Source organism: Notamacropus eugenii, chromosome Y (assembly GCF_028372415.1).
Source record: "Notamacropus eugenii isolate mMacEug1 chromosome Y, mMacEug1.pri_v2, whole genome shotgun sequence".
NCBI classification, from domain to species: Eukaryota; Metazoa; Chordata; class Mammalia; order Diprotodontia; family Macropodidae; genus Notamacropus; species Notamacropus eugenii.
The window spans coordinates 2,900,315-2,972,403 of NC_092880.1; the positions used below are offsets into that span (position 1 = coordinate 2,900,315).

Sequence of the window (72,089 nt, forward strand, 5' to 3'; positions counted from 1 at the left end):
AATTGGTCTTTCAATGGAATAGAGGACTTTCAAGCATTCTTGATGAAAAGACCAGAGCTGAAAAGAAAATTTGACTTTCAAACACAAGAATGAAGAGAAGCATGAAAAGGCAAACAGCAAAGAGAAGTCATAAGGGACTTATAAAAGTTGAACTATTTACATTCCTACATGGAAAGACAATAGTTGTAACTCTTGAAACTATTCAGTATCTGGGTACTGGATGGGATTACACCCACACACATGCACACGCCCACGCCCACACACATAGAGACAGAGTGCACAGAGTGAATTGAAGAGGATGGGATCATATCTTAAAAAACTGAAATCAAGCAGTGAGAGAGAAATATATGGAAGGAGAAAGGGAGACATGGAATGGGGCAAATGGTCTCTCATAAAAGAAGCAAGCAAAAGACTTATTAGAGGAGGGATAAAGAGGGAGGTGAGAGAAAAACATGAAGTTTACTCTCATCACGTTCCACTAAAGGAAGGAATAAAATGCACACTCCTTTTGGTATGAAAACCTATCTTACCATACAGGAAAGTGGGGGAGAAGGGGATAAGCAGGGTGGGGGGGAGGATGGAAGGGAGGGCATGGGGAGGAGGAAGCAATTTGAGGTCGACACTCATGGGGAGGAACAGGATCAAAAGAGAGAATAGAAGTAATTGGGGGCAGGATAGGATGGAGGGAAATATAGTTAGTCTTACACAACATGACTATTATGGAAGTCATTTGCAAAACTACACAGATTTGGCCTATATGGAATTGCTTGCCTTCCAAAAGGAGGCGATGGGGAGGGAGGGAGGAAAAGAAGTTGGAACTCAAAGTTTTAGGAACAACTGTCGAGTACTGTTCTTGCCACTAGGAAATAAGGAATACAGGTAAAGGGGTATAGAAAGTTATTTAGCTCTACAGGACAGAGGAGAGGATGGAGACAAGGGCAGAGAGGGATGATAGAGGAGAGAGCAGAAAAAAAGAAAGAAGAAAACCAGATTACCAATATCAAAAATGAAAAAGGTAAATTCACCTTCAATGAGGAGGAAATTATAACCGTAATTATAAATTACTTTGCCCAACTCTATGGCCATAAATTCGACAATGTCATGAGATGGATGATAGTTTTTAAAATATAAATTGCCCAGATTAACAGAAGATGAAGTTGAGTACTTAAATAACCTCATCTCAGAAAATGAAATTGAACAAGCCTTCAATGAACTCCCTTGGAAAAAATCTTCAGGGCCAGAGGTATTTACAAGTGAATTCCATCAAACTTCTAAAGAACAGTTAATTCCAATACTATATACACCATTTTCGAAAATTGCCAAAGAAGGAGTCTTCCCAAATTCTTTCTATGATACAAATATGGTTCTAATACCTAAACTAGGAAGAGTGAAAATAGAGAAAGAAAATTGGAGATCAATATCTCTAAGGAGCATAGATCCCAAAATTTTAAATAAGATATTAGGGAAAAGAATACAGCAATTTATCAGGAGGATAACACTTTATGACCAGATAGAATTCATACCAGGAATGCAGCGCTGGTTCAATATAAGAAAAACTATTAGCATTATTAATCATGTCAACAACATACCTAACAGAATCCACATGATTATCTCAATAGATGCAAAAAAAGCTTTTGAAAAAATACTACACCCATTCCTATTAAAAACACTGGAGAGCATAGTAGTAAATGGAACTTTCTGTAAAATAATAAGCAGCATCTACGTAATAAAATCACCAAGTACTATACGCTATAGGGGGAAGCTAGATGCATTTGCAATAAGACTAGGGGTGAAACAAGGATGATCATCACCACTGTTATTTAATATGGTACTAGAAATGCTAGCTATAGCAATAAGAGAAGAAAAAGAAATCGAAGGAAATAGAATAGGCAAAGAAGAAACTAAGTTATCACTCTTTGCTGATGATGTGATGATATACTTAGACAATCAAGTAAAAGACGACTTGAAATAATAAACAACTTTGCCAAAGTTGTATGGTAGAAAATAAACCAACATAAATCATCTGCATTTCTATATATTAGTAACAAAGCCCACCAGCGAGGACAGAAAGAGAAATCCCATTGAAAGCTATGGTAGACCCTATAAAATATCTGGGAATCTACCTGTCAAAACAAACCCAGGGACCATACGAACACAATTAGAAGAGACTTTTCGCGCAAATAAAGTTGGATAAAAGTAAGTGGAAAAACATCAATTGCTCTTGGATATGCTGAGCTAATATAATAGAAATGACAATTCCACCTAAATTAATTTATTTATTCAATACCATACCAAATAAACTATCAGATAATTATTTTCAAGAGCTAGAAAAAATATCAAAATTCATCTGAAAGAACAAAAGTTTCAGAATATCAAGGGAACTAATGAGAAGAAATGCTACTTAAGGTGACCTAACCCTACCAGATCTCAAATTGTATTATAAAACAGCAACCATCAAAACCACTTGGTACTGGCTGAGAAACACAAGGGTAGACCAGTGGAATAGGTTAGGTACTCAGGATCCAGTAGTTAAAGAATATAGCAATCCACTCATTGATAAACCGAAGGGTTCCAGATTATCAGATAAGAACTCACTCTTTCTCAAAATCTACTGTGAAAACTGTGTAACAGTTTGGCAGAAACTGGGTATAGATCAATTCCTGACACCCTACGCAAGAATATAGTCCAGATAGATACATGATCTAGGTATAAAGAATGATACTATTAACAAATTCAGGGGGTCAAGGAATAATGTATTTGTCAGATTTATGGAGAATGGAGAAATTTATGACCCAATAAGAGAGAAGATTATGAAGTGTAAAATGGATAACTGATTTTACTAAATTGAAAATTTTTACACAAACAAACCCAATGCAACCAAGATTAGGAGGGAAGCAGAAAACTGGGAAAGAATTTGTGCTACTAGTGCCTCTGACAAAGGCCTCATTTCTAAAATATAGAGAGAGCTGAGTCAAATACACAAGAATCCAAGTCATTCCCCAATTGATAAATGATCAAAGGATATGAACAGGGAATTGTCAGAGGAAAATATTATAGCTATCTCTAATCCCGTGAAATCTCTAAATCTCTATTGATTAGAGGGATGTAAATCAAAACAACTCTGAGGTCCCACGTCACACACAGATTGACTAACATGACAAAAGAGTAACTTGAAAAATATTGGAGATGTGGGAGAGTTGGAACACTAATTCATTTTGGTGGAGCTGTGAGCTGATGCAACCATTCTGGAGGGCAATTTGAAACTACCCAAGGGGCTACAAAAATGTGCATACCCTTTGATCCAGTAATATCACTTCTGGGACTCTATCCCAATGAGATCATAAAAATGCGAAAGGGTCCCACATGTACAAAAATATTTATAGCAGCTCCCTTTTTGTTGATCAAATACTGGAAATCAAGGGGTTGCCCCTCAATTGGGGAATGACTGAACAAGTTATGGTACATGAATGTAGTGGAATACTATTGTGCTATGAGAAACAATGAACAGGAAGGCTTCAGAGAATCCTGGAAAGACTTGTATGAACTGATGCTGAGTGAAAGGAGCAGAACCAGGAGGACATTGTACACAGCAACAACCACAGTGTGCGATGAATTTTTCTGGTAGACCAAGTACTTCGTTGAAATGCATGGAGTTAAAAAATTTCCAATGAACTCTTCAGGTAAAACACCTTCCACATTCAGAGAAAGAACTATAGAATTGGATCTCTGATAGAAACAGAGTATTTTCTTTTGTATCATGTTTTGTTTTATGGTTTCTCCCATTCATTTTAATTTTTAAACATGCGTTTAACAGGAATGTACATGTAGAACCCATTTAAGATTGTATGAAATCTCAGGGCGGGAGTGGGAAGAGGGGAATGAGCGAGAGGGAGTGGAAAAAATCTAAGATATATGGAAATGATTGTGGAACACTGAAAACAAATAAAATCATTCAATTAAAAAATAATTGAAGCACTGAAATCTTCAGTTAGTCTAGGTTGGAAGGTTTGTTTTAATGCCTATAGGAGCTGCCTAGATTTCTAGTGAATTTGTGAATTGAAAATAATCAGTGAAAACATCTGATGTAGTTAAGGAAAAGTAAGCAGCCTGGGTTGGGTCAGGTGCTGAAACGAATTAAGTTGTTGGAAAGACACAGTGAAAGGGGTGTTAAAGGATTATTGAGTATCTAGGTGGACTGGGTTTGGTCAGATTCCATGGGCATATTAAGGGATTGGGATGCTTTCAAAGACAAGGTCTTTTCTTTTTAGAGGTCTAGATTCCATCACCCCATCATATCCAGAAGAAATATGAGAAAAAACAACATTAAGACTAATTGTAAAGTGCTCATAAAAGTCAAACTGTTATGTATGTGTGTGTATATATATGTGTGTGTATACATACATACATATGTACATATGCATGTACATATGCATGAAAATGTTATCAATATTCTTAAAACTATCATTATTAAGGTAGTTTGAAAGAGAGGTTGGGTTTAGTTATGTATGATCATGTGACTAATAAAAACAGAATTGCATAGGAAAATGTTAAAAAGAACATTTATTTCATAAAAGTGGAGTGAAAGGAAAAAATACTACAGAGAAAGTAGGTGGGGTGGAGGGCTGTAAATATTGGAATCTTACTCTGATTTGAGTTGAAGAAGAAACAATATTTGTGTCTGAAGAAGTTTAGAAGTTACCTAAACTTATGGAGAGGTGAGAAAATTGGATAGAGTGGGGGATGGACTTTTCAAAGTGTAGGGTGGGTAAAATAAGGAATAAGAGGGCAAAGGGAGAGATAAAGTGACTGGGATGGAGTGAAAAGAAAGGCTGAAAAAGACAATATTCAGTATAAGTAACTCACTGTAGGACAGTGTCTTGCACCATTAATTAGGTCAGATCAAAGTGGGTGTGTGATCTAGTTATGGAAAGAAAGTTTCCCAGAGGTCTGGAGGAGCATGGAGTAGATCCCTTGTCAGATTTATGGATGGGTAAACAATATGTGGATAAACAAATGATGCACGTTAGAGTTGGATGTGGAATGGACAAATTTGATTACATGAAATTACAAAGTTTTCTGAAAATGGAACAGATATGTTTGGGATTGTAGGGAGGCTGAAGGGGTAGGGGATTTGGGGGGATGGTTTATCGGGTAGGACTCTAGTGTCTAAAATATGTGAATGGTTTCATGTCTGTGGGAGTGTGTGCTAATGGGTGGTCAGGGCTTGTAGGTGGGCACTTTTCCAATGGAGAAATTGAGATGATTTGTGATCATGTTGGGGAAATGCTCTAGATAATTTTGATTAGAGTGATGCATATTTAAGCATTTTGGGAAATCATTTTTCACCTGTCAGATTGACTAGAATGCTAGAAGGGAAAACTGACAAATATCAGAGGGCATGTGGAAAAATTGGAATGATAATTCATTGTTGGTGGAATTATGAAATGATGCAACTGTTTTGGAGTGTGGAATTATGCCTGGAGTTATTAAACTGTCTCTGCCCTTTGATTCAACAATGCCACCACTTGGTCTACTTCTGAACATAAATTAGGAAAAGAGAAAAGAACCTTTATGTCCTAGAATATAGCAACTCTCTTTGTGATGGCAAACACCCGGAAATTTCAGGAATGCCCATAGATTATGGGGCAGTGTTTGAACAGTTTGCGGTGTGTGACTGTGGTGCTGTGGGAGATGAGCTCAGTGATTTAGGAGACATGGAAATACTGTTACAAAGTAATGAAGAGTGTAATGAGTGGAACCAACAGAACCTTGTATGTAGTAACAATATATTTTTCAGGAATGACTTTAAGTGAATAACTTATTTTGACTATTGTAAATGCACAGATTATCTATAAAGGACATGTGAAGATGGAAATCATCTCTCTTTTTAATTTTACCATGTCATAGAAATGATTATTTTATCTCCCAAATTAAAAATAAAATAAAAAAGAACATCTAGCATCATTCTTGACCTAAATAAAGGAATTTCTTGAATTCTTTAGAATGACAGCTCTAAATACATTTGTTACAGTTATATACTTATCAGATCAATGTCAGAGAAATGTATTAATCATCTTATCACATGGAGTTGCATTTTATTAATATTATTTTTACTTGTGCAACCTTTGGCAAGCTACCTTTATTTTGTTTTGTTTGTTTTTTTAACCTCACATAGTCTGATTGTGAAGTGAAGAAGTTAGGTTAGATCACTACCATGGCCCATTTTGTCTCTAAATTCAAATACTCAATGACCTCAACATTCTTCAAAAATTCTCCATAAGAAGTATGGTTTGCATAACATCTAACAGCATTATGATGCTGTACTTCTCCTCACTGTATCCATGAATGAAAGTTCCATGTTGCTGCTTCATCATCCCAGGACTATTCAAGAAATCTAGCTAGCATAATTTTATTTAATTAAGCCATATCAAATTTCTCTATGTACTTCATATTATGTTAGCATCAGACATTGTAAATAATGCTAACAAATTAATACAATCTGAGGCAGAACTTCAGCAATTTCAAAAAAGCCCTCCTACCTCTATTTGCAAGTGACTAAATCTCTTTGATATTCTTTGTACTTTAAAAAGTTCTCTTATCATTTGTGTCACTCCCAAGGGAACTGAATGAGACATTATAAGAAAGCAATTTGAAAAAAAACCGTATAAAGTGCTGTGTAAATGTGAAAAATGATCATAGTTGTTCCAAAAATTTCATTTGTTAGTTTAGAAAATCAGTGTTATTTTGGACGTAAACTATTCTGTGGGAGATGGAATTTCTTGGTGTAGATTTAAAAGACTGAAGACGACTTATTCTCTCTCTGTCTCTGACTCTGCCTTTGTCTGTCACTCTCTGTTTTTCTCTCTGTCTCTTTCTTCTTTCTCTCTCTCTCTATGTATATGTATATATATATATATATAGCACATATATGTATTTATGTGTGTATGTACACCTTTATATACATACACAGAAATACATATATTATAAATAATATAAACTATATATTTATAATATATAAAAATTATATTTGTATATAAGTATAGCACATTTCTATACATATACATGTAGAGAGAAAATATGTGTGTATGTATATACATACACATCTGTGTATACATACATACACACGTGTGTGTGTGTGTGTCTGTGTGTGTATACAGACAGACGGAGACAGAGGACAGAGAGAGAGGTGGGAGGGAGAGAGACAAGAATAATCCTTGGCATGAATAACACTGAGAAGATGAATCCTATAGGCTTTTAGAGCTAGAAAGTGGTGAGAAAAAGCAAAGTCCCTGCCAGAGAACAGGTATCAGGGAAACACTAGAATCAGTACCATCATGTACATTAGAGAGAAGGAAGAAATAAAAAATAGTCCTTATGATGCCCAAATCTTGGAGTGCACACTTTTAGATACAAACGAATGAAGGATGGATTTCTATGGTTAACTCAGAATATTACTATAACTTCTTCTAAGTTATTACTAATGCTGTAATGGGATAATTTAATCACTTTCCTAGGAATCAATATACTCACCTATAAAATTAGGAGCTCCAAGGTTTCTTCTAGCCTGAAGTCTACGGATTCATGTGGTATTCTGTCCTAGCCATTCTATTGTCAGTCTCCCAAACTAGGAGTTAATCTTGAGTTCTCACTATCTCTATTCCCTAATATATAAACTGATATTGCTTCTGCTTTATATTTCATATATTCACCTTTCTCTCATCTTAAAGTGCCATCACTGTAGTGTAAGCCATGATCCCTTCACACTTGAACTATCACAATAGCTTGCTTCTGGGCCTACCCCTCTCTGGGCTTTCCCCACTCTAATCCTTCCTCTATTAACCCACCAAAATGAACTTTCAAAAACACAGATCCTGAGCCCCAATGCAGTGAAGCAGGCATACGCCAACACTAAGACTCCCAACATACCTCACTATAGCCAGGGGAACAGTCAGACTCCAGTTCAGAGAACTTCCACATGCTTTAGAGCACCAGGCAGAGAGCCACCAGGGGCCAGCCCACCATATGCTTCAGTGTATCCACAGGAAACACAGAAACACCTCACATGCCTCAACATCCACCAGACACCAGCACTAGGATCCTGGGTCAGCACCAAGAAAGCTGTCAGACCTCTATGACCTCCAGTAGTGCCAGTCATCCCTATAAAGAACCTATTAGCATAGCAAGCAATATAATCCTCACAGTCCCTCAGGCTCACAACCTAGGATTTAGATTCTACTCCTCATGTTTTTTCATACCTATATCCAAGCTGTTGCCAAGGCCTGTTGATTTTATCCCCACAATTCTCCAGGAATATGTTCCTTTCTCCAAATTTAGCACCACTCTAGTTCAGGCCCATATAACCTCATCCTCAAGTTATTGCAATAGTCTTCTGCTGATTTGGCCTGAGTTTAATCTTTTTCCCATCTCAATCCATCCTCCATTCAGCACTAACGTGATATTTTGAAGTGAAGTCAGACCATGTCATTCTCATACTTGATATGCTTCAATGGTTCTCTATCATCTTTACAATGTTCTCTTTAGCATTTAAAATGTTTATTATTTAGTTTCTTCTTATTTTCTTGTCTTTTTACACATTATTTCCCATCATGTACCAGCGATATAGGCTTCCTGTCTGTTCCAGCAAGGTACTTTAGGTATTGACGCCAAGCATTCTCCCTGGCTGTTCTCATGCCTAAAAATGATATATCTCCTTCATCAAAACTGCCTTCCCTGACTTTCTCTGCTTCCTTAAATCCCAACTGAAATCTCTTCTTTCAAAAGAGGACTTTCCCAGCTCCGCATATGTGTGTGCATATGTACACATATATACACAATCACACATATAATAATTACATATATGTGTATTGTATATGTATATCTGTATGTATATTTATATACACATATGCGCACTATGTGGTATGTATGTGTACATACATGTATGTATTGTATGTGTGTGTGTGTGTTTAAAATCTGCTTGTTGCGTATCATATCATTAATTAGATGGTAAAATCCATGAGGGCAGGAACTGTCTTTTGCCTCTTTTTTTTTTTTTTTTTGTATTCGCAGTGCTTTGCACAGTGCCTGTCATAGAGTAACTTAATAAATGTTCCTTGATTGATTAATGGCAAGGAATGCAATAGAAAATGCTGCCTTGAAGCATATGAATAACTTTTTAAAAATAGATATAGTAATGTGAAGATGGATAACTGTCAAGAATAATGATAAGATTTGTAATCTACCCATTTCTCCCACCATCCCAATAAAAGATAGTTAGTAAAAATGTGGCCCCAAATAGAGGGTTGATTAAGTCAGGAAATATCCTAAAGGCAAATTAAATCTCAAGTAAAATGAGGCAGTGCCAAATGTTATTTCATGACACAGGAAAAATTTATAATATGTGAGTTTAGAAGGCAGTGCAATGGGCTAGCAGAAGGATGATTGTGGTAGGAAATGGTAGTAGAAATTTTAACGATGAGAAGAATAAAGATGGAATTTAGACAGAAATAACAATATTCATCACATTATTTCAAGAAATATTTATGCACTGACTTTATGTCAGGCACCTAGCTAAGCGCTGAGGATGCAATGAAAAGGAAAACTGGTCTCTGTCCTCAGATTATATTTTATTGGGTAAACAACTTATATACTTGTGTTTGTGTGGGCATGTGTGTGCGTGCGTGCGTTTGTGTGTGTGTGTGTGTGTGTGTGTGTATTAAGAATAGAATTGGAGCACATTTAGGGTTAGGGCATTTAGGGTTAGGGTTTCCTAACCCAATTCTAACCCTAAATGCCAATCAGATTCTAACCTTAAATGAGATAAATGCAGAGTAGAAGGAAAATATCACTAAAAAAGATTTCACTGCAAATGACCAGGGAAAGATTTCAGGAGGAGATGGTGCTTGATCTTAGTCTTCAGCTATGTCAGAGACTCTCAGAATCAAAGTTAGAAAAAGCAAATTTTCTAACCATGGTGAATAATTCAAAGAGAGAGTTGTGGAGTGGAAGATTAAGGATGAGAAACAGTATGTAACTCATTATCAGATTGTACTGTCATTGAAGGGAGTAAAAGCAGATGATTATTGTTTACAGTGAGGGATGACACTGATATAGGATCCAGTCAATATAATTTTGTGATTTCCTACAGTTTCATTTAGCAGTGTTTTTGAAATCAGTCAATAATATACCATGGACTTATGAAGTACTTACTATGTGCTAGTCAATGTGCCAAGCTCTGGAGTTAAAAAGAAAGAGACAAATAATCCTAGCCCCCTTGGAGCTTACATTCTAATGAAGAGAGAATATGTAAATTATAATATGTACAAGGATATAGAGAGTAAATGGAAAATAACATCAGGGGAAATACATCTCCAAAACACAAAGGAAATTTGCAGATGGTGGTAGGATATCAGGGTTGGAGTTCAGCAAAGCATGATTTGTAATAGTGTGAGGAGGCAATGGAGAAAAGAGTGCCTGATGTTGGAGAGTTGAAATAGTTTACTGAAGTATTAGTATTGGGAAGTGAGGAAAGAGTAGTAACAAGAGGAGTATTATTCTCACATAATACTGAGACATAGGTGGTCACAGTGAGGACATATTTATGACGTGAATTAAGATTTTCTCAGGTGTGATTTCTATGTCCTCCACACTCTGTTCAATCCTCTTCCTCTTTCTCCTTTTTGTTGTTATTACTGTTGTTCTTCATCTTTTTTCTTTTCTCTCTGTGCGTAACTACACATACACATATAAATAGCATGTACATACACACAAACATTATATATATATATGTTTCCATCATATCTGAGTCTTAATAACTTAGTCTGAAGTTTTCTCAGTGAAGACACAGAAGTAACTTGCCATTTCCTTCTCCAGCTCATTTCACACATGTAGGAAACTGAGGCAAGCAGTGTGAAGTGACTTGCCCAGGGTCACAAAGAGAGTAAGTTTCTGAGGCCAGATTTGAACTCAGGAAGATGAGGCTTCCTGACTCCAGGCCCTGCACTTTATCCACTGTGCCACCTAGCTTCCCATTTATGTATGCACATGTTTATTTGAATATGTGTGTATTTGTGAATATGAATGTGTATGTGAAACCTCTCAACCACAGTAACTAAACCTATACATTTGGGATATAATAAAATAATTGAACTTCTTTCATAGGGTAAATGTGAGGAACAAATGTAGTGTTATATATACAGAACTTATAAGAAAAAACCTTAAAGTACTCTGTACATCTAGTTATTATAATTCTTTGGTAATATGGGGGATCTTTCTTTAATCTACTTGAAATAATAATGGAGAAATTTTATGTCTATGCCAAAGGATGTGGACAGTTTACTTTGTATAAAGCTACAAGTTGATTTCCTGAATGGCTTTATTAATACATTGTTAGGCCAAAATTAGCACAATCAGCAGATGTATACTTTGTTGCATCTCAGCTTCAGAGTCTGCACTGAGTGCAAAATCATCTGCAAAAAGAAAATCATGCACCAACATTCCCTCCACTTTGGTCTTGGCTTGTAACTTTTTCAAATTGAAGAATTTACCATCAGTGCAGCAGCTGACCTTGATGCCACTTTCATCTTCATTAAAAACATTTGACAACATGGCTAAAAACATCATGATAAAAAGAGTGAGAATGAACGCAGTCTTGTTTCACTCCATTGGTGACTGGGAAGGTACTAGAACATAATCCACTAGAACCCTGGACAAGCATGCCATCATGAAATTGACATACAATACCGATGAAGGTCTCTGGTTAACCAAATGTTGACCTAACTTTCCAAAAGCCCCCACAACTTTGTCAAAGGCTTTCGTCAGACATACAAATGTTATGTAGAGACCTACTTTTATTTTTTGACCAAACAACTGCAAGAAAACACAAGTGATCCATCAGCCAGCATCATACCATTCATATGTGGAAACATCGGTTACAGCCAATGGAGAAGTTTTGAATGCTGTGGATAAGTTCACTTACCCTGGTAGTGAACTTTCCAGGGAGGTACACACTGATAATGAGGTTGATTCACACATGCCAGAGTTAGCCCAGTGTTTATGAGGCTCCGAAGGAAAGTATGGGAGAGAGGTATTAGACTGACTAACAAACTGAAGGTCTACAGAGCCGTTGTGCTGACCTCATTGTTGTATGACTGTGAAACCTGGGCAGTCTACTAGCCCCATGACAGAAAACCGAATCTCTTCCATTTCAATTGTCTTAGAAATATTCTGAAGATCACCTGGCAGGATAAGGTTCCAGCCACTGAGGTGGTAGTAGAGCTGAACTGTCAAGCATTCAGACTCTGCTTCAGGGAGGGCAACTCTGATGGTCTGGTCACGTTGTTCGAATGTAAAACGTACACTTGCCAAAAAAGACTATTTTGTGTAGAATTTACATGAGGCAGAGGATCACATGGCCCTCAGAAGAAGTGATATAAGGGCAATCTCAAGGTCTCTCTCAAAAACTTTGGAATTGATTGTGTGACACGGAAGACACTGGCACAGGAGCGCTCAGTGTAGCCACCTCAGAAAGGGTGCTGTGCTCTATGAGCAAAGCAGACTTGGAACAACTCAAAGGAATTGCAAGATGCATAAACTTGAAGAATCCACTCCAAACGTTCATATGGATTCTCTGTGCCCGACCTGTGGTAGAGTATTCCGAGGTCATATTGGTCTGATCAACTACAGTCAGACACACTGAAACTTGATTTTAGCATAGTGATGTTATTTTGGTCCTCTTCGAGAATGAAGGACAACCATCAACCAACTAATACTCTTCTCTAGCAGCAGTGTTTTAAAGCACTCACTTTTCTAAAAACTCTGAAGCCTTGGAAAATTTCATTTTGAACCATTGTTGTTTTTGTCTTCATTTCAGTACTATTCATGTATGTGAATAAAGATTTAATCTGTTATTTTACTGCTTATATGGCCTCTTATATAAGGCATATCTCTACCAATGGAGGATCACAAATTTAAAAAATATAAAGCTATTTATATTGTTGATAGGTCAACTTGTCTGCCTAATATCAAAAAATCTTTTACCGAACATTGTGATTGGAAAACTAGGCCTTATTCCCTCCAAAACCTGATCTCTCCCCTCTACAGTTTAAAGTTTTCAAATATTTTAGATATTAAGCCATTCTGTGCTTACAAAACCCTAGGAAGTATATGGTATTTGAATCCTCATAGATAAGAATCAGAGGATGAAAGAGGTTAAGTGTCTTGCCCAGTTTTACAGAGTAGTATATGCCTGAGACAGGAATTGAATCCAGTTGTTCCTCATTCTAAGTCTGCCATGTTACCCTCTATGATATACAGATGTTTAAACACACACATACCTGTAAGTATAACCATTTCAAGTCTGTACACATATGGCAGTTATTCATAGTCTCAGTAAAACTTTATTAATAGGAATTGCTGTGTACCTTTTTAGTGTGCTTACAGGATTTTCGAGTTGTTTCCATTTCGTTTACACTGACTATGGAACATTTTCTTATGCATTATTCAGGTAATTGAATTAATTTTCTTATTCACTTCAAGATGGAAGACAATTCCAAAAATAATCTGGTAATGATTATTGGTGGATTATTTTCTTTTCTTTCCAACAGGTTGAGAATTTGAAATGCGTGTATTTTTTTTAAATTTGTGAGTATATAGAATGAATAATGTTTTCAAATAGAGACCAGAGAAGGAATTAGGAAGAGAAAAATATAAGAATTTTGAGAAGAATGAAAAAAGAAAGCGAAATATGAAAATTTACGTACAGGATTCACGATACAAGTTATTTAGGTAATAAATTCTTTACAGCAGCAATGACATTCTTGTTCCTTAAACTGTATATCATGGGGTTAAACATTGGTGTCACAATAGTGTAGAAAAGAGAGATCACTTTGTTCATACCTGACAAACTTTTGGATTTGGGTACCGAATATGTAATGATAGCAGAACCAAAGAATAAGACTACAACTATGAGGTGGGAAGAGCAGGTGGAAAAAGCTTTATATCTTCCAGTGTCTGAGGGCATCTCCAGGATGGTAATGATAATTTTGGTATAGGATACAAGGATCAAAAGGAACCATAGCAAACATTACAGCATCAGCATAGATAGAGAACTCATTCATAAGTTTGTTATCGCAGGTTAGTTTCAGTAATGGGGGCATATCACAGAAAAAATGATTGAGTTTATTAGACCCACAAAAGGGCCGAGAGAAAATCTGGTATGTCTGCCCTATCACAATTGGAGTTGCACTAACCCATGAGCCAATGACCAATTGGATGCACACTTTATAGTTCATGATGAGAGAGTAATAGAGAGGCTTACATATAGCCACATAGCGGTCATATGCCATCACAGCCAGGATCAAACACTCAGCGCCTCCTAGCATAAGTAGGAAGCAAAGCTGTAGAGCACAGTTCAAGAAAGAAATATGTCTTTTCTTGGTCCAAATATTCATCATAATTCTCGGGAGAGTAACAGATGTGTAGCATATTTCCAAGAAGGAAAAATTTCCGAGGAAAAAATACATGGATGTTTGAAGACTAGGATCAATCTTGTTTATTAGGATGATGAGGCCATTCCCTAACAGGATGCTCATGTACATGATTAAGAAAATTCCAAACAGAACTTCTTGGAGTTTGGGTAGGTCAGAAAATCCCAGAAGAATAAATTCCACTACAATGGTGAGATTTCTTCCTACCATTTTTTTTTAACTTATGTAGAAATATTGTCTGCGGGACAGATAAATTGCTTCTTCTCCCTTGGTCCTTTGTTTCCTTTCTCTGTGAAATAGGGATGGAAGATTAAATGATCTGCAAATTATCTTCCAAATCTCACATGTTGAGCTTAATCTATTTCTTAACTATTTCAAAATATGAGTCATTTTATCTCTGCTATTATTTATTCCATTACTTAAGGCTCTTTAAAGACCATTTATTATGTTTCACATTTTAAGATACATCAAAATTTGACTTCATGCCCACTATAGTGTAAGCTCTTTTCCAATTTAAGCATTTTGCATATATGACACAATAAAATGGCTATCTATTAATATGTATTGTTCAATTGCTAGCATTCTATGTCTTCTGCTAACATTCTATGTCCACTCACTGTTATCTCAAAATTCCGTTATTCTATGGTTCCGGAAAATGTGGATTTAAATACAAATGCTAGAAATAGAATCTAAAAAATGTTTGAAATAATTCTAAATCATATAAATCAGAATAACATTCCAAATACGATGATTATGCTTTTAATGCATAAATTAATTTTAATATGAGAAATTAGTTGCTACCAAATTTGATGTGGAAAACAGACATAATTGCCACTCGCAAGCAGCATTGGCCATATGAGATTGTGTTTCAGTAGCCCACCATGCCACTTATATGGTGTTCTCGCCTTGTTATACTTTTCTCAGTCTTTGCTGCTTAACAACATTCTTGCCGTTCTCCATGATCCAAATCAGTTATGCTGCCCCATCTTCTGATTCACTCTCTCCTGAACTTCTTAGAAATGAACACATTGTACTTTCTTTGAAGGCCAAGAACCTTTGATTTAAGCACTGCATAATTAGCATTAAAGCTTCCTCCAATGTAGCTTATTACTTCTGTTGAGGTAACTAATAATCAATCATAGAGACACTGACACACACACACACACACACACACACACACACACACATATATATATATATATAGTTATAGTTATAATCATGAATATATCTAAATTCAATAGATATTTGAATTTTCATTATTTTAAATATTTGTATGTACAACGTGGTAAGTGGCCCCAGCCAAATATAAATCATGAATTTACCATGATGGGTATTTAGATGAATGTCTATAACCTTGTTATTTCCTCTGTTAGGGTTTAGATATCTTGAGAACTGGAACTGCTTCTCTCTGTCTCTGTCTCTGTCTCTGTCTTTCTCTCTCTCTATCAATTTACATTTCCAATAGGTAGCATAGTGCCTAGAAATTGATCGATGCTTGATTATTGATCACTTGGATTCATTAAATCCCTAGTGTATGTAAAAAGATTCTAGTCACTGAAAATACAGGATAAAAAATTTTAAAATGTCTCTTCCTTCAAGAACTATACATTCTAATGAAGAAAACTTTATCTCTGTCTCGTTGTCTGTCTTTATCTTTGTCTCTGTCTCTCTCTCTCTCTATACATGTGTGTATGTATATACACATATGTACACACACAAATATACATACAAAAGCATAATATATGAAAGCATCTATGCTTATGTATGTGTGTTTCAATCTATCTATCCATCTATCTATCTATTCCTGCTTTTCCCCAACATATGTATGTGTGTAGCATATGTGTATTATGTCTATGTGTATGTGTGTAGCATATGTGTATGTGCATGTGTGTATATATCTATATATGTATATATCTATTAAGGAAAACGGGAATACACATCTACACATATACATATATGTATACACACATATAGAATTTGCTAGATTGCTCAATGGATAGAATGCTGGCCATGGAATCATAAATACCTGAATTCAAATCAGCCTCAAATACATCTAGTAAATTGTGTGAAGCTGTACATGTCACTTAACCCCGTTTGCTTCATTCCTTACCTGTAAAATGAACTAGAGAAGTAAATGTCAAACTCTTTCAATATCTTTGCTAAGAAAACCTCAAATGGGGTCATGAAGTGTTAGTAAATACTGAAACAACTGAACAATAGCATATACATATATTGTGTGTGTTTAATATGTGTGTGTTCATATGTGTGTGTGTATAAAGTTTCAAGAAAGTGTTAAATCTGAGAGTTTCATCATCATCCTTATCATGTAATTTTTGAAAAGAGGGAGCAACCATTTACCATTAATTGTCTTAAATCTGTGATATGCATATAGAACATGCTCCACAAATATTAGGAAGAGAAATAGTATTTAGAATATTATTTCAAAATTAATGGGAAAGACTTTCTATTCAAATTATGTCCTTCAATATCTAAATAAAATTTAATCTTTTCAAATCCACAATACATTTCATTTCTTATCTATGTACAATGAGCGAGGTGAAACATATATTTTGAAGGTGTGTTCTGGTGCTAAATTCTGAAGTCTTTCACTAACTACTGTCTCTAAAAGAAATCTCCAAAATTTTTATCAAGAGCACAATCAGTTCATGCTATGTAATGCATATTTTATTGATGTTATATACATGTTCTAATATACTAATTATTATATACATTGTAAAATTTTCCCCAAAATTAGACATTTAAAATGAATGAAAAATTAGTGGATGAGAATTTGCCAATGGTAAAAGTCATTTTTGCTTTCAACAAAATTTATTCTTAAAATATCATTTTAGAGGTAAAAATAAGACTGAATATGCATTATTATATTCCCAAATACTTATGTAAAAGTTTGTGATATCCAGAGTTGTGGGTCTGATTGTAAAATGAATTTATTTAGATAATCATTTGAATGCTTACATTGAAAAAGGTATTTCAGATGCAAATGGAAAAGATGCCGTCATTAGCTTCACCTTAAAACACGTTGTTAATTTCAGTCCCATTGGCTAGTAAATTTGTATCTTTCCAAATGTCAGTCAATTGCTCTTGCAAATTTGTTGAAATTCTTAAATTTACTTAGCTTTATTGAATGAATTCTAAACCTGCTAAACATTTTAAGTCTTTTAAATGTGTGGGAAAATTGTGTTGTGAAATGGGTTTCTATAACTAATCCACTTAAATCAACAATTTTCCTATCGTAAAGAACACAGATTAGATGTATTAAGAGACAGTGGACAATAGTGTCAAATATTGTGGCAACTAAATACCCTTATTAAATCTGTTGAGTAACAAATTTAAGTTCACTAAGTCAGAATTCCAACATTCAAATCTCTTTATTTTGAAAAAGATGAGAGGCAGTTGTATTTAGTCATATCCTACCTTATACACGGTCTGCTTCAAAAATCTTCAAAATGTTGTTTAAAATAACCTACCCATTCTGTAAGTCTGTATTCTTAGAATCTTAGGGTAATAGAGAAATGGGCCTGGTGGTATTAATTTATCCAGGTTAAGTAAGTCCTATTTTATAATCTCTTTACTTATCTAGATTATCACTTCTCTATTAGCTAACAATTTTCTGTCCTTCCTTCAAAGATAATTTTCCTTGTTGAGAAAGACAAAAACAAATTGAGAGTTGAACAATCAGAACATGATGTTATAGTGATACAGTCTCAGTAGTATCCTTCATTACTCTTATTCTATAAAGTCTCTTCCAGCACTTCTATGGTAAGCTTCCCGTATAATCTTTTGAATACATATTTTTACTAAACTGAGATAGCTGAGATTAACCAAAGCAGTTCATTGATTGAATAATTTTAAGGCATCAGGGAGAGGAGGTAAACAGAGAGGGGTAGAACTTAAATTAACCAACAAGATCAAATTATTTTACTTGTTCCACTCCGTAGTCAATACTTGGTGATTTAATTTCCTATTCCCTGAAAACAGCTATGAAAATAAAATATGAAAAAATTAAAGCACTCATATAAATATTCATTACTGTTATGTTTCTTGGGACAGGGTTTTTGTTTTGCATTGGTTGACAAAGAAAAGGCAAAAGGCATCACTCAGTGGGATTTCACCCAGTACTATACCAGACATTTCCCTGTCAATGAGATGCTGGTCATAGTTTCACAAGGAAAGAAATGGATCCTTTGATACATTGCGTAATTCGAATTGGAGCATTCCAAATAGGATTTTTGTCACTTTGTTTTCCCTGGTATTTCAGTTTTAAGCAAATCAGAAGTCTCAGATTTGAAAAGTATTGAGAAAAAGGAGTATTCATAGAAGAAAATACAATGGTTAATTAGCTTTTTAATTAGACTGCCTTGTCAAAATGGAATATGCCTAGATTTGCATAATAAATGCAGAATACTTCTAAATTACTTTGCATATTTTTTTTCTCCATGGATACATTTTCTTTTGGTATAAATGGGGCAAGAATGACAAGTATTTTTGACCTTTATATTTCAAATGCAGCATATTTGCCTTGTTCTATATCTTGTGATTAATTGTGATATTTTAAAATGAATATTAACAAAAAATATATTTATTGTACTGTAAAGTTCTGTACTTTCCAAAGTTCTTTCAAACTAGGTTCTTACTGGTTTTGATAATTACTCTTGTCTGAAAACTACAAGTGATCTTTGCACAACATTAGAATCTTATTGTAGCTCAACTTAGTGCTCCTCTTCACTTGGATGAATCTTAATGCCCAAGCAGGATCTTGATTGAAGAACATCTTCTGAGAAATAACCCACAAGTGAGAGATCCTGAGTTTATAACTAAAATAGACTAGACTTACCTTTTTCAGATCGGATCCAATCACATTCTACTGCTTCTTGCATTGATTATTTTTAAATATTCATTGGCATTCAAATAGCACCAGAGAAGGCACTTTACATATCATCTTTGTTTCTCACAAAAGTTCCATGGCACACATATTAAAGGTATAAATATCCCCATTTTACAAATGAGGAATATGTGACTCATTGGCAGTACATTAACTTTCTCAATGTCACAAAAATTTTATTAGGAAAATTTGAATTAGACCTCCACTCAAATTACAACATGCAATGTTGATTCTGAAGAACAAGCCCTCTGAATCGGGAGCCAGACCTCTGCCTAAAAAAAGGTTTGAGATCTTTATTTAGAAATAATTCCTGTCCTGTTCTGCTCTGTGGGGACAGTTCCTCTCTCATACCCCTTCTCAATTTTCAGTAACATGCCAGGACTTATGAATAAGCCTACATCACTATATATATTTTAATGAGGTAGCACACCATAGCCAAACCCTCTTGGGTTTTGACTCTTGGCACCATGGACCTCGTCTTGGATTGGCCACTTGCTAGGATCAACTAAAATGCTTTTAAGGCACTCATTTTTTATAGGTCTCAGCTTCATTGTGAACATTATTTGTACTCTTTGTCTCAAAGGTTTATTGTTTTATGAAAAAATAGTTTTAAATATCATGTTATTAATTATATGATATAATTAATAATATAACATTTTAAAAGCACTTCATGATTCCTAGATACTAATGAAAATGAAAATGATGATGATTTAATTTTTCAAGATGGCCTCCAGGAGTTAGAGTTTACAGAGAAGAACTTGTTTACAGCAATTAGTTTATATACAATGTCATTCATCATACACTTTCTTCTACCCTCTCTGCTATAGGAGCTATGGTAATGATGTGATTTATATGCCTCCATGGGACGAGTCTGTACAATAATGCTTTTATTAAACTATAAATCTATTTGTGTAATATAGTCGATAAGACATTAAATATAAAAGAATAAACAATTTCATTGGGATTCCTATATGAAATTATATAAAATAGGAATTGCAATCATTACTATTGTATTCAGAATATTTTCTCAAAACTTATGATTTTGGAAAGCATTAAGGTTGATCACAAAGTAGGGAAATGGTGCCCCATCAGTCTCAGAAGTCTGGAAAAGCAGATTTATCAATCAAATTAACTAAATCAGTCTCAAAAACAGTTTTCTTGACATGACATGACATTATAAATAATAAAGCACACTTCTTGATCCTGTGGCAGAATTCTCCTTTTTTTTATTAAGATGACAAAAAGGAAGAGTAGATGATCAATCATATTCTGAATTTTCTTTGGTGAATCAAATGGCATATCATTTCAATTACTATTCTTTTAGATTTAACGTGTCATGGAACATTTTATTCAGCATCATATACTTCAATTCTAAGTAGATCAATATCGTAGGGAAGAAATCTTTGCTGATTAAAGTGCCAGATAAAGGCCAAACAATGCAAATTCACAGAACAGATTGATGTGCTGTCCAAAATATTGCAATAATAGTAACAACTACAATAATAACCTGCTTTGTATAGTGCCTAATGGGGCTGAAGTTCCAGCTGTAGTACTTCAGGCAGACTCATTTTCCTTTTGTTCTTCATTTTGTATTCCATTGCCCTTTTCTCTACCAGTGGGTGATGTAAATCCATTTTATTTTGCTACAACAGCTTGTATCCAGTACTTGCGGTCTAAGGCCTTTGTAATTGTCAAGAGGTGTTTTTTTTAAACCAACTTGTTTGTATTTCCTTCCAAGATATATGTGGGGTACACTTCAGAAAATATGCATAGATAGGCATAGAAATATGCATATCCACTGAACTTCTTGTTAAGTTACAAAAAATTTAGAATTTTTTGTTGGTTAGCTAATTTTCCATTTCATTTTATAATCTTTTTCAATCAACAGGGATTGGTGTTCCCCTGCAACTTAAATGAAAAAAATCAGAATCAAACATTCATAGTAGAGAAAAACATATTTCCACTGACAATTTCCCCTATAAGTCCAACAACGACAAGTTCTTGAGTTAGAATTTGCATTCAGAAGGAAGTAAAAGTGGAAGTTAATGAGACATTTGAGAAGGTATAGAAAGAAGAATTCAGGAAACCTGATGCTTCTTTAAATAGATAACAGCATAAAGAAAAAAAAGCAAAAACTAGAAAGATAATAAAAAGTGACCTGAAACATTTGGGGTTATGTTTAAAAAGGTGTATTAGATCAATCTTTCCCTCTCTTTTCTTCCTCATCTCCCTCCACTTCTCTCCTCTTCTCTCTCTCATGCATATAAATTTAAATATTTACAGCTTTAGCATTCACTATAGTAAATGTCTAATAAATATTTTTCAGTGACCTATTTATTAATTCATGAATATATGCATTAAAATATGGAGATGATATTTGTTGGCTATTGAAAAGATCAGACAGCTTAGAAAAGACCTGGAGACAATGTTATGTCAAGATTTTCCTAAGGAATCACAGATATTTAGTCTGATGGGGGAAATTTATTAGTCTTTGAGAGGGCAAATGTTAGCTGTTTTCAAGTACCTGAATGACAATCAAATAAACAATATTTAAACTAATGGTGGAAAAACAAAATAAATGTATTTATATATTATACATCTTACAGATTTAATATTTTTAAAAACATGTTTAAATGAAAATGTCTTCATTTTTCTGCATTCACTTGATGTATATGATTTGTCACTGATCACATAAGTTTCTAATGTATGTCCTTAATTTTTTTAAATTACAAAAGCATGTTTTTATCAGGTTAATCATGTGATAAAACACGAATTTGACTGAAGTTTAATTTTGCCACATCCAGCCTTGACTAGAGCCCACAGATTTTCAACGAAGTTAAAATAAGGTGAGTCTACAGGTCAGTGTAAGATGTTTACCTCCATTACTTGAATATATTTCTTAAAAATGCTTATGATAGGGGGCAGGAGCCAAGATGGCGGAGTAGAAAGATACGCATATGGTAGCTCCAAACCCACAACCCATAAAACACCTATAAAGAAGAACTCTCAACAAATTCGGGAGCAGCAGAAGCCACACAACAATGGAGCGGAGGAGATTTCTGTTCCAGAGAGACCAGAAAAACTGATCTGAAAGGTCCCTTGCTCACCGGAACCGGAGCAGAGCCTAGCCCTGGCTTGGCCGTGAGGCACCAACAGGAGCAGATCCAAGCAGGCTTCAGGGACAGAATCTCCAGCGGATGAGCAGGTCCCTCCACCCACAGGCGGCAAAGGACAGTGAGAGGGGTTTTTCAGTTAGTGGAGAGGGGAGTGGGGTGCCCCCATAACTCAGGCCCCCTCGGGAAGCAGCAGCAGAGGCTGCAGCAGATGGAGGCTCCCAAAGAAGGCAGGAGCTCGGATCCATTGTTGAAGGTCTCTGCATAAACCCCCTGATGGAAATGAGCCTGAGAGGCGGCCCTGCCCCCACCTGAGCACCTGAACTTAATCTCACACTGAATAGCAGCCCTGCCCCACCAAAGGTCAAAGGCTGGGAAGCACCATTAGAATCTCAGACCCCAAACGCTGGCTGGGTGGAGGCTGGGTGGATCTGGAGGTGAGGTGGGTGTGGAGAGGACACTCATAAGTCAAGTAACCTACGGGGAAAATGCCCAGAAAAGGGAAAAAAATAAGACCATAGAAGGCTACTTTCTTGGTGAACATATATCTCCTCCCTTCCTTTCTGATGAGGAAGAACAATGCTTACCATCAGGGAAAGACATAGAAATCAAGGCTTCTGTATCCCAAACAAGCAAAATAAATATTCAATTGGCTCAGGCCATGAAAAAGCTCAAAAAGGATTTTGAAAATCAAGTTAGAGAGGTGAAGGAAAAACTGGGAAGAGAAATGAGTGACATGCAAGCAAAGCATGAAAAACAAGTAAACACCCTGCTAAAGGAGACCCAAAAAAATGCTGAAGAAAATAACACCTTGAAAAATAGGCTAACTCCATTGGCAAAAGAGGTTCAAAAAGCCAATGAGGAGAAGAATGTTTTCCAAAGCAGAATTAGCCAAATGGAAAAGGAGATTCAAAAGCTCACTGAAGAAAATAGTTCTTTCCAAATTAGAATGGAACCGATGGAGGCTAATGACTTTATGAGAAACCAAGAAATCACAAAACAAAACCAAAAGAATGAAAAAATGGAAGATAGTGTGAAATATCTCATTGGAAAAACAACTGACCTGGAAAATAGATCCGGGAGAGACAATTTAAAAATGATGGGCCTACCTGAAAGCCATGATGAGAAAAAGAGCCTAGACATCATCTTTCATGAAATTATCAAGGAAAACTGCCCTGAGATTCTAGAACCAAAGGCCAAAATAAGTATTCAAGGAATCCACAGATCACCGCCTGAAAGAGATCCAAAAAGAGAAACTCCTAGGGACATTGTGACCAAATTCCAGAGTTCCCAGTTCAAGAAGAAAATATTGCAAGCAGCTAAAAAGAAACAATTCAAGTACTGTGGAAATACAATCAGCATAACACAAGATCTAGCAGCTTCTACATTAAGGGATCGAAGAGCGTGGAACAGGATATTCCACAAGTCAAAGGAACTAGGACTAAAACCAAGAATCACCTACTCACCAAAACTGAGTATAATACTTCAGGGGAAAAATTGGTCCTTCAATGAAATAGAGGACTTTCAAGTATTCTTGATGAAAAGACCAGAGCTGAAAAGAAAATTTGACTTTCAGACACAAGAATGAAGAGAAGCATGAAAAGGTAAACAGCAAAGAGAAGTCATAAGGGACTTACAAAAGTTGAACTGTTTACATTCCTACATGGAAAGACAATATTTGTAACTCTTGGAATTATTCAGTATCTGGGTACTGGATAGGATTACACACACTCACACACACACACACACGCACACGCACACACACATAGAGACAGAATGCACAGAGTGAATTGAAGAGGATGGGATCATATCTCAAAAAAATGAAATCAAACAGTGAGAGAGAAATGCATTGGGAGGAGAAAGGGAGACATGGAATGGGGCAAATTATCTCTCCTAAAAGAGGCAAGCAAAAGACTTACTAGTGTAGGGATAAAGAGGGGAGGGGAGAGAAAAACATGAAGTTTACTCTCATCACATTCCAGCAAAGGAAGGAATAAAATGCACACTCCTTTCGGTATGAAAACCTATCTTACCATACAGGAAAGTGGGAGAGAAGGGGATAAGCAGGGTGGGGGGGATGATGAAAGGGAGGGTATGGGGAGGAGGGAGGTCGACACTCATGGGGAGGGACAGGATCAAAAGAGAGAACAGAAGTAATGGGGGACAGGATAGGATGGAGGGAAATAGAGTTAAGTCTTACACAACACGACTATTATGGAAGTCATTTGCAAAACTACACAGATTTGGCCTATATAGAATTGCTTGCCTTCCAAAGGGAAGGGGTGGGGAGGGAGGGAGGAAAAGAAGTTGGAACTCAAAGTTTTAGGAACAACTGTCGAGTACTGTTCTTGCCACTAGGAAATGAGAAATACAGGTAAAGTGGTATAGAAAGTTTTTGGTCCTACAGGACAAAAGAGAAGATGCAGACAAGGGCAGAGAGGGATAATAGAAGAGAGGGCAGATTGGTGATGGGGCAATTAGAATGCTCGGTGTTTTGGGGTGGGAGGAAGGGACAAAAGGGGAGAAAATTTGGAACCCAAAATTTTGTGAAAATGAGTGTTAAAAGTTAAATAAATAAAGAAAAATAAAATAAAAGAAGGCTATATTATCAAACATAATTCTACGTTCTTATTTCTTGATAGTTCCACAAGATGAGCTTATTTATTTATTTAATGCGATAAGTTATTTGTCCTCAGTGTTTTACATACCACCAAGTACCCCAGACTACACTCACCAGAATTTGACCTTTCTATTCTTTTTCCCCTTGTTTCAGTTGTGTTCAACTCTTTGTGACATCATCTGGTGTTTCCTTGACAAAGATATTGGAATGTTGTTTTTTTCTTTCTTTCTCCATCTCATTTTACAGATGAGGAAACCAGGGCACACAGAGTGAAGTGATATTTCTGGGGTCACACATAGTGTCTGAGGCAAGATTCAACCTTAGAAAATTTTCCATTACATATAGAAATGGAAGCATTTCACTCCTTAAAACAGAGCATGACTTAGGGGCAAGTCTCTGTACTACCTTATTGTTCCTATTTATTTCTGTGGTATTTTTATACTTCAGTAGTTTTAATAAGTTTGGCAGATGCTATAATTAACTGGTTGCTCATCCAACAGAAGGAAAGTTGCAGATTCTCTGGACTGGGTTAAAAAAATTACCCAAGTTAGGTACTTTATCTAACATACCACTAGTCTTTAAATGTTTGCTTTCGCCAAAGAGAATAAAACAAATTACTATAGGAATAAAAATGAAGCCCAAAAATATTATTTTCAATATTTAGGAAATAGAGCTGTTTGAAATTGAGATAGCGATTGACTTTAAAAGAACATACTTAGCCTAATGATCTACTGAAATCATAAAAATTGAACGAGTTTTTAAAAGCTTCCTAATTAACCCTAGAAAGTCAAGTAATAGTTCTGTCTATCACTGTTTATATCTGTCACTATTTGCTCTATCTCCATCCCTCCCTCCACACACAATTAAAGTGACAATTTTTTTTTAGTTTTGGACATTAAAAGGAAAATGTTGCTAGGAAAATAATATATAGTGGGACTGCAGTCATGGTATGTATAAATTTTTTTAAAATCATTGAACGTAAAAGACTATTATTACCATGACATGAATTCTAGCAAAACAAAATGAAAATATTAGGCAGTGTTCCCGTATTTTTATATCAATTTTATTTGTTTTCAGTGTTCTACAATCACTACCATATAACTTAGATTATATTTCCCCCTCCCTCCAACCTACCTCTCCATTGTATGCCGAGATGGCATACAATTTTAAATAGGTTCTATACATACATTCCTATTAAATACATTTTCACTATAGTCATGCTGTGTAAAAAATTAAAACGAATGGGAGAAATCATATAAAAAACCAAAACGTAATACAAAAGAAAACTATCTACTACATTCTGCGACTGAATTCTAAAGTTCTTTCTCTGGGTATGGAAGGCATTTTGCCTTAAAAGACCACTGGGAATTTTTTTAAGTCTTTGCATTGCAATGAAGTTCCAAGTCTATCAGAAAAAACTCTCGCACACTGTGGTCGTTGCTGTGCACAAAGTTCTCCTGGTTCTGCTCCTTTCGCTCAGCGTCAGATCACATAAGTCTGTCCAGGCCTCTCTGAAGTCTTTCTGTTCATCATTTCTAATAGTAAAATAGTATTGCATTACATTCATATATCACAATTTATGCAGCCATTCCCCCATTGATGGGCATATAATGCTTGCTTAGGGTTTTAGATAGATACTGCTTACTATTTTATGGAAAGTTCCTTTTCTTCCCATGCTCTCCAGTGATTTTAATAGGAATGGATGTTGTATTTTATCAAAAGCTTTTTCTGCATCTATTGAGATAATCATGTGGTTTCTGTTAGGTTTGTTGTTGATATGATCAATACGTTAATAGTTTCCCTAATATTGAACCAGCCCTACATTCCTGGTATGAATCCTACCTGATCATAATGTATTATTCTCATGATAAGTTGGTGTATTTTTTTTTTGCTAAAATCTTATTTAAAATTTTTGCATCTATACTCATTAGAGAAATTGGTCTATAATTTTACTTCTCTGTTTTGTCTCTTCCTGGTTTAGGTATCAAAACCATATTTTTATCATAAAAAGAATTTGGGAGGACTCCTTCTTCCCCAGTTTTCCCAAATAGTTTACATAGTATTGGAATTTACTGTTCATTAAATTCTTGATAGAACTCACTTGTAAATCCATGCAGCCTTGGAGATTTTTTCCTAGGAAGTTCATTGATGACGTTTAATTTCTTTATCTGAGGTGGGTTTTTTAAAGTATTCAAATTCTTCTTCTGTTAATCTGGGCAATTTATATTTTTTAAAATACTCAGCCATCTCATTTAGGTTGTCGAATTAATGGGCATAGAGTTGGGCAAGTTAATTTCTAATTACAGTTTTAATGTCCTCCTTATTGGAGGTGAGTTCACCCCGTTCATTTTTGATATTGGTAATTTAGTTTTCTTCTTTCTTTTTTTTTTAAATCAAATTGACCAAAGATTTATCAATTTTGTTGGTTTTTTCATAAAACCAACTCTTACTTTTATTTATTAGCTCAATGGTTTCCTTAATTTCAATTTTATTAATCTCTCCTTTGGTTTTCAGTATTTCTAATTTGGTATTTACTTGGGCATTTTCAATTTGTTCTTTTTTCTAGCTTTTTCAGCTGAATGCCCAATGTATAGATCTCCTCTTTCTCTGTTTTATTCATGTAGGCATTCAAAGATATAAAGCTTCCCCTAAAAACTGCTTTTGCCATATTCCATAAGATTTGGTAGGTTGGCTCATTATTGTCATTCTCTTGAATGAAATTGTTGACTATTTCTATGATTTTTTGTTTAACCCTCTCCTTCTTTAGGATTAGATTATGTAGTTTCCAATTAATTTTTCTTCTATCTTTTCATGGCCTTTTATTACATATGCTTTTTATTCGATTATGATCTGAGAAGGATGAATTGACTATCTCTGCATTTCTGCACTGGGTTGTGAGGGTTTTATGCCCTAGTACATGGTCAATTTTTGTATATGTGCCATGTACCGCTGAGAAAAAGGTATATTCCTTCCTATCCTCATTCAATTTTCTCCAGAGATCTATCATATCTACCTTATCCATCGTTTTATTCACCTCCTTAACTTCTTTCTTGTTTATTTTAAGGTTATATTTATCAAGTTAGGAGAGGGAGAGCTTGAGGTCCCCTGCTAGTATAGTTTTGATGTCTATTTCTTCCTGTAACTCATTTAACTTCTCCTCTAAGAATTTGGGTGCTATACCACTTGAAGTATGTATCTTTAGTAATATTGCTTCGTTTTCTATGGTGTTTTTTAGCAGAATATAGTTTCCTTCCTAATCTCTTTTGATTAGATCTATTTCTGCTTTTGATTTGTCTGAGATTAGGATTGCTACCCATGTTTTTCTTACATCAGCTGAAGCACAATATATTCTGCTCCAACCTTTCACATTTACCCTGTTTGTATCCCTCTGTTTCAAATGTTTCTTGTAAACAACCAATTGTTGCATTATGGCTTTTAATCCATTCTGCTATCTGTCTCCTTTATACGAGAGAATTCATCCCATCACATTCACAGTTATGATTACTATCTGTGTCTTTCCCTCCATTCTCTTTCCCACAGTTTGTGCTTTTAGTTCTCCTTTTTCCCTTCCCCTCCACAATAGAGTTTTAATTTTTTTTACCACCATCTCCTGAAGTCTTCCCTTCCCTTTTTCAGCCCCTCTCCTTTTTTACTGCCCTTTACACTTACTACTTCTTTCCTCCCTTTTATCCTCCCCTCCCATTTCTTTCCTCCTTCCCCTCCTACTGCCTATAGAGCTAGTTAGATTTATATACTTAAGTTTGTTGTTCCCTCCTTGAACCAAATTATATGAGAGTTCCTCTCAAACAGTGCTCATCTCCATCCCCTCTTTCCCTCTACTGTAATATAATTTTGTACTTTTTCCTGTGATGTAATTTACCATTTTCTGCTTCCTCCTTTTCACGTCTCCTGTTACAATCCCTTCACATGCTTAAATCACATTCTTATCATCACATAATTAAAGAACTTGGTGCTGAACTGGCTGCTGTCAGAAAGCAAAGACACATGAAATCTGTTTGTGCTTCCCAGGGTTAGCCCTGGAGCTAGATTGTTAAGTGTGGGGGAAGGGTGGTCTGTTCGTGGGAGATGTCCTCAGCTGAGTTAGGGCAAAGGCAAGCTCAGTGCTTGGTGATGCCTGCTGTCTTCTCGTTTCACCTGGAGCTCTTAGGCACACCTGGGCCCTAGTGCGAGGTTCCACACCCTTGCACCTCTGGCTATCTGGGACAGCTGTGTTCCTCAGCCACAGTAAGGGGAATATTCCTTTGCTATTTTCCTAGCCTCACGTGCTATGAAACTTTTTGCTCCTTCTGCTGATCCCACTGATCCAGGATTTTTCTGGGGAAATATTTTATGGTTCTTTCAAGGTCAAGAAGGGGAGGGGGAGAGAGCATTTACCGATCACCCCTCCATTTTGGCTCCGGGAAGTTCAATTAGGTGACTTACAGACATTAAATCTGCGAGTTGAAAGTCTTCGAACACCTACTGCTCGATTCTACCTGGGCTTCCTTAGCTCTCACTTACTCTGCTCCTCTGGACTCTCACCCTGAGCTGCCCTCAGACTGCTCCCAGGCTTTCCTGTTCAGCTGTACCATGGCAGGGACGCTTTGCTGTGAGCTTTATATTAGTTTTCCTGTATTTTTAAAGAGAAGCCCTGAAGTGGCTCTCACTTGTATGAAATGTACGGAATATGGGAAAAATAAACAAAGTCTATTTCTCTATGATCCTTGGGATAAATGGAGAAAAAAACCAAACTTTATATATTTGACTCATCGTTTCATGACCTGGGAAACTGAGGAAGCAGTTTCCCCAATGTGGCAATGACATCCTTATTTCTCACACTGTATACCAGGGGATTAAACATTGGGGTTACAGTGGTGTAGAAAAGAGCAAACAATTTGCCTGATGCTGCTGATTGGCTAGATTTTGATGGCAGATACGCAATACTTCCAGATCCATAGAATAAGCCCACAACCATGAGGTGAGAAGAACAAGTGGAAAAGGCTTTGGCTCTCCTTGCGATTGAAGTCAATTTAAGAATGGTACTTATGATTTTGACATAGGATGCAACTATCAACAAAAAGGGAATTAGGATGAATATCAGAGCAACAACATGGACAGAGAGTTCTATGTAATATGTGTCATCGCAGGTCAATTTAAATAAATGTGGAGAATCACAGAAAATGTGATTGATTTTGTTAGAACCACAGAAGTTCAGAGAAAAATTTGATATGTCGCCACTATCATTACTGGGACGCCAATCACCCAAGAAGCCACAACCAGTTGGACACATGCCTTTTGATTCATGATGAGAGGATAATAGAGAGGCTTACATATGGCTACATAACGGTCATAAGCCATCACAGCCAGGACCAAGCATTCTGCTGCCCCCAGAATATAAAGGAAGCAAGCTTGCACAGCACATTCTACAGAAGAAATAGATGTCTTCTGGGACCACAGATCTGCTAGCATTGTAGGCAGAGTGACTGATGTGTAACAGATTTCCAAGAAGGAAAAGTTCCCCAGGAAAAAATACATAGGGGTATGGAGAGCTGGATCAGTCTTGGTTATGATGATGATGAGGGCATTTCCAATCAATATACTTAGGTAGATGACTAAGAAAATCCCAAAGAAAAATCCTTTGAGGTTAGGAAGATCAGAAAATCCCAGGAGAATGAATTCCATCACAACTGTGAGATTGTCCTCAGCCATTGGGTTTTTCTTCTGCCTATGGAAATAGTGAATTCAGAATGAATCACTCACTTTCCATCTCTCCTCCTCAGTTTTTCTCTCAGTCAAAAAGTGAAAGTTGGATCTGAGAATCTGCCAGATCCCTCCTATATTTACTTTCATGTTTTCTTCACAAACTCCAGCTTTCTATGTTATATTCCTTCAATTCCTGTCTCAATCCTAACATTCTATATTCTTGGAGAAAGGTTTAAAACCAATAAGTGATTGTTTATCCTACCAAAAAACACTGTGTTAAAGTTCTATAATCATCATTTTTTTAGATAAAATTATCCTTAAAATCATCAATTTTGAAACGAATACAGCTTGAAACCACATTTAACATTTCTGTTTTATTATACGGTATTTCCCTGATAGCAGGAGCCATAGTCTTCATAGAAGATATAGAATATAAAATAAAGGAATTTAATATGAATTTTCCCAAACTGTACTGCTCTTACTGTCCAGTGAATCTTTCTTTGCTCTTATTTTTAAAGTCTGTAAAGTTTTCTCTGATTTTAAAGGTCTATCTTATTTCTCTTCATTACAATGTGTAGTTTTCTCTTGTAATCTGGCAAAAATCTCTCTTAGATCAAAGAAAATCATGTTTATGGGATCATAGTTTATATACCCTTCTAATAGAGGCTGATGTCACCCAATCACAGTGTCACCCCTGGATGGAGAAAATATCTCTATACCAGACAACTTTCAGCTATACTAGACCACTTCCACTTTCTCTAGACAAAAAGGATCTGTTTCCACTCAAACTTGAGAAGAACACAATGGGCTTCCCCACTTAAAATTAAATTCCTTTCAAGGCTGTGTGGTGTCCTACCAAAATCTAGTTAATAAAATTACTTTATCGGTCATGTCCGTCTGAAGAAAAACTTAACTTTTGAAATGAGGAATTTAAAAGAAGGGGGAGCGCCTCTGAATCTCCCAAAGATACTGGTTATTAATACTCATTTCTCACACATGGTACTAAGTTCTTAGCACCTTAAAGTAAATGAATCTGTATTTTATAATTGTATTATGAACTTTATCCTGCTTATAATAAGTATTAAATAAATGTTTGTTAGTTACAGTAGAATGCCTTTATAATACGAATTCAGTAATATGTAGTGTGCCCAAAATATTTCTTCTGAAGACTGATACATAAAATTCCAAATATAGAACATCAGCAATTGTAGTAATAAAAATTATAATAATTATAGTAGTGTAAATAATACTATGATAATAATATAAAAATAATTAAAAATTGTCCCACTTTTAATATGTTTTCATTCATGAAGCCATTTTCTCCTCTCCACACTTTATTGTAAAATTATGATCAGATCATTTCCAAAGTAGCTTAACTGAAAAATTATTTCCTGGAAGAATGAGACAAGCAGGTAAATTATAATAGTTCAGACATTTAAACTTGGGCATGACCTGGGACACAACTCTGTTAGAACAGGCCTATGTTGCTAATGGAATATTGAAAACAGCAAAGTGAACCAAAAAAAAAATTCATCTTTTTAAAAAAGAATTGTCCCAAATCCAAAATACTGTCCTTCTAGCCATCGTGGTTTGTTCAGTGTGTTAGTTTGGTGCAATGAGAAAAAAAAGATTATTGGCTCTGAATGCAGAAGATGACTTCAAATTCTACCACTATTATCCATGTTTCCGTTAGGAAGTCACCATCTCTGTGCCTCATTTTCCTCATTTAAAATGTGAAGGATGACCCTGAGTGTCCTTCCATGTTTAGAACTGATCCTAAATCCACCAAATTTGCTAATACCATTCCTCATCTCTCTCTCTTTCCCTCCCTCCCCCCTCTGTCTCTCTCTCTCTCTGTCTCTCTCTCTCTCTCACCCACACACACACGCACAAACTCTTACCCCCGACTATGAAGGCAAACAATATCTAAATTATACACGTGAAATTAGCCAAAGCATATTTCCATATTGGCCATACAGATAAAAAAATCAAGAAGGAAGAAAGGAATAGATAGAAAGATAAATGAAGTGATAAAATTATATCTCTTTTGCACTCAGAATTAATTCTCTCTCTGGAAGTGGATAACATTTTTCATTAGGAGATTTTTAGAATTACCTTGAATGACCATGTTCACCAAAGTAGCCTAGTCTTTCAAAGTTGATGTCATTAAACTTTGTTTTTTCTGTGCACAGTGATCTCCTAGTTATTCTCACTTCATGTTGCATCAAGTAACATAAATCTTTTTTTTTTTTAACTTTCTCCCCTGAAACAGTCCCTTTGGTATTTCTTATGGCACAATATTACTCTATCACAATCATATGGCACAACTTTCTCAACCATTTCCGAACTGATAAGCATACCCTCAATTTCTGCCTCTTTGTTACCACAAAAAAGCACTAGAAATATTTGGTTCATATAGGTTTTCTTTCTTTTTCTTTAATATCATTGTGGTATAGACCTAGTAGTAGTATTGCTGGATCAATAAGCATGCACAGTTTTATAGTCCTTTAGGCATAATTTCAGATTGTTCTCCAGATTGGTTGAACTAGTTCACTCTTCTAGCAACAGTTTATTCGTATAATAATTTCCTTCAATCCCCCGACCATTTGTCATTTCTTGTAGCTGTGAGGTGGTACCTCAGAGTTGTTATAAATTGTCTTTCTCTAATCAAGAATAATTTACATATTTTAAAAATATGACTATAATTATCTTTAATTTCTTCTTCTGATAAAAATTCACATTTTTGACCATTTATCAATTGGGTAATATCTCTTATTTTTATACACGTGTCTCAGTTCCCTAATATTTGAGAAATGATACCCTTATCAGAGAAACCTGCCATAATTTTTTGTATATTACTTTGTTGCCTATGGTACTTTTTAGTGGAATATATTTCCCTGATTATCTCTTTTAATTAGGTCTATTGCTGCTTTTGCTTTGTCTAAGACCATGATTGATTCCCTAACCTCTTCACTTCAGCTGAAGTATGATAAACTCTTCTCCAATCCTTCATTTCAACACTTTGTATATCTGCTATCCCAAGTGTGTCTCTTGTACACAACGTATTTTTGGATTCAGTTTTCCAATTCATTCTGCTATTTACTTCTACTTTATGGGTAAGAGTTTCCCACTCAAATTCACTATTATGATCAACAACTGCATTTCTGTTCATTGCAGTTTTCTTCTCTTTATCCTTTTCTCTTTTTATCCTGTTCCTCCTCAAAAGTCTATTTTGTTTCTAACTACTGTCTCCCTTAATCTGTCCTCTCTTTTATCGCAATCACTGTTTCTCTTATCCCTTTCTTCCATTTTCCTATTGGATAAGTTACATTTTGTGTGTGTGTGTGTGTGTGTGTGTGTGTGTGTGAGAGAGAGAGAGAGAGAGAGAAAGAGAGAGAGAGAGAGAGAGAGAGAGAGAGAAAGAGCCTATGTGCACCTGTGCACGCACATGTGTGCACGCACACACACACACACACACACACACACACACATATTCTTACCTCTTTGAAACAATTCTTATGAGAATGAGGTTCAAGTATTTCCTATTTTCCTCCCATTTCACCCCTCATTGTAATAGCTCTTCCTTCTGTGCTTCTTTTATGTGAGCAAATTTTGTGTGTTCTTCATCTTACTCCCCCATTCTCCCAGTACATCCCTCTTTCTCATCCATACGTTGTTGATGATTTTTTCTTTTAGAGAGTATTCCGATATTATAACCTCAAACCTGCGCCTTCTGTTTATGTGGGTACTTTCTAGTTGCCCTAATAATAATGTTCTTTAGAGTTTTATATATCAGCTTCCCCAAAAGAAATGTAAAGTTGACCCCATTAAGTCACCTATGATAATTTTCATATTTACCTTTTTATGCTTTTTTGAATTTTCTGTTTGAATATCAGATTTTCTAATTATCTCTGGCTTTTTTCTCAGGAATGCTCTGAAATTCATTATTTCATTAACTTTCAGTTTCCCCCAAATCACTCTATGGAGTTTTGCTGGGTAGGTTATTTTTGGTTGTAGTCCTAGCTTCTTTCCATTTTAGGATATCACATACCAAGACCTCCACTCTTTTATCTTGGAAGCTGCAAAATCTTGTGTGATCCTGACTGTCTGCAATATGTGAATTGATTCTTTCCGTCAGCTTGCAATATTTTCTCTTTGACCTTGGAACTTTACAATTTTGCTATAGTATTCTTGGAAGTTTTCATTTTGGGATCACTTTCAAGAGGCGATTGGTGGATTCTTTCAATTTCTATTCTACCCTCTGGATCTAAGACATAAAAGAGGTTTTCCATTATGCTTTCTTGAAACATGATTTCTAGGCTCTTTTGTTTGATTATGGCTTTCAGGTAGCTCAATGATCCCTAAATTACTTATCTCCAAACTATTTTCCAAGTCATTTTTTAAAATATAAGATGACATATTGTTCTTTTATTTTTTTCATTCATTTGACTTTATTTTGTTGGTACTTGAAAACGCATTGTTATTTGATCCCATCTTTCCAATTCTAATATTTTAAAAACTATTTTCTTCACTGAACTTTCTCTTTTTCCCCTCATTTGGCCAATTCTGCTTTTATAGTGCATATTTTCTTCAATTTTTTTGTGCTTCATTTCCAAGTTATTAATGCTCTTTTTATACTTTCTTGCATTACTCTTATTATTTTCCCATTTTTTCATTTACCACTCTAATATCTGTGTTTAATTCTGTCAGGATTGCTTACTGGCTATGATTTAAAATAGCATTTTTATTTGTAACTTTGCTTATAGCTGTTTTCACATTGCTTTCTTCTCTTGAGTTTGTGTACTGGTCTTCCATTCAATCAAAGTAGTTTTTTGTGGTTGTTATTATTTTGTTGTTTGTTCCTTTTTCTAGACTGTTTCTGGACTTTGAACTTAATGTTAAAATTGGGCTTTTGCTCATCTGAGGGTGAAAGGCATTGTTCCAAGTTTCAGGCTTTGTTGTACTGCTGTTTTTAGAGATAACACTAGGGTTGTTCAAGTTTTTTGCTCTTTCAAGGTAGTGGGACCCTCACATAGCAGTGACCCCCACTCTCCTAATCTGTGCTCTGGTCTTTGCCCATGAAAGGACACCTGCCCAAGCCACAGTGTTCCTCTTGGCCTTGGAACTTTGATCAGGTTCCTTGGTCATTTTTGAAAAATCACAAGTCCTCCTCTCTGCTTTGTAACTGCAATCCAGAACAGTTTATGGGCAATAGAGTTTCCTAACAACATCACTTGCACCCAATGCCAGAAACAAAAAATCCCCTGTAATTTTTCCTGATCATTTGTCTGGCCAATTTACTGTCACTGGGCTGAGAGCTTCTGAAACTGCTGCTATAGTGGTTGCCTCCACGATTTATGCTAGTGTTATTGCTGTGCTCCATGCCTTTGCTCACCCCAGTGTTATAGACTTCTCCTTTGGACTGTCCATGTTGTCTTAGATTGGAAAAATGCCTCCTCACCTTTTCTTGGCTCTGTGATCCTTGAATCACACTCTTACAAGTGACATGATCTCATTATGACATGAAAACAAGAACTGGGACCAATACCAAAAACAGTACAATAAAAAATGCTATTTATACTAACAATAAAAGAAGTGCTGTAGTGAATGTCAAAAGGAAATTATAAATAGGTCTGAAATGAACTTGTTGCAAATAGAGTATTCTAAACTACTGTGAGAGAAAAAGAGAATCCAGAATCATTTCAATAATTTTAATGGACTAACAATGTTAGAAGCAATTCTACTTCACCCCAAATTCCTTAATTAATATTTGAAAATCTCCAACTCTAGTGTAAGGATCTGTTAAAGTGGATAATCCCATGTATTGATTTAGCAACAAGTTACTCTCCTAGAATAAAAAATTCTGCTGTTCGGTTATTGTTAAATCCCTCCTAAAATTGTAATAATTTTTGCTCTTTTCCACTTGTCTCCAAGCCTTGAAAAGTAAACATTTTCCTAGTGTCATAAGTAATACCAGTTGCATTGGAAGTGCTCCTCTTTCCTTCCCTTGTTTGATCTTCCTTTTCTCTACATCTATCTCCTTGGAAACGCTTTGCTTATCTATCCTAATTTTCCACAGAAAGATGGTGATTGGCCATGTACTCTAAGGAGTGTTGAAAGGCCATAAAATGCGACTCTCTCTCTCTAGCTATGTCTATACCTAAGTGTCTGTCTCTGTCATTGTTCCTGTCTGTCTCTTCTTCTCTCTATCCCAAATTTATATAGCCAAAGTAAGCTAAGTGAACTTATAATGTAGCTCCACGTTAGGTTACATTCTCAATATTTTATATAGTAGGAAAAAATGGAAGAGGAAATAGAATAGGTACTAGAGCCATCACTTCATGGTGACGGTAAATTTTGTTTTCTTTTTTCTGCCCTCTGTAAACATTAAATAACGATTTAAAAAAAAAAAACCACAAGGCTAAGAACCAATTTCTGCGCCACTCCATTATTGATAAGATTAGTAAGTGAATATCAAATCTATTTGCAAAACGATCTTATAGGTCACATTTTTTGGAATGTCCAAAGATTAGCAAAAGGATCTTTCGTTTTACTGTTTTTTCATGCTCTGTTAAGGTTATTTTCCTTATAGTTCAATCACTTCTTAACGTGCAGGCATTGGCACATTAAACAGTACAACCCTCACAACCCTCTTTCCCCCAAAATGCAGAGCTAAGCAAAACCTTTCTGACCTTCACCTTTTCTACTGATATAAGCCTCATGCTTCACTGATAAATTACCACTTCGATTTAAAGAAGAGGGAGCTGTACTTCAAGCTAATTCATTGAAGTCATGGCTGATCTCATTTTTATAAGCATTCTTTTTTTCCTTTAATCTTAATGCATTTATTGTTGCTAAGTCATTCTGCAGTCATGTCTGACACTGCATGATCCCATTTGGGGTTTCCTTACAGAGATACTGGAATGGTTTGCTATTTCCTTCTCCACTTCATTTTACAGATGCGGAACTAAGGCAAACAGACTTAAGTGACTTGCCTAGGGGCACACAGCTAGTAAGTGTCTGAGACTGGATCTGAACTCAGTAAGATGAGTCTTTCTAATTTCAAGTCCAGTGCTCTATCCACTGTGTCAACTAGCTGCCCTCATAGATATAAAAGTCTGAAATTCGTTAGCTTTCTATTTTCTTATACTACAACATTTAATTAAAATCCTATAGCAAAATGCTTTAATCTTTTAAAAATAATTTTTGCCTTCATCTTGTCAATTGTTTTACCAATTGTGCCCATTTCATTTTGTTAGAACATGCAAGTACTAATAAGGATTACTAGCACGATAGCATCACTATATAGTGATTTAAGATCTATTAAATACTGTAGAATAGCCCTAATTCATTGAATCCTCATATTTTTTTTTAAATTTACTGTCCATCATTTCTTATAGCGTAATATTGTTATAACAATGTAATATATATGTATACATATATGAGATGTATTATATTAATATATATCACTATTTTTCAATTACTGAGCACACTTTTATTTCAAGTTCTTTATGATCAAATTAATTTAAATCTATGGTACTTTTCCCCAGCTGTGATTTTCATGGAGATATATCTCAGAGTAAGTGAGATTATTTCAAATGGTTTTCCATTTTACATTTGAGTAAAATGAGAGAGGGGTATCCAGGTGGTGTAATGGATAGAGTGTTGGGCCTAAATAAGGAATGCTTGGCTTCCTGAGTTCAAATATGTTTTCACTAGCTGTGTGTCAATGGGCAAGTCACTTCACTCAGTTTTTTCTCAGTTCTTCATCTGTAAAATGAGCTCAAGAAGGACATGGCTAACCACTACAGTATCTTTTTCCAAGAAAACCTCAAATGGGGCCACATAGAGTTAAACATGACTCCACAACAGCAACAAAAATGAGAGAGACAAATATTGAGTGACTTACCAAGGTTCACACAACTAGTGAATGTGAGAAGCACAATTTGAACTGAGTTTCTCTTAATTTTAAGATTAATATTCTTACAAAGACAACATCTAATACCTACTCAAACGATATAGAAATGATCACAAATAATAGACAATTTCAGTTACATGAAATAATTTTTGGAAGAGGAATATAATGCAATGAAAACAAAAATATCTTTTCAAAAAATTGCCTAAAATGTTTTTGATAAAATTCTTATATGTATGCATATATACAATAGCATGCCATATTTCCACAAATTAGAATATTATTGTCAAGAACAGTAATAATTATAACTTCTCACATTTTTATGGCATCTACACTTTGCCAGACACTATGCTAAGTGCTTCACACATATTGTCTCAATTGTACCTCACAACAAACCTCAAAGGTAGGTGTTACTATTTGCCCATTTTCTAGATGAAGAAACAGAAGCAAACAGACATTATATGATGCATTCAGAGTCATACGTATAGCAGTGGTCACATTTGAGTATAGATCTTCCTAACTCCAGGTCTGGTGTTTTACTCATTATGCCATCTTACTACCCCTAGACATGGTCCTTATGCCCCAATAGTTAATAAACAAAATAATATCAATACAGTTTTCGTTGCAATTATTCACTTAGAAAAATATAAATTAGTCCAACTCTTTCTTTTCAGATCATTCCCAGTAAATTTGTTAAATGAAAAAAAGAAAAACAAAACAACAATAAAACAAACAGTTGTAGTTAATGTTAGAGTTTCATCAAGAAGACAAAAACAATGATACATTTGTGATGATGCTGTTAATTGATCTAAATTTCTGTTTGCAAGAAAAGTCATTAAATTATTCAGTCCCTTTGTATCAGCAGTGTGGTTACTGTAATAAATACTGGAAGGAGGTCAATGACAGAAAAAAAGACACCTACAGATACCAAAATATTCATATCATTTCTCTGAAAGCATAACATTCAAAATCTGGAATGAAAAATGGGTATTCATCAGTGAATAAACACATGTTGATTTGCTAATTATTAATTAAAGATTATATTAAAAATAAAATCAGAAATAAAAGAAATTTGGGGAGACTTTTTGTTTATGAATTGAGAACAAGAAAGTCAAAGTAAATTTAGCCATATGGTAAATTGACACAACAGTAACTGGAAGCTCAACTGAGATTAATTGCACTAACAAATCTTGGTCTTGGAGAACAAACAGAACAAAGCCTGCTTTCCTACTCTTAGTAATGAGAGTGGGGGAAGAGAGTTCTGGAATACTGAATGAGCGATCAGGTATGATTGCTTTAATGCTTGCCTTTCTTTAAATCTTTTTTTTCTTAAAAAAAGTAAATTAAATGGATATGGTATTCTGGGAAATTACTGTGGCCTAAAAATATATATCATAGAACCCCCAGAAAAATAAAGGTAGTTATAAATAAGCAACTATATTTTTTGACTACTTTTCTGTCTACTAATGAAGAGTCTTTTTTCAATACCTTAAGGTGGTCGGGGTATCTTTATATAAGAAACCTTTCATTCCTTGGACATTGGGAACTCATCAGATTGAATCCACACCTTAAATCCCTTTCAAGTGAGAGAAACTCAAGAGGCAGCAAAGAGCCCACACTCACCTTTGTCAGATGAAATTAAATCATACTTCCTTCTCTGATGAATATACTAAAATAATATAGGCACATAATGAGTGACATCCATTAACGTCTTTAGTGCTTGAAAAGATGTTATTATACATTATTTTATCTTAACCTCAAATAATCACTTAGTAGAGGTACTGCAGGTATTTCCATTGTCCAGATTAAGAGATTGAGATTTAATCTGAATGATTTGCCCAAAGTTCCACAATGATTTTCAAAGTAAAGATTTGAACTCAGTGCTTTTCTTACTGCAGATTTAGTATTTTACTAGGGTATTTTTCACCTAAGAATTACAACACAACACAAACTGAAGTGATTTTCTGCAAAAAATGGATCATTTCCCCCTCTAAAAATGACCCTTTAATCTGTAAGAAGAAATAGCCCTGGGAGAATACCACCTTTCCCATGTTGCTTATCAATTTTAATGAGATGAAAGGCATTCTAGCTCAAAGTCCAGTAACCTAAACGCCTGTTAATGAGCCAATTCAACATAATGGAAAATTTTTTGACTTTGAGCCATGAAACCATGTTGCAACCTTTACTCAGCAATTTATTAAATGCTTAACTCTCTCAATCTGAGTTATTCTATAAGCCAAATAGGAATTATGCTGTGTTGTCTTCCTTGTATCAATGCATCTGCATGAGAAATACAATTAGAAAAGGTTTGAGCAGTTTAGCCACATTAGTTATTACCATAAATGATAATAACTCAATTCTTCTGTTCAGTGTATTGAGAAAATAAAACACTCCTGATATCTTGAACCAGATTTTCTTCTCTATATCACGTCACTGCAAAATCTAGAATTGAATATGTTCACCTCCCCCCCCCCCCCCCACATGCCATGACCTGCAGATCTGGGAACATGCACCTACACACTCATAATACATTGAAAGAGAGGGTCAGTCTTAATACAACTCTCTCTTTTCACATCATACCCAGTAAATTAGTTAAAGGGAAAAAAATAATAATTGTAGTAAATGTTGGTGTTCAAGCAAGCAAGATCCATAATACTCTTGTGGTGAAGCAATTAATTGATATGTTTCTAAAAATCAGTTTGAAATTTTGCAAGAAAAATCACTAAATTATTTGCTCCCTTTGCATCAGCAGTTGGATTACTATACCATATACTGGAAGGAGGACAATGACAGCAAGAAAGATTCCCACAGGTACCAAAATTTTCAGAAGACTGTTTGTGGAAGCAAAAAAAATGTCAAAAACTGGAATGAAAATGGGTGATAATCAGTTTATAATTAAACACCTATTGATATGAGACTTTAAATATTATAGTGTAAGGATATCAGAAATGAAAGAGATTTGGGAAAACTACTCAATGAATTGAAATCAAGGGAAGAAAGATGAACTATATTCTACCATTCCAGATATTTTTATACCTATTCTTTCTTTCATTGAACTCCATTCATTTTATTTTAAGAATACTAGATTATGAAGAGGACAAGTGTGTGAATCTTAGCTCTACTCTTTCTTGCCTTTGTAATTTTGGGCAAATTATTTCCCAGTTTGTTTAAAAGAGGATGTTGTAGTAAATTAAATTCCTGGTTCTGCATCCCGGATAAGGGCTACATCTATTCACAGCAGTTGGAGAGGCAACAACGATAGGGGTTCTCTCTTAGTCATTGTTGGCAAAATTCTTACTAGAGTCCTCCTTCAAAGACTGATCCTTCACCTGGAAAATGTTCATATATCTGAGAGCCAGTGAGACTTCAGAAAGGGATGAAAAACATTCAATATGGTGTTTGCTGCCCGACAACTCCAGTAGAAATGCCAGGAGCAGAACAGAAGTCTGTATACAATGTTTCTAGATCTGACCAAGTCCTTTGACACTGTTAGTTGTGAGGGCTTATGGAAAATTAAGTCAACATTTGGTTGCCTAGAGAAGTTCATCAGTATTGTGTGTCAATTTCATGATGACATGCTTGCTCGGGTTCTGGATAGTGGACAGTGCTCTCGTGCCTTCCCTGTCACTAGTGGACTGAAACAGGGCTACGTGTTTTCTCCCACGCTTTTTAGCATGATATTTTCAGTTTTATTCGCAAATGCTTTCATTGAGGATGAACATGGCATCAAGGTCCACTACCATACTGATGGTAAGTTCTTTAATTTGAAAAGGCTACAAGCCAAGACCAAAGTGGAGGGAGTATTGTTGAATGATTTTCTGTTTGCAGATGCTTGTCCACTCAACGCAGCCTCTGTACCTTAGATTCAACAATTCTCTGCTGCCTGTGCTAATTTTGGCCTAATAATTAACACAAAGGAAACACAGGTGCTCCATCAGTCACCACCACACCATCCATACTGGAACCACTGATCACAAGAAATGGAGAAGTTTTTAATGCTCTGAATAAGTCCACTTACCTTGGTAGTGTACTTTCCATGGATGTACACATTGACAATGAGGTTGATGCACGCATTGCCAGAGCTAGGTCAGTGTTTGGGAGGCTCCGAAGAAAAGTTTGTGAGAGAAGAGCTACTAGACTGACTATCAAGCTGAACGTCATTCCTCATCTACACACAGGCGACCCAGGCCATAGGGTCGTTTCTCAATGGGACTTGTCAGCAGTGGGACTTGTCAGCCCTCTGGGTGGGAGGACCATTGTTCATACAAAAATTTCATACTGAAATTTTCCAGGTTATGTGGCAAGAGGAGGTTAGGGTAAGATTCTAGGATGCCTCCATTATTTATCTCTGTAAAGGTAAAGGGAATAGATTGTACTGCGACAACCACAGAGGGATCTCTCTCTTCGTCATTACTGGCAAAATTCTTGCTACAGTCCTCCTCAATAGACTGATCCTTCGTTTTTCTGTTTCTGGTAGTCAAGATGACAAAGTGATCAGTAATTGCTATCCCCCTAGCCTCGTTAACCTGGACCAGCCTGGAAATGATTTTCCTGGGAAAAAAAAAACCCTGGACCAGTGCGGGCAGCAGAAGGAGACTTTAAGCACAGGAGGCTAGAAAGATGGCTAAGGAGGGTTGTTCATGTTGTGGCCAAAGGCTACAAGTGCAGGATCAGAGCTATCCCGGACAGTTCTACCTCAAAAAATCGGGTGAAGTTCCTGAAACCCAGGGGCTTAAAGCCAGCAACTGCCAACACCAGAACTACAGGTGTGCCTCAGCACCCCAGTGGAATCAGGAAGACACTAGCACAGAAAACTGAGCTTGCCTATGCTCTAGCTCAGCAGAGGAGCCTCCAGCATCCAGATCACCACTGCCTCACAATTAACGAGCTACCTCCAGGGTAACCCAAAAAGACCTAACCAGGCTCTGCTTTCAAACACCAGTCAGCTCAGCACCAGGTAAGCTGCAGCATTTAATTCCCAGCAGAAAGAACCAGAGGCCACAACACACAAAGCTTCATGTTTTAGGCACAAGAACTGTGGGACAGAGCTCCCTGTGCCACAGACACATAGATCTACCTTAAAAACCAAGAAAATGGTTATTATCATGGGTGAAAAGCAAAGCAGAAAAGAAAAGACCATAGAATCTTTCTATGGGGACAAGGATCAAAACACAAATACCAAAGAGGTCAGCACTGGGACTGTACTCCCATGTGAAATTTCAGAAGAAAGTATGAACTGGTAAGAAGAACAAAGAGCCTTCTTGGAAGAGCTCTGGAAGGATTTTAACACCCAAATTAGAGAAATAGAAGAAAAACTAACCAATGATTTTAAAAACAGGAAAAGAGAATTCACTGGAGAGAACATCTCCTTAAAAAAGCGAAATTGGACAAATAGAAAAGGAATACAAAACCTAATTGGTGAAAATAACTCCTGAAAAGGAAGAATTGGACAGATGAAAAAAGAGATGCAAAAGTTAAGTGAAGAAAGCAATTTGAGAAAAAATAGAATCAGGCAAGAAGAAGCTAATCAATCTGTGAGACACCAAGAATAAGTCAAACAGAATCTTAAGAATGAAAAGATAGAAGAAAATATAAAATATCTAATTGGAAAAACAACTGACCTGGAAAATAGATTGGGAGAGAAATCTAAGGATTATTGGGCTACCAGAAAGCCATGATGAAAAAAAAGAACCTGGACAATATCATCGAGGAAATCATCAAGGAAAATTGCCCAGAAATCCTAGATCCGGAGTACAAATTAGTCAACGAAGGAATCCACCGTTCACCTCCTGAAAGGGACCCTAAGATAAAAACACCAAGGAATATCATTGCCAAATTCCAGAATTATTAAGTCAGGGAGAAAGTACTGCAGGCGCTGGAAAGAAACTATTCAAATATCGAGGAGATACAATCAGGTCACAGAGGACTTTGCAGCTTCCACATTAAAAGATCCAAAGAATTGGAATATGATATTCCGAAAGATAAAGGAACTGGAACTACAACCAAGCATTAATTATCCAGCAAAGCTGAGCACAATATTTCAGGCAAGGAGATGGACATTCAATGAAATAAGACATTTACAAACCTTCCAGATGAAAAGACCAAAACTAAGCAGAAAATTTGATCTTCAAACACAGGTTTTAAGAGAGTCATAAAAAGGTAAACAGGGGGAAAAACAGGGGAGTTACAGGAAGAAAGAGACAAACTATACTAGTGGGGGTCCTCAAACTCTCCCTCTGTGAACTTGATAAATCAAACCTCAAAATAAACAAGAAGTTAAGGAGGTGAATAGGAATCTAGATAAGGTAAATATGATAGATATCATAGAAACAATCAACAACTTCCTTCAAAAGAATAACAATAATGAGACAACCTACCAAATTTTATGGGATGCTGCAAAAGCAGTTCTTAGGGGAAGTTTTATGTCTTTGAGTGTCTACATGAATAAAATAGAGAAAGAGGAGATCAATGAATTGGGCATGGAGCTGAAAAAACTCGAAAAAGAACAAATTGAAAATCCCCAAGTAAATAACAGATTAGAAATACTGAAAACCAAAAGAGAGATTAATAAAATTGAAATAAAGAAAACCATTGAACTAACAAATAAAACTAAGAGTTGGTTTTATGAATAACCCAATAAAATTGTTAAAACTCTGATGAATTTGATTTAAAAAAGAAAGAATAAAACCAAATTAGCAATACCAAAAACGGAAAAGATGAATTCACCTCCACTGAGGAGGAAATAAAAACAATACTAAGAAATTACTTTGTCCAAATGAATGCCCCATCTCAGAGAAAGAAATTGAACAAGCCATGAATGAACTCCCTAGGAAAAAATCTCCAGGGTCTGATGGATTCATAAGTGAATTCTATCACACATTTAAAAAACAGTTAATTCCAGTGTTATATAGACTACTGGGAAAACTTGGAAAGAAGGAATCCTCCAAAATTCTTTGTATGATAAAAATATGGTTTTGATAACTAAATCAGAAAGAGGTGCAACAGAGAAAGAAAATTATAGACCAATTTCTCCAATGAACATAGATGAAAAATTTTAAATGATATATTAGAAAAAAGAATACAGCAATTAGTCACGAGAATAATATATTATGATCAGGTAGGATTTATATGAGGAATGCAAGGATGGTTCAATATTAGGAAAACTCTTAGTATTTCATATCAGCAACAAAACTAACAGAAACCATGTCATTATCTCAATAGATGCAGAAAAGGCTTTTGACATAACACAACACTCATTCCTATTGAAAACACTGGAGAACACAGGAACAAATGGAACATTCCATAAAATAATAAGCAGTATCTACCTAAAACCTTCATCAAGCATTATAAGCCATGAGGATAAACTAGAGGCATTTCCAATAAGATCAGGGGTGAAACAAGGATGTCTGTATTCACCACTATTATTCAATATGGTACTAGAAATGTTAGCTCTAGCAATAAGAGAAGAAAAAGAGATTGAAGGAATTAGAAGAGACAAAGAAAAAAAGTTGGAAAAGTTGCAGGTTACAAAATAAACCCACACAAATCTTCTGCATTTCGAAATATTGCTAACAGAATCCAACAGCAAGAGATAGAAAGAAAAATCCCATTTAAAACCAGGATAGACACCATAAATGATTGGTAATATATCTGCCAAACAGTCCCAGGGATTATATGAACACAATTACACAACAGTTTTCACTCTAATAAAGTCAGATCTGAATAAGTGGAAATACATCAGCTGCTCATGGGTAGTCCTAGACAATATAACGAAAATGACAATTCTACCTGAATTAATTTACTTACTCAGTGCCATACCAATCTAACTATCAGATATTTATTTTGTAAAGCTAGAAAAAATAATATCAAAATTCATCTTGAAGAACAAAAGTTCCAGAATTATCAAGGGAACCAATGAAAAGAAATTCTAAGGAAGATGGTCTAGTTCTACAAGATCTCAAATTGTATTATAAAGCAGCAACTATCAAAACCACTTGGTACTGGTTAAGAAACAAAAGAGTAGACGAAAGGAATAGGTTAAGCACGCAAGAAACAATAGTCAATGAATACAGCAATCTACTGCTTGATAAACTCACGGACCCCAGCTTCTGGGATAAGAATTCACTGTTCTACCAAAATTGCTGAAAAAACTGAATGACAATATGGTGGAAACTAGGCATAGGCCAATGCCTGACACCATACACAAGAATAAAGTCCAAACAGGTACATGACCTAGGTATAAAGACTGATACTATAAACAAATTCGTGGAGCAAGGAATAGTATATTTATCAGATTTATGGAGAAAGGAAGAATTTTTTCACTAAACGAGAGACAGAAAACATTATGAAGTGAAAAATGGATAATTTTGATTACATTAAAGTGCAAAGTTTTTGCACAAACTCAATGCAACCAAGATTAGGAAGGAAGCAGAAAACTGGGAAAGAATTTTTGCGGCTAGTGTCTGTGATGAACGCCTCATTTCTAAAATATATAGAGAACTGAGTCAAATGTACAAAAATACAAGTCATTCCCCAACAGATAAATGGTCAAATGATATGAACAGGCAGTTTTCAGAGGAAGAAATCAAAACTATCTATAGTCATATGGAAAACTTATCAAAACAACTCTGAGATACCACATCACACTTATCAGAATGGCTAACATGTGAAAATAGAATGATGACATATGTTGGAGAAGGTGTGGGAGAGTTTGAACACTAATACATTTTTGTGGAGCTGTGAGCTGATCCAGCCATTCTGGAGAGCAATTTGGAACTATGTCCAAAGGGCTACCAAAATGTGCATGACCCTTGACCAAGCAATACGACTTCTTGGACTGTATCTCCAAGATATCATGAAAATGGAAAAGGGTCCCATATGTACCAAAATATTGATAGCAGCACTCTTTATGGTGGCAAAAAGTTGGAAATCAAGGGAATGCCTGAATAAACTGTGATATATAAATGCAATTGAATACTATTGTGCTGTAAGAAATGATGAGCAGGAAGACTACAGAGAGTTCTGGAAAGACTTATATGAACTGAAGCTGAGTGAAAGGAGCAGAACCAGGATAACTTTATACACAGCAACAACCACAGTGTGTGAGGATTTTGTTCTGATAGACTTAGAACTTCACTGCAATGCAAAGACTTAAAATATTTCCAATAGTCTCTTAAGGCAAAGTGCCTTCCACATTCAGAGAAAGAACTATGGATTTTGATGGCAGAATGCGGCAGATAATTTTCTTTTGCATTACGTTTTGTTTTGTTTTATGATTTCTCCCATTCATTTTAATTCTTCTATGCAGCATGACTAAGAAGAAAATGTATTTAGTAGGAATGTATGTGTAGAACCTATATAAAATTGTATGCTGACTCGAGGAAGGAGTGGGGGAGGGAGGAGGAATGTAAAGGGAGAGAGGGGGGAAAATCTAAGTTGTATGGAAGTGATTGCAAAATACTGAAAACAAATAAAATAGTAGTAAAAGAAAATAGTCTGATCCTTCACCTGGAAGATGGTCATATACCTGAGAGCGATTGTGACTTCAGAAAGGGCCGAAGAACAATCAGTATGGTGTTTGCGGCCCGACAACTCCGGGAGAAATGCCCGGAGCAGAACAGAGGTGTGTACACTACGTTTATAGTTCTGACAAAGGCCTTTGACACTGGTAGTTATGAGGGATTATGGAAAGCTATGTCAAAATTCGGTTGTCCAGATGGCATTTTTTCCCAGGTTCTGGATAATGGAGAATGCTCTCATACCTTCCCAGTCACCAATGGAGTGAAACAGGGCTGTGTGCTGGGTCCCATGCTTTTTACCATGATGTTTACAGTCATGTTCACAAATGTTTTCTATGAGGATGCCATCAAGGTCAACTACCATACTGAAGGTAAGTTCTTAAATTTGAGAAGGTTACAAGTCAAGACCAAAGTGGAGGAAGTATTGGTGAATGATTTTCTGTTTGCAGATGCTTGTGCACTCAGTGCAGCCTCTGAAGCTTAGATTTGACAATTCTCTGCTGCCTGTGCTAATTTTGGCGTAATAATTATCACAAAGAAAACACAGGTGCTCCATCAGTCACCACCACACCATCCATACTGGAACCATTGATCACAAGAAACGGAGTTTTTAATGCTCTGGGTAAGTTCACTTACCTTGGTAGTGTACTTTCCAGGGATGTACACATTGACAATGAGGTTGATACACGCATTGCCAGAGCTAGCTTAGTGTTCTGGAGGTCCTGAAGAAAAGTTTGTGAGAGAAGAGCTACTAGGGTGATTACAAAATTGGTCTACAGTGCCGTTGTGCTGACCTCATTGTTATAAGCTTGTGAAACATGGACAAGTCTTTGATCTCCTCTTTCTCTATTTTATTCATGCAAACATTAAAAGATATAAAACGTCCCTTAAGAACTGCTTTTGCAGTATCCCATAAGATTGGGTAGTTTGTCTCATTATCGTCATTCTCTTGAATGAAATTGTTGATTGTTTCTGTGATTTGTTGTTTAGCCCACTCCTTCTTTAGGATTAGATTATTTAATTTCCAATTGGTTTTTGGTTTATCTTTCCATGGCCTATTATTACATATAATTTTTATTGCATTATGACCTAGGAAGGATGCATTGATTATCTAGGCCTTTTTTCACTAGATTGTGAGGATTTTATGCCCTGGAACATGGTCAATTTTTGTATATGTGACATGTACCACTCAGAAAAAGGTGTATTCCTTTCTGTCCCCATTCAGGTTTCTTCAGAGATCTATCCTATCTACCTATCCAGAGTTCTATTCACCTCCTTAACTTCTTTCTTGTTTTTTTGAGGTTAGCTTTATCAAGTTCAGAGAGGGGAGATTGAGGTCCCCCACTAGTATAATTTTGCTGTCTATTTCTTTCTGCAGCTCCCACAACCTCTCCTCTAAGAATTTGGATGCTCTTCTACTTGAAGCATACATGTTTAGTAGTGCTATTACTTCATTGTCTATGGTGCCTTTTAGCAGAAAATAGTTTCCATTCTTATCTCTTTTCATTAGATCTATTTCTTCTATTACTTTGTCTGTGATTATGATTGCTACCCCTGCTTTTCTTGCATCAGCTGAAACACAATATATTCTTCTCCAATCTTATACCTTTTACCTTGTGTGTATCCCCCGTTTCAAATGTGTTTATTTTAAACAGCATGTTGTTGGATTGTGACTTTTAATCCATTCTGCTAACCGTCAGAATCTTATGGGAGAGTTCATTCCATTCACATTCATAGTTATAATTACAATCTGTGTCTTTCCATGTTCTTTCCCACCGTTTGTGCTTTTAATTTTGCCTTTCCCTCCTCAATAGAGTTTTCAATTTTGATCACCACCTCCTGCAGTCTTCCCTTTCTTCTTTCAGCCCCCCTCCCTTTTACTCCCCTTTACCCTTACTCCTTCTTCCCTCCATTTTAGCTTCCCCTCCCCTTTCCACCCCCTTCTCCTCCTCCTATTTATAGAACTAGTTAGATTTATATACTTAATTAAGTTTATTGTTCCCTCCTTGAACCAAATCAGATGAGACTACCTCCCTAACAATGATCATCTACCTCCCCTCTTTCCCTCTACTGTAATATTATTTTATGCTTCTTCCTGTGATGCAATTTGCCACATTCTGCTTCCTCCTTTTCACCTCTCCTCTTACAATCTCATCGCATGTTTAAATCACATTTTTATGATCACATCATTTACTTTATACCCTTTCCCTCTGTCTATGTATTTCCCTTTCATGTTCATAATAGATGTACAATTCTCAAGATTAACTAGTATCATCTTCCCTTATAGGGAGGTAAACAGTTTTCCCAAACTGAGTTACAAGTTTTTCTTTTCCTCCGTTTACTTTTTATGCCTCTCTTGACACCTGTGTTTGAAGATTGAATTTTCTGTTTAGTTCTGGACTTTTTGTCAGGAAGGTAGGTTAATCCCTAATTTCTTTGAATGTCTGTTTCCTCACCTAAAATTTTATGCTGAACTTTGGTGGGTAATTGATCCTTGGTTATAATTCCAGCTCCTTTGCCTTCCAGAGTATCATATTCCAATTCCTTCCATCTTTTTATGTAGAAGCTGCAAGGTCCTGTGTGATTTTGACTGTATATTCTATATACTTGAATGGTTTCTTTCTGGTTGTCTGTAGTATTTTCTCCTTCACTTGATAGTTCTGGGATTTGGCAATAATAATTCTTGTTGTTTTTAGATTGGGATTCCATTCAGGAAGTGAACGGTCGATTCTTTCAATGACTATTTTGCCCTCTGGATCTAGCACTTCTGGGAAGTTTTCATTGATGGTTTCTTGAAAGATATTGTCCAAACTCTTTTTTTCATCATGGCTTTCTGGCAGGCCAGTAATTCTTAAATTTTCTCTCCTGGATCTATTTTCCAGGACAGTGTTTTTCCAATTAGATATTTTTCATTTTCTTCTACCTTATCATTTCTTAGATTTTATTTGACTAATTCTTGATATCTCATAGAGTCATTGGCTTCTATTTGCCCAATTCTAATTTTTAGCAAATTATTTTCTTCGGTTAACTTTTGCATCTCCTTTTCCATCTGTCCAATTATTCCTTTTAAGGAATTATTTTCTCCAGTTTTTTTTTGTACTTTTTTCTCCATTTGTCCAATTTTCCCAGTTAATTTTTGTGTTTCCCTTTCCATTTGTCCAGTTTTCCCAGTTAGGTTTTGTGCTTCCTTTTCCCTTTGTTTAATTTTCCTTTTTAAAGAGCTGTTCTCTTCAGTGAATTCTTTTTTCATACTTTTAACATCATTTGCCAGTTTTTCTTCTATTTCCTACTTCAGCTGTTCCAGGAGAGTTCTTTCTGCATATGAGCAGTTTATAGTCCCTTCTGAAGTTTCAGATAGGAGTACAGGCTCAATACTGACCTCTTTGTTATTCGTGTTTTGGTCTTCGTCCCCATAGAAATATTCCATGGTCTTTTCCTGCTTGCTTTGTTTCTTTTTGCTCATGATGGTAAAGCTTTGTGTATTGTGGCCTATAATTCTTTCAGGTACAAGGTGGAGAACCTGGTGTTGAGTTGACTGGTGTGAAAAAGCTAAGGGCAGGTGCCTTTTTTCCTTTTTGTTTTGTGTTTCCCCAGATTAACCGTGGGGCTAGCTTGTTAGGTGTGGGGGATGAGTGTTCTGGTTGCTGGAGATCTTCTCACCTGAGCTTGGGCAAAGGCAAGCTCAGGTGTTGGTGACTCTTGCTGCCCTATTTTCTTCCCGTTTCCCCTGAGGCAAGCTTGGGCTCCGAGTGTTGGTGATTGTGGGGCTCCACCCTGCATGGGGCTCCTCTCCTTCAGGTCCTTCTCTGACACAGTAATAGGAATCCCCATTAGCAATTTTCCTAACCTCAGGTGCCAAGAGACACCTGATCCCACTTGCTGATCCCACTTATCCAGGATTTTTCTGGGGAAATATTTTATGGTTCTTTTGAGGTCAACAAGGGGAAGGGGAGCGAGCATTTACTGGTCACTCCAGTAAATTTTGGCTCCTGGAAGTTCAAGTAGGTGACTTACCGGTGTTTAATCTGTGGGCTGATATTCTCAGGAGTTGCTGTGGCTGATTCCTGGAGCTGAGTGGCTGTCACTCACTCAAGTGGCATGGTGCCTCACTTTGTTAAAGTTGTAGTCTCTATGTAAAATGTGAACTGTGTGTATACGTAGATCCTGAACAAGGAACTTGTTTTGGTAATAAATTATCTCTAGTGATTGGCTTTTAGGAAAAACTAAAGATTTAAAATGTAAGTCCTGGTAACATTTTTGATTAGTAACGCCTGCTATCTGTTAAAGACTCTGGGACTATTACTAATTGTGTCCTACTAGTCAATGAGGAATGTGACTGTTACAGGCAGAAGTTTGCTTCAGTCCTGTCCTCAGCTTGGGATGGAATCCTTCTGGCAGTTTCCTCATTGTGTTCTTCTGAAAAGGAATGTTTTCCTACTTGGCTATTTCTGAGTCTGAATATAAAGTGAAGATGGTACCTAATTAGGTCCTTGCTTTTCATCTTCATGCCATGTTTCTATAATCAAAGCAGATAGTTTAAGATGTAAGAACAATGCAAGTAGTGGAGTCTTGCTGTTTTCAAATAATTGGGTGAATGGGTACTCTGGGATAGTCTTGGGAAAGATGTAATCCCTGAAATAGAGCATTTTTTTCTGAATATTATGGCAATAATTAGATAAAGAAAAGGAAACCAAAGTAAAATTGTGATATGGAATCACATGTCCTATGTTCCATAGGACAAGACTGGGTTTTAAAGTTAACTGTAATTGTATGGAATTGTTTAGGTTAGTGGTGCTTGGGACCCAAAATTATTGACTTGTTGGATCCTGCTCAAATGAATTCAACCACAGCCTACTTTTGGCCAAAGAGACTGAAAGTTTGTTAAGTTGTCCCAATATTGGGTGCACTGTTAGGAAATCTGAGCATTTGTAATGCTAATGTTAGCGGGCCAGATAGAGTGAGCACTTTCGTGGAAACCAGATATATCTTATCTACACAGGGACTGAGGAAGGAGTTCAAGGGTGACCCCAGGTGGTCTAGGGGTTCCAGGGATGGTATTGATGGAAGTGGCCAGTAACCTGAAAATTTAGATTGATAAGATAAAAGATGGGAAATAGAATATAGGTGTGGGCATAAAGATAGGAAAAGCTTATGGGCCTCTAGAGAGCCATATCTAGTAGAGAAATCCAAGGAGATTTCAAGGTGAGGCTTTGCAGGACCCTTTCAGACAAATGGGGCTAAAACTTTTTTGGGGTTAAGGGAAAAAGGTCACGACTTGGAATAAGGTCTTTACATGTTACAAAACGATGTAAAATCAATTGGCATGAAAACAATTGACTGAGTTAATTACTGAGACAAAATCAGAGACATTTTCAGTTTGGGAAAAAGAATTTCAATCTAAGTTTCTTAGAGGCAGGTAACCTCTGGTAATATTTTGCATTGATGGAAAAGTTGATTGTTTCTGGTTTGATTTGAATTCATTTCAAGAACATAAGTTGAAGTTAGTGTTCAAACTTATCATATATGTAGCTCATTCTTTTATGCTGAGTATGGTTAAAAAGGGATAGAGAAGCTTGTGAAACAGATGTAAATCTATTAGAGCAATAACGTAGGATGATTGTTATTTAATCAGGAACTACAACATGTATAGAAAGGCAAGCAAACTACTTAACACTTGCTTTCATTAAAGATGTCCCTTAGCCAATATGAAATCATGCTTATATCTGAAACTGATTATTGGATTTTGCTATTGTAAGATTTTATGAGACTGTTACCTGACCGGGAGAACATGTGTTCAGCCTGAGGTGAGGTAGGGTTCTCCTGAGTCAATTTCACCACTAACAACTGCCAGGCTTTAAGGCTGGTTAAATGCCAGTTGACAATCTATTCCTGCCTGGAATTGACATGAAGTTAGGGAGATGGTGTTTCCCTGAAATGTCCCTACTTTTAATGGTAATTTCATATAATCAAAAGTTTTTTAAGCATAATGCCAGATCTCTTTAATAATAAAATGTTGGTGGAGGAACACCTGAGGTTAAGTACAAAAATAAAACTATTAGGCTTAGGATTTTAGACCAACAGGAATAAGTGAGGGTCCTTTAATTCTGAATGATACCATGGGAACATTTAGATTGAGAGCCTGTGAGGTTAGCATATATAGTTATTATTTTTGTCTCAGTTGGTTAATGTTAAAACATAAAATCGTTTGTGGTCTGTATTGTAAATGCTTTAAAGGAAGCATCATATGCCTAGAAGTTGGAATTGATTTATGACATTATATAAGCTGTGTTAAAAATGATTACATAATGTATTTCTGTATGTATTGGAGCCTGTTATTAATTCCTTAATGAAATCACATCCTCTTGATGGAAAAAACGAGTAGTAAATTAATGCAAAATGTAGCAATTGGTTTCTAATGTGAATTTCTTAAACATTAAAATTGGCCAAAGGTCCAATTTTGATTTTGTAGGAGTGATACGAATGGTAATCTAAAACTGCATTAAGGTCAGTTTTGTAGAAGAGGGGAAATCTGGATTTCTACAAGAAGATACAGGGAAGAAGATGCTGAGATGCTAGGCTGAAGATAACTTGAACGAGCATCCAGACCAGAAAACTGCATCAGATGATGTTCCTCCCTAGACTGCTATATGAGATAGAACCTCTAAATGGAGAATCCGTCGATTTAACTTTTTATTTTGTATTTCTGTTATCTGTCCTTATGAAGGGCGACTGTGCCCCTGTAATCTGTCAATGTGTCAGTCAACTTTGCTCCTTTCCCATATTTATATAAAGGGGAAATAGATGAAATGAAAAATTCACAGGGGACAGAAAGTGAGAAGGCATTTAATGACTGGATTTAGGTATGGAAACAAAATTTTTAAGAAAGAGAAAAGGGGGGAGTTTGTAGAAAACAAGGAAGTTCTATTTCCTCAAGAGTCATGGCCTAGCATGGTCGGGTAAAGATCAGAGCCTACTGCACAGACCTGATGAGGTATTTGAGGGTAATCCCATCAGAGAGGGGAGCATGAAGTCATGTGGTAATGAACAGTGACTTGGGAGATTCAAAATTCTGAAAACTTTATAAGAAGCTTCCATTTTTCTGAATGTGTGGTAGTCTTTCTATAACCTTACTGGAGAGGCTACCATCTATTCAGGGGAAATGGAGGTAAACATTAATAAAACCTTCACTGATTTCACAGAAAATTTCACATTCTTCTTTGTTTAAGGTGAACAAGTTTCTCACTGTTGGGGGCTTGTTAGATGGGCTCATTTCTCACAATAACAAACTGAATGCAGCAGTTAGCTGTATATTTTTAATACTTTTTTTGTGAAAAATCTGACTCATGTCACCAGTGCTTTTTCCCAGTATAAATTTTAACAAACGGACTCCAAAGTATGTTATATATTTAAATTTCCATACATTTCAATCATTAAAAAATACGGAAGGTGTTACGCTATCAATCATAACCATCGTGACACTCATTTATTTCTTTATATTTGTATAAAATGCAGTTTCCTCATTAAATTCTATGTCTTCAGATACTCTGCAAAGAGACCCATAATGCATGTAGAAGAGAAAAACCTTTCCATTTCTTCAGATTTAAAAAAACATACAGAAAGAGAACAGTTTTAACTGAAAATATACAGTGGATTATTGTAAAACACATAACTAATCTAATCATCAAAACAATCCAGTGACACTAAGGTTAAGAGAAATTAAATTTTAAAAGCATCAAGATTCCTAAATTTTACTATTGCAAGCAAATTAACCTTTCTATTTTTTTTCTGTATCCATTCGTCTATGTTTTCTTATTTGGTTTGTTTCTCTCATTCCTTGTCTTTGCCTATATATATATATATATATATATATATATATATATATATATATATATATATATATATATATATATATATATATATATATATATATATATATATATATATATATATATATATATATATATATCTTTCTCTCTGTGTGTCTGTCTCTCTCACTCATTCTCTCTCTCTGTCTCTCTCTCTCTCTGTCTCTCTGTCTCTCTCTCTCATTCTCTCTCTCTCCATTTTCCAGAAAAAAATAATAATTTTTTAAAGAGATAAATTGCTGTGCTGCTAAGAAAGTTGTATAAAGCATATTATGATTAAAGTAAAATTATTTGTTGATTTTCTCATTATTTAAGTAACCACGAATTGTTCAACATCGGTCTAGCCAAAGAAAGAGGAAATTTTTCTAGGTGTTCCAGTAGAATCTCTTGAGGGGCTCTCATTTCAGTTCACTTTCAGTGCAATGGAAAAATAAGGAAATGTGCATTTTTGTCCCAACTGTGAAATGAAAGAAGAGGAAAGCATTGTTTACTTACTTAACTAATTACTTCATGACTTTATTCATTTAGGAAGTAGTTTACTCAGTGCAGTAACAACATCTTTATTTCTCAAACTGTATATAAGAGGGTTAAACATTGGAGTTACAGTGGTGTAGAAAAGAGCAAACACTTTGACTGATCCTGCTGAATGACCAGATTTGGGTTGGAAATACACAGTACTTCCAGAGCCATAGAATAAACACACAACCATGAGGTGGGAGAAACAGGTGGAGTAGGCTTTGGATCTCCCTGAGGTCGAAGGCAATTTTAGAATGGTGGTTATGATTTTGACATACGATGCAAGTATCAACAGAAAGGGGGTTAGGATGAAGAGCTGAGCAACAACATGGACAGAGACTTCTATCTTATATGTATCCCCACAGGCCAATTTGAATAAAGGTGGGGCATCGCAGAAGATGTGATTGATTTTGTTAGGACCACAAAAGTTCAGAGAGAAAATCTGGTATGTCTGCTCTATCAATACTGGGACGCCAATCATCCAGGAAGCTATAACCAGTTGGACACATACGTTGTGATTCATGATGAGAGGATAATAAAGAGGTTTGCATATGGCCACGTAACGATCATAAGCCATTACAGCCAAGAGCAAGCACTCTGCAACTCCCAGAATAAAAAAGAAGCAAGTTTGTACAGCACAGGCTAGGAATGAAATAGTTCTCTTCTGGGTCCAGAGATCTGCCAGCATTCTGGGGAGAGTGACTGATGTGTAACAGATTTCCAAAAAGGAAAAATTCCCAAGGAAAAAATACATGGGAGTTTGGAGACCTGAGTCTGTCTTGATTAAAAAAATGAGGAGACTATTTCCTATCAGTATACTTAGATAGATGACTAAGAAAATTGCAAAGAGAATCCCTTGGAGATTGGGAAGATCAGAAAATCCCAGGAGAATGAATTCCATCACAACTGTGAGGTTGCCCCCTGCCATTGTGTCCTCCTTTGGCCTGTGAAAATAATAAATTTAAAACCAGCTAATCACTGTTTTTCTCTGGTCCTCAGTTTCTCTCTCATCAAAGAGGGGAAGTTTGAAATATATGATCTGACAACTTCCTTCCTGGATTTCATATAATATGTTTTAATGACCCTGCCCAATATTCTCTGTCATATCCTTTAAGACCTTATCTGTTCTTTGGGGAAAGAGTCAAAATTATTCAATAAGTGATTACAACAAGTACCATGGATATTTGAGTGGAAATATGGAACTAGAGAAAAATAACTAATAAAATCTGTAAAATTTTAATTTCATCAATGCCAGCAGGAATACCATCCTACCACATACTTAATTTGTTTTTAATAGCAATATCGAGACAGCAAGAAATATGACATTCATGTAAGATATGGCATACAACATGAAAGGACATACTGTGAATTATCCCAACTATTATATTCCTTTTTCCTTTGCACTTCTCAGCCTATCTACTTTTGCCTTTATTTTCTCTTCCTCCCTTCCTCCCTCCTCACATTATCAGAATCCTATCATATTTTTTCTAAGTCTACCTTACTTTCTCCCATTCTTTTTAGTAAATTTGTCTTGTCATATCCAGCTGTACATATTTCCTCCCTTTCTTAGATTACTTTATTACAGAATCCACACCAGTTATTTGCTACTTAGTAAATGTCATCTCCTTAACCTGTGTTCCTTTTCACATATATATCCTGTGCCTCCTGCTGTGTTCTAAGCTTTTTAAAGGCGGACATCGTGCCTCATCCACTTTTGTCTCTCTTGAACTCTGTCTTACTCATAGCAGCTTCTCATTAAAAGTTTATTAGGTGGAACAAATATCCTCTATGTTATGACTTCAGGAATATGTTCTCATCTAAAATATTTCCCTTACTGAGAGATGATTAAAATTTAAGATGTAGAGATTTATTCATTAGTGGTAACAATTATCCTATTTTAAAATATTTTCACTCATCAGGCTATAATCTCCTTTTACACTTTTATATGGAATCTTGCTCAGCTCATTCTCAGTGCAATATGCACGTGATATCTCTTTGTTGGAAGAATGAAAGATCAAGGTGTTTAATTATAATGTTTCATATATTTCAGCTTGAGTCTTAACTGTTGGCATAACTGTTTTGTATAGTAGGTGGGGGTAATTAAGGAGTATTAAGAGAGTACTATGTCTTTGTAATATGGTAGGTGCCAAGAAGACTGATGCCAATATTTGAAACACTTAGAGATATTATGAACTTTAAAAAGGAGCTTCTACTTCTCTTTAAAAAAAGTCGTCTGAACCCAACCATACTACCTCTGTTGCCAGCTTTGATTGTTTAATGTGGAAACAAATCACAATGAAACAAATATTAGCTCTAGATTCACAAGATATGTGCAAATCTCAACATTTAATCTTGTTTCTTAATGTGTAATTAACAATTAACTTACTATTTCTTATTCTCATTTCCTTCATCTGTATTTTGAGGGGTAACCTCTGAGATCCTTTCCGTCTTTGTATCTTTGAGTCTGAAGCAACAAATACACTAATGGCATCCCTACATTTATGCATTTAGTAATATCATTTATTTCTATGACAATGAGTAAGAAGTCAGCATACACTTAGGTGTTGGAAGAAATTTACTGGCCTTGAATTCTACTTCTGACTCTATCACCCAGGAACTGTGTAGCCAGGGTTAAAACATTTGATTGTCTAAGCTTCATCTTGCTTTCTGTGATATTTGAATGTTACCAATACTGTCTGTTCCAAAAGTTAACATTTAGATTATTTCAGAGAGGGAGCCAGGATTGCAGAGAACAGTGAGTGACTCCCATGAACACTCTCCAAAACTCTTCCACATACATTTCAATAATGACATAAAACAATTCCTGAAACAGCAGAACCCCCAAAAGGATGGGGTGAAATAATTTTTGAGCCAAAGACAGAGGCACAGGTGTGACTGAATATGAATCAATGATACCTAAGAAAGAAATTAAGGGATGAGAAACAGGAATGAACTGAAAGAAAGGGAAAGGAAGTGGAGTGGGGTAAATTATCCTCTACAAAAGAGGCACGAGAAAGCTTTTGCAGTGTGAGGGAAGGTGGAGAATGTTGGGGAGGGGAGATGAGTAAACCTTACTCTCATCATAATTGGCTCAAAGAAGGAATACTGTATATACTGACTTGGCTATAGAAATCTGTCTTATCTTACAAGAAAGTAGGAGGGGAGGAGGATATGAAAAGGAGGACTGATAGAAGGGAGGGCAGATTGGGGGAGGTGTTAGTCAGAACCAAAATACTTTTGAGGAGGGAAGGTGAAAGGAAAGAGAGAGAACAGAATAAGTGTGGGGAAATAGGATGGAGGAAAATACATTTAACAATCATAACAGTAAAAAATTTCTCAAGCAAATTTCTCTGAAAAAAATCTAATTTCCCAAATATATAGAGAATTGAATCAAATTTGTAAAAAAAAGAGATGTCATTCTCCAACTGATAAATGATAAAAAATAGAAAGTTTTCTAATAAAGTATTCAAAGCTATCTATAGCCATATGAAAAAAATGCTCTAAATCTCTATTGATTGGAGAAATGCAGATTAAAATAGTTCTCAGATACTACCTTATAGCTCTTGGATTGGCTTAAAGGACAGAAAAGGAAATTACAAATGTTGGAGAAGAGTGAAAAAATGAGACACAAGTGCAGTGTTGGTGGTGTTTTGTGCTGATTCAGCCATTCTTTAGATCAATTTGAAAATATGCCCAAAAAACTATAGAGCCATGTTTACCTTTTAACATACAGGCACACACACACACACACACAGGCACACACACACACACAGCTACTATTTTGTCTATACGACCCATAAGTACAAAAAATATTTATAACAACTCTTCTGGTGGCGAAGAATTGGAAACTGAGAGGATATCGATCAACTGGCGAATAGCTGAACAAATTGTGGTATGGAATTGTGAGGGAACGTTCTCGTACTATAAGAAATGATAAGTATGATGCTCTTAGAAAAAAACCTGGAAAAACTTAGATGAGTTGATGCAAAATGAAATGTACTGTGCAAATGGTAACTACAGTCCTATACGATTGGGAATGACAGCTATTCTCAGCAGTACAATGATCCAGGACAACTCTAAAGGACTAATAATTAAAGGAATTATCCGTTCCTGGAGAAAGAACTGATGTTCTCTGAATATAGATTGAAACATTTTATTTTACTTTATTTTTCTTCAGTATTTTTAAAGCTTTGGTCTGTTTTAGTTCACAATATAATATGGAAGTGTTTTGCATGACTACGCATGTAAAACTTATATTGCATTGCTTGCATTCTGAATGAGCATGTGTGGAGGGAGGAAGGAAGAGAATTTGGAACTCAAAGTTTTAAAAATTAATGTTTTTGCTTGTAATTGGGAAAAATAAAACCTTAAATATAAAAAAGAAAAGGGAAAAATAAGCTATTGAAATAAAGGAATTATTTTAGACAGCATACCTGAAAGTATTTTTATATTTTAAAACAGCATAGATATTCCAGGGAGCATCAATATCATTATCGTTATTAGTGTCATTATCATCACTAGATGGACTTCAGATTAAATTATTGTTGTATTGTTGTTCCTTTATAGTACTGTATTATTTTGTGATTACAGAAAATAGTTCTCTGTGAAAGAGCTTCTATGAGTATGCTTGTAAATATTGGACTTTTTCACATCCTTGATCTCCCTAGAGAGTCTATCAAGGAGTAATTTACACTACGAAAACTTTTCTTATGCTTTGTTAAATATAAACAAAATTTCATCTGAAGCATTCCCTGCATCTACTAGTTTTCTAATCACATCAAGATAAAATAGGTTTAAAGGCCTCTAGGTGGCATGGTGGATGGAGCAACAACCTTGGAGTTTGGAGGACTTGAGTTCAAATCCAATCTCAGACAGTTGATACTTACTAGCTGTATGATCCTGGGGAAATCATTTAACCTTGATTGCTTTGTCAGAGGGGGAAAAGAAAGAAAAATGGGTTAATTTCTTAGAACCTTTTCTTAATGAAATCATAACTTTTGTTGGAAATTGACACTTTAATTTTGATTAAGCCAATAACTACTATATGGTAGTATTTTAGACATTTTCCCCAGAAATCAAAGCTGAATTTGCTAACATCTTGTATACAATTTCAATGTTCTTCTCTACTTTCAAAATAGAAATACCATTTGATTTTCTAAAGTACTTCATTGTTCCTAATATCTCCAAGATCCTTTAGAAATAATAAGATAATTTTTTTTCTAACCTTGATGTATAATCTGTTTGGTTCTTTTAACTCTAACAAATCATTAATAACTCTAAAGTTCAAATTTCTAGATTCCTGGATTTAGTGAGTTTCAATCTTCTAATGTCATTTTTTGCCTTTTCCAAAGATAAATCTCCATAGCCAAGAATAAAAGCAAAAGAACATTTGAAAAATTTAGGAGTCTTAATTTTCTATTATCACAAAACATTTCTAAGCATTATTCTTATTTCTAATAAATCTAGTAAGGACTTACCAACTACATATTTCATATATACACATACCTATGTGGGTGCTTATTGTATTTTAATTGAATTGAGTTGAAGGCAGGAACAATTCTTGGAAATAGTGTATTGAGAGAGTAACCTGAAAATTCTAATTTAGAGTCATTAAAGAAGTGGTGCAACGTTTTCCTTCCCACCTTCCAAAAAGAATTTTTCAGCCTTTTCATTGACTTCTTGTTAGGAATTTCAGATACTTTATCATTAAATCAATTGGTTGAATAGAAGTATTAAATAAATGTATAAACTATCTAAGAATAAAACATTACTTTTGGGTGTGGTTGGGACGATTAATAATGGAAGAGAAAAAGATAAAGCATAATTCATATCTATTGGCTCAAGAGAGATTATGGTAATAGGGAATATTTTCCTTTGTATCTTGACTTTTCATTTAATATCAATTTTCATGTCAGCAATACGAAAATATAATAATGTAAGTAGTATTTAATTAATGTGTTAAAATTAAATACCTCCATTTTATAGATGAGGAAAAGAGATTAATTTACTTGCCAGATTTCACATATACTATAATAATTGGACAGGATATTTTAGCTTAGGTTCTCCTAAAAGCAAGACTAGTCCTGCTACCTGTTGTTGTTCATTCATTTCAGTCATGCTGAACTCTTTATGTCCTTATTTGGGGTTTTCTCGGCAAAGATACTGGAGTGATTTGCCATTTCCTTCTCCAGCTGACTTTTACGGATAAGAAAACTGAAGCAGAGTTGAGTGTCTTGCCCAGAGTCACTCAGCTAGTAAGTGCCTGAGGTCTGATGTGAACTCACCAAAATGAGTTTTCCTGACTTCAGGTGCAGCACTCTGTCTACTGTGCCTCCTAGCTAACTTCTCCTACCTGTAATTCATCTAATATCTTTACAATTTTGAATAAAAAATTTGAATAAAAAAATAAAGAAAACAATTCAGTGAAATTTAAATAAAAATAGAGTATTCAGTAGAAAAAGTGTATTGTTCATAAAAGTCTGATATTTCACATGAACACACATACATATATGTACATGTATGGATATATGTATGTGTATATATATAAATACGCATATATATGCACCTATATGTACGTATGTTTGTGTATGTGTATCAGTAAGCACCCTGACATAGAAAGGGGAGGTTGCTATCACAGTTTCTTTGTTCTGCTTTTTTAAAAGGAAAGGCAACTTTTGAGGGGTTAGCAATCTTCTTTAATCAAACACATGTATCATTCACCTACTTCAAGAAATCAACAGACAGCACTTCCAAACTCTCTGACTGTAATCAAAACACACATCAGAAATCAATAGACATATCCAACCGTTTTATCATAGTTACCAGAGAGGGAAGCACCAACATTTGGGTGTTCAAAGTCAGGGGGCTCCTTAGCAGCTTCCCAGAGTCTTATCTGACACACAGACCTTCTTCCAAAACTAAGCCCAAAGTAAATCCCCACCCCCAGAGTATTTATACCTTTTTTAGAGTCAGAAAGCATCACAACCATTGAGAACCAGTGCCTCATTAACAAAAGGTGTGGGCCTTCTTACAAATCTTCCCTAATCCAATTGCCTTTAATGGGCAGACTCATTCATGGATGGGAAAAATCTTTAATCACGTTAAAATAATTAACAATACAAATAGACTGTTTCTCGTTAAAGAAACTCTTGTTTCTGTACTTTACTCCTAGTAAAGATTCTTTGTTGATAAAGGCAAGATTCAAGTAGAGGCACTTGATTATACTAAAACAAAAACAGGACAAAATCCTACTTTGCTTGCCATCACAGTATGTATATATTGGGGAGGCGGTAAAGAATACTAGCATCTATGCCATGATAATTAATGTGTCAAATAAAAACAAAAGAAGTGCAATAAATTATCAATCACCATCCAAATAAATCAGTAATAATGAAAAATAAAGATAAATATAATTCTGTCTTCACTTCATACTCAAATTGTCTAAAGGGCGAAGGTTTAGAAACAATTGCTTAAAGATCTTCAATGAGACAATAAGAACAATGATGTTTTAGTGGTGAAGCTGTTAATTTATCCAAACATTCTGCCAAAGCAGTTGGAATTGTGTATGAAAAGCCATCCATCTCTTCATAAACTTTGGCCCCACTAAAGAGTAAAGAGGTCATTCTCTGCCTCATTTCTTTTTAATCCTTAATCACTCAGTGGGTGTTGCCTCAGTCCACCTGTTTAAAAGAGAACTGTCAAAGACGTTAGCTTGAAAAGGCCAAGGTCCTCCCCTGCTTCCCAGGCTGTCTACAATTTTCCTGATCTATATCTCACCACTGAAACCAGGTGGCTCCAGAGGAGAAAGTAATGTTGGTGACTTTGCACACAACTCCCTCACTTAAATCCATGTCACTTACATGTCATGGTATCACCTTCCTGATGACATGGTCTTCAAGACTGAAGGACAACAACAACCTCTGCAAGTACAGAAGGAGCTGCCTAATGAGGACTAAATTGGAACTGGCAAGTAAGGCAAAGACAACTTCCTTCCTTCTTTCCTTCCTTCTTCCCCTCCTTCCTTCATTTCTACCTTTCCCCTTCCCTTTCTATCTTCTCCATCTTTATTTCTTTCTTTCCTTATTTCTTTCGTTCTTTCCTTCTTTCTATCTTCCCCCCTCCCTTTCTCTTTCTTTCTTTCTTTCTTTCTTTCTTTCTTTCTTTCTTTCTTTCGTCTTCCTTCCTTCCTTCCTTCCTTCCTTCCTTCCTTCCTTCCTTTCTTTCTTTCTGTCTTCCTTCCTTCCTTTCTTCCTTCCTTCCTTCCTTCCTTCCTTCCTTCCTTCCTTCCTTCCTTCCTTCCTTCCTTCCTTCCTTCCTTCCTTCCTTTCTTCCTTTCTTCCTTCCTTCCTTCCTTCCTTCCTTCCTTCCTTCCTTCCTTCCTTCCTTTCTTTCTTTCTTTCTTTCTTTTTCTTTCTTTCCTTCTTTTGTATCACACTATTACCTCTGTGTGCTTTGCCCAAACAGAATACAAATTTGAATCTCTAAAACTTTTTTCTTTCTTAAAGATCAGACGTGACTGTAAATTACTCTGACTGTTCTTGATTGGCCCAAAATAGGTCACAGGCCAAGGTCCCTTGGTCATTGTTTGGGCCCTGATTGACTCAAAATGAATGTAAATAACAATTGCTTCTGATTTGGCCAGAAACTGAGGATCTTCTTCACCAGATTTGAGTACTAAGACATGTACTGGGGGAAAAATCAATGACAGAAAAAAATAATCACACATTCCAAAATATTCACAAAAGTGTAGCTGAAAATAAAAGAAATAGAAAAAAGTGGGAAGACAATTCAGGGGATGAATAAACAAAAAAATTGCAAGTTTTAGCTAAATATTATCATATAAGAGGGTGAGAAAATAAACATGTTTGAGGAGACCATTTCAAGGGGGGGAAATGAGGTACGATCAAGCAAAAAAGCAGAACCAGGACAAGAATATCACAATGTCTACCACATTGTAAATGGGCAGGGGGAAAGTAACAAGAAGTTTTTCTTGGAGAACAAAAGCCTATTTCCTGCCTTTGACCAGTGTGGTTTAAGCGAAGTACAAGTGTGGAATTTTATATTAATCATTATATGTGGTTGCCCTGATATTTGCCTTCTCTTAACTATTTTAGGGAAATTAAGTGGGTGGAATACTCTGAGAAATGACCCTGGAGTAAAAGCTTGAACACGGAAATTGTGTGGCAATTATAAACAAACTACATGAATTTCTATATTTAGCCACTTTTGTGAGTACTGGTGAAGTTCCTCTCCTCCCCCACACATTCCTTGGTTGGTAGAGATATTTAGGATATTCCAGAAACAGAATCTCTTATTCCCTGGATAATTTCTTTCCTTAATCTGTATCTCTGACTAGGATCATAAAATCAAAGTTGTCACAAAGATCATCGATAAGTGATCCTGAGATGTCCTTCAGACCAAAGAACTTGAAGATGAGACAGCAAAAGAGTTCACACTTACTTTTCTTAGATGGAATTAATTCGTATTATTCATCTTTTTCCTTCTTCAAAGGTTATACTAAACAGAATAGAGGCATATAATAACTTACATGCATAGAGTACTTCAATGTTTACAAAACTATGCACTATATTTAAAGAGCACTCTAATCTAGGTAACATAGGAATTCTGATTTTAGAGATGAAACGACTGAGACTCAATCACTGTCAATTATTTTGACAAAAATTCCAAAGCTGTTCACTTCTAGGGTCGGGATTTGAAAGCGAGGTTCTCATGACTGCAAGTTCAACACTCTTTCAACAAGCCCATGATTCATCTCCCTTAATCATTCTAACAAACCAAAAAGCATCAAGAAACCCCACACAGAGGATTCAACGTCTTTTTTAAAATTATCTTCTCCTTGAAGTTAATTCTTCCTTTTAGAAGAAAAGATTCCTGCCCTTCCCTGTTCTCTTGGGGTCATTCCTTTCCCATGACATGCATTATTCTGTAATGAGAGATAAGGTCTTCTGGCTCAAAGTCCAATCATCTAAACAAAGCTTAATGAGGATAAATCCTCATGCGTGAGTCAAGGGACTATATTCACTATATACCAATTTAGTCAAGAGACTAGATAGTGATTATATATCACCTTAGATCTGTTGATACCTAAATATCTGATTATTATAAGGCTACTTCTTTTTCTCAAATTATTTTCCTCTTTTGTAAAATAGAAACGATATTGCTTTACATTTTTCTCATCAGTGTTATAGTGAGAAAAGTAGTTAGTAAGGAGTGATTATTTTAGTCATTTTCATTTGTTAAAACTGAGGGAATTAACTAATTGTTCCATTATTTTTTTTTACTGTTCTAATATTAGGAGAAATGTAATCCCCAATGTCTTAGACCAAATTTTTCATCTGTAGCTTCCTACTCCAAAAGTAAACTTTTGGCATAATTATCCTAGATCTTGACAAGGCACATTAGAGTATGTGGAAGAATAGGGGAAGTGCTAGGACCACATTATTATGAATCAGAGAATATGGGCCTGAATCTCAGATCTGTTTTTTTCCTGAGTGACTGTCAGTGAGATGTTTCTTTTCTCTGTCCCCCAATTTACTTCAGAAGGGGAGATCGGAGTAAATTATCTCCAAAGTCCTTCACCAAGAATACAAGGGGACTACTCACAGCACTTGGATGGGCAATGAGTCATCAACTAAGCAAGATAGAGGAACCCTAGGCCTTATTATTTAACCTACCATTGTGCCTTAAAATGCTCTGACATTTTTATTTGCCTTTTGACATCTGACCAACTGATATACCCTAAGCATCCTGGACCCTGTTACTCTGCTACTGGAGAGAGAGAGAGAGAGAGAGACAGAGAGAGAGAGAGAGAGAGAGAGAGAGAGAGAGAGAGAGAGAGAGAGAGAGACAGAGAGAGACAGAGAGAGAGAGAGAGACAGAGAGAGACAGAGAGAGAGAGAGAGAGAGACAGAGACAGAGACAGAGACAGAGACAGAGAGAGACAGAGACAGAGACAGAGAGACAGAGAGACAGAGAGACAGAGACAGAGAGACAGAGACAGAGAGAGACAGAGGGACAGAGAGACACATTTTATTCTTTTCATTAGGAGAAAGACAGAAAGAAATAGACAGCCAATAGATGCTAATGTCTGCAGAAATGAAATCCTTTACAGGTAATATATTAGATCTCCATTCTAGGATTATGACCTATTTCCAAATGTATTATAGTTTCCCTGTTTCTGTCTGTGATCTATAGTATAGTTCAATAAAGAGTTTATTTCTCCTTGTTCCTAAATGTACATACCAAATTCATCTTTATTTCTTCATGTACCTGCATGTACATATCCTATATTCTTTACCCTTTTCTGATTCCTATATTTCCCAACATGTATGTAACATTTCATCAGTTCTATTTCTTTTGAGTAAGGCATGCCTATTCATAGGAGGTCATCACTAGTCATCCTGACCTGTCTTGCCACTGAGCTCCATTAACTCTGGAGGAGGGAGTGAGGCTGAGGACTTTTCACAACTTTGTTTTGCTTAAGTTCAATTTACTTGCAAGTCAGGATATCAACATTTTGATGTCATTTGGTCTTGTTTGAGAACTAAGGATGAACCAAAAAAAAAGTATTCATAGAATCATGGTCAAATATGGGTTTCATTTCACCAAGTGTCTGAGATATCAAGAGAACAAATTTTATTCTTTTAGTTAGGATTCGAGTTGTTCTTGTTTATTACCTACAGTTTGGATACTGTATATACATTATATATGAGCACTATACATAAATATAGTACATACATCAGCATAAGTGCATATGATTTTTTTCATGCCTACACATACCTATAGCATAATATATAGACCATAAATGTGTATAAGAAACATATTTAGTATACTGTGTATAGGATGATGTGTGTATACATATATATAAACACATATGTGTTATATGTGTATTGTAGTTATATATACATTTATACATATATGCATATGGTATATCATATACTATGAATCCATGTGCATATATACATATATATGTGCATGCAAAATTAATTTAAGTATATGTGATTATATACAGTTTATTATATTATTATTATATACTGTTTAAATTCACCTATCTAGATACAGACGTACTGTGTGTAGTATGTTACACATATGTGTATATACACAAATATCTGCACAGATATGTGCATGTATAGAGAGATGTATGCTTACTTGTATTTATATGTATATATGTCTGTTTACACATACATTGTACATGATATATAGTATATAAAAAGTAAAGTTTATGCAATATACTATGTACAACACACATTTTACAGCTAGTGTTTACATGATTGTACGCAAATGTGTTATTTATGTATGTGCCCATATTTAAGCACAGATACATATAATGAATGTTCACATTTATATATGCATTTAAATATATGTTCATTTTGATACATACATATATGCATGCACATATCTATAACTCTATATCTATTTCTGTGCATATTTGTGTCAGCTAGGTGGTACACTGAGCTTAGAGATGGGAAATTCAAATATGACCTCAGATACCTATCAACTGTATGATCCTGGATAAGTCACTTAAACCCCATTTGCCTCATATTTTTATCTGTAAAATGCAGCCACACTGGGGAAAGAAACATCAAACTACTCCAGTGTCTTTGCCAAGAAATCCCATCAGACATGTCAATGACATCACAAAGGGACAGACATAACTGAATAATAGTACAACACCAATATGTACATAGCTCTGTGTGTGAATGTATGTGTGTATACACACATATACGCACATAAGTGCACACATATATGAATTCACATGTATGTACACCCATATGACTATGCTCCTAGAATCCATCTCTTCATACATATACATACGTATGTGTGTATATACACTTATATAAATACACACATATTAGTTTCATTTATTTATTCAGTTGAATCAAATTTAACTTTCTGTGACCCCATTTGACTTTTCTTGGCAGAGATACTGGAGTACTTTACCATTCCTTCTCCAACTCATTTTACAGATAAGGAAACTGAGGCAGGCTGCATTAAATGGCTTGTCCAGGGTCATGCAGCTAGTGTGTGAGGTTGGATTTGAGCTCTGGAAGATGAATCTTTCTGACTCCAGGCTTAGCACTCTATCCTCTGGACCACCTGACTTCCCCTATACATAAATGTTATGCGTGCATGATTATACATCCATACACATATGTTATGAACATGTACATATATGCACATGTATGTACATACATATATACATATATAGATAAAATATACATTTATTTACTCTTTCAAAAACAAACAAAAATATAATAGCCTAACAATCAAAGTACCCTGTTTCTACTATGGTGATGAGATATGAAATTCTGAAAAAGTACTTCCAGGTTCCTTATTTGACCTTAGCAAATTTATCTCTATTTCTATCACCATCGCTGTTTTTCCATCTATAACTCTCTATTTCTAGATAAATAGATGCACATTTTTGTACAGAGAGAGAGAGAGGGAGGGAGAGGGAGAGAGGAATTATATTCAAAACAAACTTATGCCACTATTTTGCCTATAATCTCAAAAATCATTGTGTGCATCAAAAATGAAAGCTGAGATGGTATTTATTCTGATTACATCCTTACATCAAACCAGGCTAAGAAGAGGAGTTCATGTGCTAGAGGACTCAGATCACCTCATCTTCTGGTTCAAAATGAAATGTTTACAATGACTTTACAAATAGTGGGTGAAATGAGCAGGTCCAAAGGGAAAAGCAGAAGATTCATTCAGACTAGAATTTGAGTCAAAAATAAAATATTAGACATATATTTAAAATTTGCGCTTTAGTTTAAAAAAACTTGTGATTTTTTGAGGTGTGATTAGGTAACAGGTAAGTTTAAGAAAATGACATAGAGAAATATCTGAATAGTTTTGTTGTCTTCAATTTCGCTGTCAAGAGGGAAATACTGTGGGAATAAAAGCTATCGAAAGTTTTGACTGAATAAAATTTACCATCGAATTCAGAATTAGAGATTTAAGAAATTGGAGTGACTAAAATACAGATGACTGAAAGGATGAATGACAGTTGTTTTTACGAATATGGTCTTATACATTAGGGAGGGAGAGTTATAGATGATTTAGCATGACCCTAGAACTCATTATGGATAAGGAAAAGATTGGAACTACAGAGAAACAACTTTAAGCTTGATATAAGAAAGAAATCTCATAAACAAAAAAGAGATATTCAGAAGGGAAAAGGATTACCTTGGTTTGTGCTTGACTACGGACCTCCCCTGAAACAAGTAACTGGACGTGCTTTGGTAAAACATTTGTGAATAAAGGAACTTTCATCACCACTGGGGGAGTTGTTTTTTTTTTTCAGTGAGAATTATAATTAACTCCAAAGTATCTTATGAATTTATTATTTCATGAATTTATATCATAAAAATGAAGAAAGCTATACTATCAATCATATTCCCAGAGCCATTCATTCTTATTTCTTGATGTTTGTATAAAACATTGTCTCATTTTATGCTGTATCTTCTGAGTTTTATAGACTGTAAAGAGATCCAGAATACATTTATAGGAGGAAAACCTTTCCACTGTTTCAGAATATTTTAAACGATATGGAAAGAGAACATTTTTAAATAAAGGGATAGAGTGATTTCCTCTAAAAGACCATAATTAGGCTAATAAAACAACTTACGACGCTATGGTGAAGGTATATGAGATTTTAAAAGCTTCCAGGGTCCTTGATTTACTCTAATAAGCAAATATATCTTTCTGTTTATGTTTCACTTTCTGTGTTCTTTTAAAAATTTCCTCTATCATTCTTTGTCTCTACCTACATATCTGGCTGAATCTCTCTCTCAAAACAATTAAATTGATCTTTTTTTTTAAAGGGGTAAGTTCACATGATATTGGAAAAGTAGTAGAAATTATAAATTAAGGTGTCTTTTTTTATATTTCATCATTTCATAAATAGGAATTTGTTCATCTCTTTCACAATCAAGGAAAAGAAAGTGGACACTTTAGCCAGTTATCTTGCATTTTCAAATAGAGTCTCTTTATTGGTTCTCACTAATGGACATTTTACTTGCAATGGAAAAAAAAAAACAAACAGACATGCATTTTTGTAGGAACCGTGGAATGAAATAAAAGAAAAGAGAAGTTTATGGGTTTTTCTCATGGATTTATGACCTAATTAACTTAGGACATAGTTTTCTCAGTGCAGCAATGACATCCTTATTTCTCAGGCTGTAAATCAGGGGGTTGGACACTGGGGTCACAGTAGTCTGGAAAAGAGCAAACACTTTATCTGATCCTGTTGAGTGACTGGATTTTGGCCTCAAATACACAATACTTCCAGACCCATAGAATAAGCCCACAACCATGAGATGGGAGAAGCAGGTAGAAAAGGCTTAGGATCTCCCTGAGGTCGAAGGCAGCCTCAGAATGGTGGTAATGATTTTGACATAAGAAGTGAGTATCAACAGAAAGGGAATT

General features: G+C 35.6%; 1 protein-coding gene and 3 pseudogenes across 1 annotated transcript; all 4 read right to left on the bottom strand.

Annotated features, from left to right (window-relative positions):
* Positions 1 to 13,774: 13,774 nt before the first annotated feature.
* LOC140516541 (olfactory receptor 10AG1-like) lies at positions 13,775 to 14,693 on the bottom strand (annotated as a pseudogene).
* Positions 14,694 to 29,893: 15,200 nt separating this feature from the next.
* LOC140516703 (olfactory receptor 10AG1-like) lies at positions 29,894 to 30,828 on the bottom strand (annotated as a pseudogene).
* Positions 30,829 to 56,640: 25,812 nt separating this feature from the next.
* Positions 56,641 to 57,567, bottom strand: LOC140516553 (olfactory receptor 10AG1-like). Its single transcript, XM_072627497.1, has one exon. It carries the CDS (start codon positions 57,562 to 57,564, stop codon positions 56,641 to 56,643), a length of 924 nt encoding a protein of 307 aa, XP_072483598.1. The 5' UTR covers positions 57,565 to 57,567.
* A 14,209-nt stretch (positions 57,568 to 71,776) lies between these two features.
* LOC140516704 (olfactory receptor 10AG1-like) overlaps positions 71,777 to 72,089 on the bottom strand; it is a 989-nt pseudogene continuing 676 nt past the window's right edge.

Coding starts and splice junctions, on each gene's coding strand:
- LOC140516553 (XM_072627497.1), bottom strand. CDS start 57,564: ATGGCAGGGGGCAACCTCACAGTTGTGATGGAATTCATTCTCCTGGGA.